We start from the raw sequence: 72089 nt of genomic DNA, 5'->3' as shown, positions 1-72089 counted from the left end.
AAGTCTGGGTGCACAAAGGCAATAAATGAAAGAAAACATTCTTCCTGAGACATGGACTCTTCTACATACAATGCCATGCTGTTTTGATTCTGTAATTTCCAGCCCTTCTCAGCAAAATCCCAAGGAACGTCAGTATCCCACTCATCATTGTCCATCAGGACAATATGTTAGTCTAGGTGAACATGACTAGCAGCTGCAAGCTCTACTCCAGGATCTGTAGAATGACGAGTCAGATTTGAAAACAGAAAAAGAGAAAGTAAAAATATGCAATTGACCTGGCAAAGTGGGATCTCTAAGTCTTAACATTGTGTCTAATGGGTTACAAAGGACTTCCCAAATGGTGTCCTTAATTACAAGTGGGACACTTTCACACATATGAAGAGTCCAGAACATTCTTTGTCCTCCCTGTTTGTTTTTTTGTGTCAGAATGTAACCAGAGAAGAAAAGTTCCAAAATCTTTGTTCTTGAGTTTTCAAAAGCCAGAGGTTCAGGTGTAAGACAAAGAAGATTTGGAAGCATTTGCAATGTAGTTTTCTTCTCCTGCCATAGATTCCACAGACTGGGGAGGAAAGAGGGAGAAACCACAGAGAAAGAAATGGAGTCAGAAAAGAGGGAACATTGAGCTTCACTGGAAAAAAACTCCATCAGCACCAGAGAGCCATGTGCCAAGGAGCCCATTAATCAAGTATCTGGCAGAAAGAATGCCTGGCTACAGCCATTCAGCAGTCCAGGACCCTCTTAAACTCCTGGACACCTGGGCAACATGAGATGAGAAGGAACTGTCTTGAGATCTCCCATGGAATCAAGACTGGTGAAACACCCATTGCTACAAGGTTTGCTCTTAGTTAGGAACCATCAAATAGTCATGCTCCTTCCATTCCTAGCGATGAATTCTGGCAGAACAACATGAAATCATACGAGACAGAATGCTGGTCATTAAAATTGGGTTTTGGAAGCAGCCATACCTACTCAAATATTTGCCATTTTGAACATAACTTCCAAACCCCTATCTTTTGCTTCCATTTTTTAATTTTTTATGATTCCACTTATTAGGATCCTAGAGACAAATATATAACTCTCTCAAACTGGAAATTTTGAGAAGTGTTTACTGAGGTGTGGCCAAGGTTTAAAGAAACAAACAAGGTTCCCTGGGGATGTTAACTGAAGGAGTTCTAACTATACCCATGTCTGAAGGAGCAAGAGGAATAGCAGCTACCAGAAACCAGAAGATGGTATCTATATGGAGAGCACTGCCAGACAAGATCTGCTCTTCAGTAGAGGTGCACAACAAATTCCTGGAAGTGGGTCAGGGGAATAAATTATCTGCCTTAACTCTCCTCCTACTCTTCCCTTTGATTTACTATCAGTACCTTCCATTGGCTGAACCCAACTAGAAGCCAGAAGGCAAGGGAGTCCACTAAAGCAATGTATACAGGTCAGAGCAGGGTAAGTGACTGGGAGATGTGGAGGGTGGGGGTAACAATGCAAAACAGTCAGCATAGACAAATTGATAGGAGTTGGAAATACATGTAATAACTTCCTAGAAAATGTTACTCCCTTTGAGAATCTGATAAAGACTATAAATCCTCACAACAACAACAAAAAGTGCAAGTAAGAATAAACATTTGATTTTGCATGACATTTCAAGAATTTTGCAGCCCTTGTGGCCTCTCCATAGTGTACCTGAGAGTTTCATGGATACCAATTTAAGAACCCCCTGCTCGGGAGAACTGTTTGTAGAAACGAACGTCATCTTGTTATCATTCTTATTTCCTTGCCTTTATTTTTTCCTTCTGTGTTTCTAGCAACTTAGATATCTCAGAGGAAAGCTGACACCTTAGGCCAACTATAAGTGATCCAATGGGCCTATTCTTTACTCAGACCTGCTCAGTATGAGCTGTAATACAGAGTCATATAGCAGAGCTCTGAAGGAGAAGCAGGCAGAAAATGTGTGGCTGGCCATGTGATGCTGGGTTGCCTAGCAACACTGGCTAGGAGGCTCTCCTTCCTGAGCCTCTCACCAGAGCAGCAGAAAGAATTGGTTTAAAAAGTATGCAAGTGTGTGTGTGACAGAGAGGGAGAGAGAGAGAGAGAGAGAGAGAGAGAGAGAGAGAGAGACAGAGATGGGGGGAGGTTAAAAACAGAAAGGGAGAGAGAGAGAAATTCAGAGACAGACAATGACAGGTAAAGGAGAAAGTTCAGTAATCAAGAAAAACGTGGAGAATAACAAAAATTTGGTAAAATGGAAAAAAATAGAGAGGTTCAGAGGATGGACTGTGAGATGAACACAGTTAATGGTAAAAGGAAGAGGAGCAAAGAATGAACAGAGAGATGTTCAAAGGAGGGAGGGAGTGGGTGATGGAGTCAGTGGGGGATCGGGGGTGATAGAGCTAGCAGCAGTGGTCCCTCCTCACTGATGGCTCCCAGGTCCCCTCACCGATACCTCCTGTGTTACCTTTACTTCACAATGAACGTTACTGAGTTTCTTTTTCTAATCGTGTTGTCTTACAAGTCAAATCCTCAAATGCTGCAGCAGCACCAGGAATTTTTAAGCACTACAGGGTCCACAGTATTGCTCAGCTCAGTAAAGATCCTCTTGTATAATAACCACAGTGATGACTCAGCCCTGGAGCACAGCTCTTTACAGTTTACCAAGTGCTTTCACAGCTGCCACCTCATGGGACCCTTACTGCAGCTCTGTGAGGTAGGCAATGCAGGGATTGCCATGGCTTTCACTCCACATATGGAGAAATTGAGGCTCTGAGAAACAGAATGACAGGACCCCATTTATTAAAGTTAGATTCAGGATCTGTGCTTGGGGTCCTGAACCCAAGTTTCAGGGTTAGGTCTGGGGTGCTGATCTGCTTGGACTTTACAAATGAAACTGCTGGCAGGAAAGGCACTTGCTTTTCACCACCTGCTGAGGTGAGAGTTGAAGAGCTATTGCAAAAATCTCAAGCCAGCAGGGGGGTTCTTTCATCTTCTTTCCCCCTGAAGTGTAAACGTGTCCATCTGTGCCTCCCAGAGGAGAGCTTAATTGGCCTAGTGTGCAGCCAGCATCTAACAACCCGTTGAGATATCCCTGGACACCCATCTTCTCAGGAAAACCTTGCTTCCTTCATTTTGAGAACAATCACCAATGATTGCAAAACACCTCTTGGACAGGAGTAGGAATATTTGAGAGAAAGTTGCAATAGGTCTCTAGAGCCACACAGGCTGAAGGATTAGGCAGAGAAGAGCTGGCAACTGAGTCCCATGGAGCAGCTGAATGGTTCCTGTTTCTTCTCAATTCTCTCCAATGCTTGAAGGCTAAGACATAGCAGAAATGAGCCCGAGTCCTCTGTTTGACCCCAAGTTTCTCCCCTGCCAGAGTCTCCCCCTGGTCCATGCCATCCTGTACTTAGTGACAGATTGTTTCCCAAAAAGTGACATTCACCTGCTTATCAACCTCTAATGATTTCTTCACTCTTTATGGTATTAATTTTATCACCCCATTATTGAAAAGTCATTTAATACTGCCCAAAACTTTTCAGTTTCATATCTGCACATTTTGTACATAAAACCCAAGTGTCTAATAAACTGGTCTACTACACAGGGGAAACGTTAAGATGTTTTAATGTTTTCCAAATTCATGGCTCAGTCTTGTGAAGTGATTTGTCTACCAATTTGCTTTGTATTCCTCTACCTGGAGGGTGACTATTGGGAGAATAAAAGGGAGGTAGGGTGATTGACAGAGTTGGAAACAACTTTCTATACCAATTGGGAATGCTAAGTACTAACAATGCTAAAGTTAGAGAAAATGAATCACTAAGCCCCCTATTTACAGATGTTTATGACTTCAAGGAATATAAATGAGTAAGAAGTCTAACAGGGCAGAATTCTCAAACAATACAGTTTTGTTTTCATTGTGAAGCACATGTAGTCAAGTCCCATGACTGACATCTTACAGTAAGATCAATTTTGAGGTGTGAATTTTAGATTTTTCAGAAGCCTAAACAATAGATCATATTTGTTTATTGAGAAGATATAAAGCCATTGATCTCATTTCCAAGTCTATGAATAAAACGAGCTTAAAATTATTCCTGCATCCACTCAAGAGGCAGTTAAAAGTTGTTTTTCCTGTTTCTCACTTAACATCTACTTATTGATTCTAGTCAATAGTCTAGTGTCCTCCACTCCTCCTGCCTTATTTTAGACCTCATCATTTTCTTAAAATAATAAAATATTTCATATATATATATATATATAAGGAATACATTTTAGAAAAATGAAAACCTGCATATTCATTGCCAAACATGGGAGCTAAAATATGATCAAGGCCTCTGAAACCCACCTATGCTCTCCCTGGGGTAACCTCCCAGAGGTAACCACTATCTTGAATTCATTAATCGTTCACTTGTTTTTCTTTATATGTTCATTTCATAGGCATTTTCCCTTAAACAATATACTATTTCATTTTGTCTCTTTTGGGAACTAATACAAATGCCATCACACACTATGTCTTATATTTTGGCTTCTTCCTTTTTTCTCCCAACTTGGTTTATGAGACTTGTCTATATTGATTTGTGTAGCTGCAGTAATTATTTTTCACTCCAGAATAGTTATCCATGATACTAAAATTTCATAATTTATTCATTCACTTGTTGATAAACATATGGGTTGTTTCCAGTTTTACGCTTTTGCAAAGGATGCTCTGTGAGCCTTCTCACGTATATCTCCTAATACCCATGTACATGAGTTTCTCTAGAGTCATGGTTCTCAACTGGATGTAATTTTGCCCACATCCAGAGAACATTTGTCAATGCCTGGAGACATCTTTTGTTATTATGACTTAGAGTGGGAGTGCTATTGTAATCTAGTGGGATAGAGGTCAGGGATGCTGTTAAATACCCTACAATGCTTACAATACAATCCACAAATCTCTTAATCTGTTTTGTGCAGGTATAACAGAATACTTGAAACTGGGTAAATTATAAAGACCAGAAATTTATTAGCTCATAGTATTGAGACTGGGAAGTCCAAGATCAAGGGGCCACATCTAGTGAGGGCCTTCTTGCTGTGTCATAGCATGACAGAAGGCATCACATGGCAGGAGAGAGATGGTGAGAGGGAGAAGAGAAGAGGGACAATCTCATCCTTTTATATGGAATCCACTGCTGTAATAACTGCAGTAATCCATTCATGAGGGCAGAGTTCTCATGACTTAAAAATCCCACTGTTCCACATTGTTGCATTGGGGATCAAGTTTAAAACATGTAAATTTTGGGGGACACATTTAAACTGATTGACAGCAAAGTATTAGCTCGGTCTAAATGTTAATAATACCAACGTTGAACAATGGATCTAGAGCATGTGCCTAGATGTGAAAATTCTAGGTCATTTATTAAGTTTTCTCAAATTCAACTTTACTAGGTAATATCAGTTTACTTGAAAAGTGGTTGTACTAATTACACTCCCAATAACAAAGATTAAGAGCTCATGGTCTCACCAACTCAATATTGTTACCTTTATTACTTCTTCTTCTTTTTTTTTTTTTTGTAAGAATAGACTTTATTAAGTAAAAACATTGCAATGGGGAAGAGTGCAAACTCAGCTCAACTTCCATTTTTACAGAGGTGACTGGGTGTTTTACTTTTTTATTTTGTTTTTGTCGTTTTTATAATTTCAACTTTTATTTTAGTTATAAGGGGTACATGTGCAGATTTGTTAAATGGATTTATTATGTGATGCTGAGGTTTGTGGTAGAAATTCCATCACCCAGACATAGTGCCCAATAGGTAGTTTTTCAGCCCACACCCCTTCCCTCCCTTCCCTCTCTAGTATTCCCAAGTGTCTACTGTTCCCATGTTTATGGCCATATACACTCAGTGTTTAGCTCCTACTTATAAATGAGAACATGTATTTAGTTTTTTGTTCCTGCATTAATTTACTTAGGATAATGGCCTCCAGCTGCATGCATATGCTTCAAACAACATGATTTTGTTCTTTTAATCACTACATAGTATTTCATGGTGTATATGTTCCACTTTTTTTTTTTTTTTTTTTTTTGAGACAGAGTTTTGCTCTTGTTACCCAGGCTGGAGTGGAATGGCGCAATCTCGGCTCACTGCAACCTCTGCCTCCTGGGTTCAAGCAATTCTCCTGTCTCAACCTCCTGAGTAGCTGGGACTACAGGCACGCACCACCATGCCCAGCTAATTTTTTTGTAGTTTTAGTAAAGAAGGGGTTTCACCACGTTGACCAGGATGGTCTCGATCTTTTGACCTCGTGATCCACCCGTCTCGGCCTCCCAAAGTGCTGGGATTACAGGCGTGAGCCACCACGCCTGGTCCATATTTTCTTTATCTAATTCCCCTATTGATGGACACCCACATTGATTCTGTCTTTGCTATTGTTAATAGCACTGTGATGAACATGTAAATGCATGTGTCTTTTCAGCAGAATCATTTCTTTTCTTTTGGATATATACCCAGTAATGGGATTACTGGTCACATTGTAGCTCTGTTTTAAGTTCTTTTAGAAATTTCCAAACTGACTTCCAAGGTAGCTGAACTATTTTACTTTCTGATCAACAGTGTATAAGCATTCAATATTTTCTGCAGCTTTACCAGCATCCATTATTATTCAACTTTTTACATAATAGTCATTCTTACTGGTGCCTTCACTGCTTCTTGCCTGAATTACTGTTCCTGCATAGCTTCCTAACTTTTCTGTTATTTTCACAGAAAATTTTCCCACAGATATATTTTTCATAATATTGTCAAAGTGAACCCCATAAAACGTAACTCTGATCATGCCAAATTCCTATGAGGAAACTTTTATGGATCCTACTATATACAAAAATTAACCTGGCATTGAAGATTTATACAAAGGCTTTACTAACTCTGCACACTTAGTAATACCAACTTATTTGATGCCACTTAAACAAGATCTGTGTTCTGTATAATTTTTGTTGTTGAAGTTTGCCCTTTATTACAGTCATTTGTTCATTCAGTCAGTCAGCTAATAATCATTTACTTTACTGAGCACCTAATATATGCCAGGCACAATTCTAAATTCTGGAAATGTATCAATCAACGAGATGGTCAATACAGCTCTCTGCCTGCTTCTCTCCTGGCTTCCCCTACTCTCAAACCCTCTAAACTAAGAAACACCTCCCAAGATTAATCCCAGGAAGCTTCCAGAGCCTGGAGACTAATGATTTCCATGGTCCAACCAATCCTTGGTCCCCATCCATCAGTATTTATCTTTTAATCAAGATTTGTGATGTGGGCATCCAAAGGGGCAGGAGGAAAGAAGAGCTCCAGGGGACTGGGAAAAGGGGAACTCAGCTCTTTCTTTCCTGTCCTGTCAGAGCTGGCCTTGGCAGACTCTCTCGGGGTCTTTCTTGAGTGCTTTCAGTCCCTCCTCTTGCATTCTGCCTTGTGTTCTTGATGATCATCAGGCAGACCTGGAAAAGGTTATGGTGAAGGAACAGGACAGGAGTGTCATGGCCTTCCTTGTTCATGGGCCCAGTGGAGCTGTGTGATGCCTTGGGCTCTAAGTAGAGAGTTTCCGGCCTGATCTTGGTCCAAACTGAGAGAAGAAGGCATAAGGAGGTTTCTCATTGCTGTGTCTTATTTCAAACACTCCTTTGCACCCCACAAGAAGACAACTGCCACCTTTAACTCCATGGTTTGGGGATGGAGGAAAGAAAATTTGAAAAAGTAGGCCCCATGGAGAGGCTGCCAATTTTTGCACTATTTTTTTCCCTGCTCTGTGTCCTGTGTTTCTGTACAACGAGAGTAATGACAGAGACTACACTTCCTTAAAACTCTTTTTTCCTGACTTTTTAGCTTTAGAGACTGCTTTGCAAGTCTCCTCACAGCTGCACTAGGACTAACAACTTTGTCTTTCAGTTAATGTGAACTTTAGGGTTCCTCAGTGTGGCTGAGAAAAGTCAGTGACATTGATGCTACTTCATGCAGTATTTAGTATACCCTAAACCATGTGAAAGTTGGCCTGCTTAGACCCCAAACTTTAAAAACCTACTTGAAATCAGTCTCCATTATGTATCCCAGCTACTCAGACTTCCAAGAATTACGTGCATGTTAAATTCAAATTTGTTTCTTGCTCTCTTAAAACTCATTGACAAATTCAATAATTTGTTTTGGGGTGGTCTCTTGCCAAGCTACATCTACAACACAGGTCTCTGTGAGGCCTTTACAGCAACCTAGTTGACTCACATCTAATTTTAGATACAAAATAAGAGATTTTTACTGTTTTCTAGCTCTACATTTAGCTCTGTATTTTGCTAAACAAGTATTCAAAGTCTGGGAAAACAATTTTATTACTTTTCCCTAGGTGTCATTAGGGCCACATCGAAGTCCAAGAGAGATGGAAAACTCATTCATTTCTTCATTTAATCAATAAAAATTTATTAAAAGAGCATCTATCGTGTACCTGACCTTGATATTGCAACCAGAAGCTCAATAAACAAGGCATGGTCTCTGACCCGAGAGTTTCTCAAAGTCTATTGTCTAGCACAAGCTCTAGTGGCTAGCTCAATGTATCTTGGCTAACAGAGTAATGACCAGAGTTCATTTGGATAAGTGTCATATACTGCAAAGTGAGCACACAGGAGAATGAGGTAAGCTACATTTTGAAAGATTAGGAGTTACTTAGAGTAGTGACAGGGAAGAGGACCCCCAAGCAAAGGGAACAGCAATTTCAAAGAAAGTCATAGAGACATGAAAGGTTATTATGTACTTGGCGTACTGCCAGTGTTTCAGTGTGACTGCAGCAAAAAGGTTTTGTAAGGTGGAATGGTGGAAAATGAGGGTAAAGAGGCAGGCAGGGATCTTTGGATACCCAAGTCAGTAGTTTGGAGTTATCCCTAAGGCTATAAGAAGCCACCAAAAAACTGTAACTAGGGAAGTAATTTGTATTTTAGAAATGTCATTCTGGAAGCAGTGTGGAAGAAAGATCAGAGATGGGCAACAACGCAGTGCATATTATAGCAGAAATTTATGTGAGAGGCTGAAGGGCTGATATAACATAGTTGGCAAAGGCACATAGAGAAGAATCTATGTTGATTTAGAATCAACAAACAATTGGATGTGGATCATCACTGAATGTGGGAATGCAAGAACATGTTGAAAATATAAGAAAATAAGTGGTAGTGATATATTTACAACTTAGTAAGTCTGCATAGAAACAGGAAAAAGCAAGTAGAGAGGAGAGTTTCACCAAACCAAATCAATGGGGAGATGATGGAGAAAAAGAGGAGAGGACAGATGGGCAAGAAATAGATAGGTCAAGGGATAGAGATCTCAATAAAATCAAACAACAGGTGTAGAGGGGATAGGAGAATTAAAGAGAAGGATGGCTAGGAGGCTGTGATCCAAAATTGATGTTTTAACTTACGCTGTCAGAGGTAGAGTAGTTTCAGGTGAAGAATGAACCCAAACTGTATGTGTATATGACTGTGGCTACTACAGGGTAGAAAAGTTCACTAGAAATGAGAAAGTCGAACTGTTGGGTGGTTGATATGGATATTGAAGTCATCTGAAAGATGGTAGGATGAAGCAGAGGGAAAGACCATGAGCCAGAGCATAAGCCAGATTCCCCAAGCTCAAGCTAAGTTGGAATAACTAGGAGGTCAATGGATGCTAGCATGAAGGAGGCATAGAAGATGACATAGCAGCATGGCTTAAAACTCAAATGGACAGATGTTTTTTGTTTGTTTGTTTGTTTGTTTGTTTGCCTAGAAGCAACAGAGGATTGAGGAAAACCCATCTCTTTTTTGATACTAAGGTCTTTGACATATGAGAAAACAGACTCTCCACTAGAGAGGACTTCAGGGTAAGCTATGTCTTCAGTGAATAATGAGGTTGCAGTTAAGGCCTAAAAATTAAGAGATCATTCAGAGAAGATGGTGGAGTGGAGATGTTTCTGGGTTTTCTATTGTGTTCCATTGATGTATTTAACTACCTTGAGCTAGGACTTCACAGTCTTAATTGGTATAGCCCTAAACTGATATTTGGCAGAGCAAATTTCCTCACCACTTTCCTTAGGGGTATCTTGATTATTCTTGAATCTTTGCTAATCTATATAAATTTTCAAATTAGATTGAAAAATTTTATGAAATAGAACCTGATAGAATTTTTATTTTAATTACATTGAATTATCAGTAAATTGCAGGAATGTTGACGTATTTATAATATTGAACGTTTCAATCTATGAACATAGTATCTGTATTGAGTTCAGTCTTGTTTGCTGTCTCCCAATATGATCCTGTTGTATTCTCTGTGAAAGTCTTACACATTTTATATTAGAGTTTTTAGTTGGCACTTCATTTTTTAATACATTATAAATTGTTAGTTTTTAATTTCATTTCCTATTTGTTTGAGTCAGTGTTATGGTCCTTTTTCTAACTTCTGGAAGAATACTTAGCTCATTAATTTTAAGGCTTTCTTTCTTTTCCTTTGATTCTTACTTTAACTGCATCCCACAAATTTTGTTGCTTGGTATTTTCATTGTTTTTCAGTTCAAATTATTTTCAAATACCCATTATGATTCTTTTTTTATCTATGAGTTATTTTAAATTGACTATTTTCAAACATGTAAAGAATTTTCTAGTTGGCTATTTCTTGTTGATTTCTAGCTGAATTCCACTCTGATTAGCGTACATGCTCTGTCTGGTTTCAATCCTTTGCAATCTGTTAAGACCCTTTCTGGACATAAGGTGGTCATTTTAAAAAATGTTATACATTTGCTGGAAAAAGCTGTACTTTTCAGTTGTTTTGCAGATGTAGACACAGATGTACAGATAGATATAGATGATATAGGAAGAGATAGGTAGAGGTAGAAGTAGAGGTTGCATATATATATATATATATATATATATATATATATATATATATATATAAACAAACTTGACCTAATACGGGTATGTGTGTGTGTGTGTGTGTGTGTATATATATATATCTGTATTAGGTCAAGTTTGTTAATCACTTTTTTCAAATCTTCCATGTACTTAACTGACTTTTGTTCTGCTTGTTCTATGAATTACTGAGAGAAATATGTTAAACTATCCAACTGTGATTGCTTTTTTCTCCCTATAGCTATGTCAGTTTTTGCTCTTGTATTTTTACACTACATCATTAGGTGACTAATTTTTAAGACTGTCAGGAGAAATACATACATTAATAATCACAGCTAGTGATTTTAACCCACCACTTTCAGAAACAGAGTTAAAACAAACAAAAATAAGCAGTGATATCAAAGACATAGTAATAAATCTGAGGGATTCGACAATATAAAACTCTATGCCCAACAAAAAATATATATATTATTTAGAGGTGCACTGCTGATTTACAGAAGTAGAATATGAATTTACCAAAGGAGAAAAAAGCCTCAGTAAACTCCAAAGGATCAATTCATACAAACTAGGTTATCTGATCATAATGCTAAGGCAGAAGTTAATAACACAAAGACAGCACTTAAAAACCAAAACGTACACTGTTATGCTCAGCAAACTAATGTAGAACAGAAAACCAAACACCGCATGTTCTCACTTATAAGTGGGAGCTGAGCAATATGAACACATAGACACATGAGAGGGAACAACACACACTGGGGCCTATTGAGAGGGTAGGGAGAGGGAGAGCATCAGTAAGAACAGCTAATGGGTGCGGGGCCTAATACCTCGGTTATGGGTTGATCTGTGCAGCAAACCACCATGGCATACATTTACCTATGTAACAAACCTGCATATCCTGCACATGTACCCCATAACTTAAAATAAAAGCTGGTAATAAATAAATAAAAGCCAAAATGTCTGGAAATGAAACAGCATATTGCTAACTTTTAGATTGAAGGAATTAATAAATATTTAGACATTAATAGAAACGCCCTGTCAGTATCTCATAAAGTTTAAAATATGTTTACCCTAAGACCCAGCAATACTACAGCTAGGCACTTAGACTCGAGAATCCCATGTACACATGCTTTGGGAGACACAGACCAGAAGGCTCAGAGCTGCATTACTTGTAATAGTCACAAACTGGAAACAATCCAAATTCCAAAACTAGTTGAATGGGTATACAATGAGTAGCATATCCATCAATGGGATAGCACACAGGAAAGAACATGAACAAAGGTGGCTACATGCAAGAAATCGGGTGAATCTTGCAAATATAACATTGAGTCAAATAATTCAGACACACGAATATATACTACATGAGGCATGCATTAAAAAAAACTATACGCATTAACTGGGGGGCTGGTGTTGGGAAAGACCATGAGAGACTTGTGGGGGACTGGTCATGTTTTCTTTGACATGGATAGTGGTTACATGAATGTCCAGCTCATAGTTATTCTTTATGCCATATAGTTACATTCTATGCCTTTTTCTGTAGGTGTGTTTTGTTTCGCAAATGTCTTGAATATTGTACAGTACTGTTATATTCCCACAGCTGAACCCCTTTATAGTGCTGAGGTCGAGGGCTAACATGTTCCTCCAGGCATTAAAGCAGGCTCTGGGTAGGTATGTGCATTTTGATAGCTATGGGAGCATTTAAATTTGTCTGAAAAAAAAGATGGTCTAAGGGGATTTCTCTGGTTTGTGATTGACCCTACCTTTTAAAGAACTACAGCTACAGTATAGGCAGGTCCACCTTCATTTGAGATGGAAAGGGCATTTCAGAACTTTTTCACTGGACAAAAATTAGCTATGGTCAATAGCAGTAGTTCTCAAAACTTAGTGTACATAGAAATTACTTTATGGAAATATTATTTTCAATAAGCACACATAGAGATTCTAATACAGGGGATTCAGGAACATGGTGAATCCACCTTGTAGCATCTGATATTTCATTCTGTTATGGCCACATGAATAAAAATATCTGATCAATTCAGTCCCAAACTAGATTTGGTCATGTGGACAAGAATACCAAGACAGTGGAGCATTCCACTGTTAGATGAGTTCAGCCAAACCCTATCAGTGACCGCAGCAGTATTCTCGGTGTGCAAACTTTGCCTGGAAGACAAGAGGCTGGAGACCAACACCAGCAACCGGAGATTTGGTGACAGAAAACAGAGGAAATTCCCATTTGGATTTTTGTAGTTCTCTGTTTTCTCCATGAAGTAGGAGAGTAAGACAATCTGCTGTAGGAAAGGGTTTTTAAGGAGCATGTCTAAGATAAACTATAGTTGTGGAGAAAGAATGAGATAGCTATCTAGGAAACAAAGTAGGAATGCTAAGCAGTGTGGAAGGTCTGGATAAGATTTGTGATTATGAATTTACAGTGCCACAGAGACTATAACGTGGCTGGCAGCAATGAGAAAACAAGCTGCCTGAGGCCCAGGCATGGGTGGGAGACCGGGCATTGGCAGTTGTCCTGGGTAGTTCAGTTGATGCCTATGGTCTGTGGCCTGGGAGCTGTTGGTAGTTAGGGTTGGAAGGCTAGATGTTGAATTCTACCCTAGTTGCAAAGCACTTCAGAGTCTCCTGTTTACTGATGCTGTGGTTTCTGAGTCTCTGTCTTCTTGGCCTCCTCCCTCCCCAGAGCATCCACATCATCTGATTCCTATAGAATAGCCCTTTCCTAGTCAGCTCCCTGACCTTTATTGGACAGTATCTCACCTACCCACCTTCTTTGTAGGTAGGATCTATAGCTTTTCCCTTCCCTACACTCATCCCAGAATGCCTAGTGCTGAGTTGCATATACAAGAGAGGTTTGCAAATGATTTTTTACAATGAAAAGAACCCAAATGCCCTGCTTTATGACTTCCCAGATGGCCAGAAAAGACCAAGTACATACCTTTTTGGAAGAAAATACCAAATGAGCCACAGAGCAGGTCATGAATGAGCCTTCTAATTGGATGCCAATGATGTAATGGCACTCATTGCAGACACAGGTCTGGCTGTTATTCACACTGCTTGTATATATAATTTTTTGTTTCACAATTGTAAGAATATTCTTCAGAAAATGCCACCTTTTGCAGGTTATTTGAGTTTTCAGTCTTTGGCACTTTGCCTTCTAAGACTCCTTAAACGTCCTAGTAGTGCTCAAAAATGTCCAGTCTAAAATTTCTTCTTCCTCTTTCTGAATTCCTAGCTGTATTTTCAATGTGTTTAGGAACTGCTTTTCCCTGGAATCCACTGAAAAGATCAGACATGGCCTCTTCCTTCATGAAACTTATATTCCAGATGATACACAAAAAAAAAATCAAATAAACAAAATGATCCCAGAAAGTGATGCATGCTCTGCAGACAATCATAGAAAGTGAAATTGGGCTACCTTGGATTAGAAGATGACTGGCATGAAGCAGAAAGCTGAGCCACACACCTATCTAGAGGAAGAGTATTCCAGGTACAGGGAAATGGCAAATGTAAGACCCTGAGGTGGGGTGTTATTGGTGTGTTTCAGGAACAGCTGGTAGACAAGTAGAGCTTCCATGAAGTGAGCCAGGGAAGAATGAAAGAAAATTAGGAGTTTGACTTCTCTAGCAAGTCAAAAAATAATGATAACTGGACCAGAATGAATAGGTGAAGGTATAGAAAAGTGGTTGGATTTGATATTTTACTCTTAAATAGGACTTGTTTATAAATTGAGGCAGGATTGATGTTAAAAAGGTGTGAAAGAATAAGAATTAAAGCTTCCAATCACCCCCACCCCAGCCACCCAATTTTCTTCCTGAGACCTCAAGCCTGATTCAGAGACCCACTCTTATGTATATTACAACATCATGCTGTATTGGAATCCCTTGTTTCATTGTGTATATTCCTACTAAAATTTCACTTCCTCAGAAGCAGAACATGTGACTGGTTGTGCATGGCACAGTGCCTGAACATGGTACAATGTCAGTGAATATTTTTCCAACAATGATTGAAGGAGATGAGTGAACTATTGCCTAGAAACATACAAACTACCAAACTTACTGAAGAGTAAATACAAAATCTGAACAAACTGGTAGCAAATAAAGAGGTTGACTTAGTAATCGAAACATCCCAACAAGGAAAAGCTCAGGACCAACTGGCATAATTGGATAATTCTATAATTTTTCTAAAAAATTAATACCAATCTTTCACAAACTCTTCCAAAATATAGAAAAGTAGAGAGAACCTTCTAACTCATTCATAAGGTCAGCATTACTCTGATATCAAAGTCAGACAAGAAAAGAAAAATAGAGGTCAATATCACTTATGAATATAAATGCAAAAATCCTCAACAAAATACTAGCAAACTGAATCTAGCAGCATTTTAAGAGGAGTATACATTATGACTGTTGTATTTATTCCAAGAATCCAAAAGTAGTTCAATATATGAAAATCAATCAATGGTAGAATCACACTGGTAGAATAAAGGTGGAAATAAACAGACGATCATCTCAATTTACGCAAAAAATGAATTTTGCAAAAGCCAGTACTCTTTCATGAAAAAAAAATAAACATACCTGGAAATAGAAGGGAAGAAAGAGACATTTATGAAAATCCCACAACTAACATCATATCAATGGTGAAAAGCTGAAAGGTTTCTTTCTGAGATTAAGACAATGATTCTTTTGCCATTTATACTCAGCATCATACTGTAAGTTCTAGCCAGATAAATTAGATATGAAAAAAAAAAGAAAAAGGTATCCAAGGAGGAAAGAAAAAAGTAAAACACTCTATTCAGAGCTGGAATGATCCTATATAGAGAAAATCTCAAAGGATTCCCTCAAAAAACATTTAATTGCATTGGGCATATTTTCAGGATACAAGATAAACACACAAAAATTAGTTGTATTTCTGTATACATTCATGCACAACGTAATATTTCAGTCAACAACAGACTGCATATAACACCATGGTCCCATAAGATTATAATGGATAAAAAAATTCCTATGACCTAGTGAAACTGTAACCATCATAACATCGTAGCACAACACATTACTCATGTGTCTGTGGTGATGCTGGTGTAAATAAACCTGCACTGTAAATTGTACAGAAGCCTAGCAGATACAATTACATACAGTATCTAATACTTGATAATGCTAATAAACAACTATATTACTGCTTTATGTATTTACTAAACTATACTTTTTATCAGTAATTTAGAGCATAGTCCTTCTACCTGTTAAAAAAAAAAAAAAAAAAGTTAACTGTAAAACAGCCTCACCTAGGTCCTTCATTGGGTATTCTGGAAGAAGGTATTGTTATCATAGAAGATTACAGCTCCATGTGTATAACTGCCCCTGAAGGCCTTCCAGCGGGACAAAATGTGGAGGTAAAACACAGTGATATTGATATTCTTGACTCTGGGTAGGCCTAGGGTAATGTGTGTTCTAGTGTCTTAGTTTTTAACAAGGAAGGTTAAAAAGTAAAAACAAAAAAATTAAAATAGAGAAAAGCTTTAGAAAGTGAATATAAAGAAAGAAAACATTTTTGTACATTTATATGATGTCTTTGTATTTTGAGCTAAGTGTTGTTAAAAACAGTCAAAAAGTTTAAAAGTTTGTAAAGCAAAAAAAAAGTTATGGTAAGCTAAGGTTAATTTATAATTGAAGAAAGATTTTTTATAAATTTAGTATAGCATAAATATACAGTGTTTATAAAGTCTACAGTAGTGTGCAATAATGTCCTACGCACAGTACTGTATAGGATACTATAGGACACAATCACTAGTCTCCACAATCACTCACGACTCAGTCACTGACTCACCCAGAGTAACTGCCAGTTCTGCAAGTTCCCCTCATGGTAAATGCCCTAAACAGATGTACCATCTTTGCCTCTTATAATATATTTTTTGTATGTTTAGACATGTTGATATACACAAATATCTATCATTGTGTTATAATTCTCTACAGGATGCAGTACTGTAACATGCTGTACAGGTTTGTCTATGTTGTGTGAGTATACTTCGATATTTGTACAATGACTAAGTCACGTAACGATATGTATCTCAGAATGTATCCTCATAATTAAGTGATGAATGACTGTACTAGCAATGAACAATCCTAAAAGGAAGCTAAGAAAACAATTCCATTTACAATATCATCAAATAGAATATAATACTTAGGAATAAATTTAACCAGCATAGAGAAAGGCTTGTATACTAAAAACTATGCATTCATGAAAGAAATCAAAGAAGAAATTGATCTATAGAAAGACATCCTGTGTTCATGGACTGGAAAACTCAATATTGTTAAAATGTACATATTACCCAAAGCGAGCTACAGATTCAATGCTATTCACATCAAAATCCCAATGGCTTTACACACACACACACACACACACACACACTCCTAAAATTCATATGGAACTAAAAAAGACCCAGAATAGCCAAAGCAATCTTGAGAAAGAAAACAAAGCCAGAGACCTCACACTTCTTAATTTAAAAATAAATTACAAAGCTGCAGTAATCAAAATAGCATTGTATGTACACTTAAAAATTTGTTAAAAGGGTAGATGTCACAGAAAGTATTCTTACAACAAAAAAACAGAACAGAACAAAAAAGGGGCATAAGTAAATTTTTGGAGATGATTGGTATATCTATCGCTTTGATTATGGTGATGGTTTCAAGGGTATGTGCATATGTATAAGCTCATCAAATTGTACTTATTAAATATGTATGGGTTTTTGTAGATCACTTATATTTCAATAAAGCTGTTCTTAAAAATACACAATGACATAGTACTTTACTCACTAGGATAGCTATAATTTTTAAAAATTGTAAATGCCAAGTATTGATAAAGATATGAAGAAATGAGACTCTCATATATTACTGAAGGGAATTTTAAATGGTGTAGTCTCAATGGGAAACACTTTGGTGGTTATTTTATAAGTTAAGCATAGAATTACCATTTGACCAAGCGATTCTGCTCCTAGGTATATACCCAACATAATTGAAAACAGATGTTATCACATGTTGCGTACACAATGAAGACATATACTTGAATTTTCACAGTAACACTTTTCACAATAACTGCAAGGTGGAAACCATGCAAATGTCCATCTACTGATGAATACACAAACAAGATGAGGGATATCTATACAATGGAGTATTTTTCAGCCTGAAAAAGAAATGTAGTACTAATGCATGCTACAACATGGATGAATATGGAAAACATTAAACTAAGTATAAGAAGCTAGTCACAAAAAACTACATATTGCATTGTTCCATTTATATGAAATGTCCAGAATAGACAAATTCATAGAGACTGAAACTAGTTCAGTGGTTGATAGGGCTGGGGAGAAGGGGTTATGGGGAGTGACTGCTTAATGTGTAAAGGGTCTCCTTTGGGAGTGGTGAAAATGTTTTGAAGCTAAATGGAGGTGACAGTTGCACAACTCTGTGAAAACTCTAAAATCCATCGAATGCAATGCTTTAATACAGTGAGTTGTATGGTATGTCAATCATATCTTAATAAAATGGTATTTTTAAAAGAAGAAGGAAAAGGATGGAGGGATACTGTAGCATCTTGAGTCCACCTATTTAGTAGCCTGGTGAATCTCTCCATACTAAGGGTCTCTTCTTCTCACTCATTGCCAGTGTTGCTGGATATGAAACCCTTTGGATAGTCAGAAGCTGAAATCCAACTCCAAGTGAAGGGCATGATATCTAACCTTACTCAAGCCAAGAAACACTATGCTGGGCTGTATTTCTCCTTTCTCTCTGGTGGGGTGGGTTGGTATTTGGCCTTTTTTAAGCACACTGTACCTGACTATACCAAACTGGAAATGTGAAGAAATCCTGTATCTTGCCCTGTGCTCCATTGTGAAGCAGCACCATGTCCACATGGATATCAGAGATGAAGTTGTTGGCAGCAGGGTATAAATGCTGAAGCTGCTGATATAGAAATTTCCCCAACAGTGTGACTAGAAAGTAAAGGGAGTCATCATTTAGTTCAACATGGACTGAGAGCTTTGAATGAAACTCTATTTGAGATACTTAAATTATACAGTACCAGTAAAACATGAAGCCAAGTCAAATCATTAGAAATTTCAAGATGGTCCCACCTTGTTAGGGTTTTTGATGCCCCTACTGTATAAGCCAACAACTGTGCTCCATGTCCCCCAAAGAAAATTTATGCCAAGTGGTCTGTTGCTTTGTAAATTGCCACATCTAAATTAAGAAAGTGAATTAATTTTTTTAATGAATTATGGTTCATTGAACTTAGTAGTTGGCATATTACTCGGGGTTCTCAAATCTTATAGTCTTATCTGTGTAGGAAGAGACCTCTATTCATCTCCTGGGCTTTAGAAGCTTTGGGCTGGAACAGACACATTTGGGACACATCCCAGGCACCAACTCCCTCTGGCCTGCATTCTGCAACCCTTCTATACATCTGCTTCTGCCCCAACCACATAGCTTATCTGAGGAACTATGGATAAGTCCAGCCTGCTCCAAGAATCCAAATTTTTTGTTCTCTTTATCCCATTTGTCTTACTGATTGTCCAGAAAACAGCCACCTAACTCCAGAAGATTTCCCATCATTTGAGCATTGACCATGTGCTTAGCAATTGTTTTAGATATTTTCCATGTATTAATTCATTTTATACGATAAGGAAGCCCTATAACTATACCCCTTAGAGATGAGGAAACTGAGGCACAGAGAAGTTAGGCAATTTGCTGAAGATCACACAGCAAATGAATGTAAGAGCTGGGATTGAAACCCAGGCAGTGTGGCTTCAGAGCTCAAGCTCTGACCCCCATCATGTTTTATTCACTCCTGGCTGGAAACTTGAATAGTACCCAGATTACAGCACTATTGTGATAAGCAAATTATTATTATTGGTTTCTGGAGTAGTGTGGCCATTTTCTGAGTAGTGAGCTGGAATAGTGGGTACATTTTGCAAATTAGGTGTCTGGAACAGGCATTTAGTTTAATAAACCTAAATGAACCTAAAGTGAAGTACTGTATAAGCAGAGTTCTCTAATAGCACATTTCATTGGGAAGAAACTGTCTCAGTATATTTACACCTAATGGAACCCAAGAAGGGTCATTTTGACTTCATTTCTAAAGCTGACTGCCAAGTAGCATCTTCTATTTATTTAAAAAAAGCTCTCCTGGTCATAATAACTTGTAGAACAGTGTCAGGCACGTGAATATGAGTGCACCCCGTTCTGAAAGCCCTTTGTCATACTTTAGTGTTGAAAACCTTAGTAAACAGAGCTTTGGTGGCTGTTTGTCCACTAGGGCATGTTGGCCCTTCATGCTCCACCTCAACTCATTAGACATCATGTGGAAGTAATTTGTCTAGGAGAACGATTCACTATAGCAATGTTCTTATAAACACCGGGAACATGGAAGCTGTCAGAAGGACTGCAGTGAGTTCCTATCATCTTGTTTTATGGAAATTCATGCTGCCCAAATAAATGCTATACTCACTTCTGGTTTCTATGCTAGCCCACTCTGTAAATTCAAGGGATTAGATGAATGCAATATGCCCACATCCCAAAGAGCAAACTAGAGAATGGCTCAATTCTTAAAAACCCCATAATCCTCAAGAACAAACCAAAGGCTTAAGCTAGTCAAGCTCAGAAGCTAAGAAATGAATCAAATAAATAGTTTAAACACCTTTCCCTTGGGCTTGGCTTTTCTAAAGGAGAGAAAAGGGCACCAGGGGAGCAAATGTGGCTCCTTGTTGATTAATTAAGAACACTCAGGTAACATTCAGCAGAATCAATCATTTGTAGCCTGAGTTTTTTTTTTTTTTTAACTCAGACTTCTACATTGTCAATTGGTCCCTAAAATTACTTAGGTTATTTGTGCTTTCAGGATGTCAGGTGTTAAAATTAGTTTTCAGTACAACCCACAGAAACCCTGATTGGGTTTATTCATTTATTTCTTTAATGAGGTAGGGATTCAGGGAAGAAATCATGGTGAACAAAAAGAGTTTGTTTTCAAAATGAGGAGAGATATGGAGAGAATGTAGCTACTGATGAGAGAAATGAAGCTCCCAGACCTTTAAGGGAAATAAGATGCACACACAGGACTCTAATAAAAGGTATCATGTGATCAGGGCACAAATAGAGCCACCCAGTCAAAACCCTCACAGCTAGCTTTAGGGAAAAGGATATCTGGTCTTGGGTTTAAAAGATAGATTGAATTTTGGCAGATGAAGGAGATAAACTGAATATCTGCCAAGTAAGGGTCACTCAGAGAAAGGCCAGTAGCCCCTCTGCACTGGAGCTGAGTGGACATTACAGGAAGGAGGAGGAGGAAGGAGCTAAAAGGGTAAGTTGGAATCAGAGTGGATTAAAGACAGGGTGAACACCAAAGGGGCAAACCAATTACAAGGCTATTGTAAGAGTGCAAGACAGGGATGAAGGCCTGAGCTGGGGGCAGGAGCAGGGTTTGAGGAGGACTCAGTTGGGAGAAGCATCACAGAGATAGTCTCAAAGGTCAAATTGAAAAATAGGTGGTGAAGCCACACAGCAAAGCCAAGAAAAGTGGCAAACACTCTCACTGTACCACCTCCTGAAGCCTTCTCCCCAAACGGGAGTCAATTATGATAATACTAGAAAGGAGTAAATGAGAGATTAGTATGGGAGGCCCCAGTTGACTGAGTCAAAGAGTAAAATGAACATGCAGTCACTTCAGGGGCTTATTTGATTATGGGAGGGGCATGTAGTGCTGAGGCAGCTTACCACGTGTGGCAGCAGCAGGCAACACAGCTAGCAGTGTGCTCTCAAATCAGCAACAGCACTGCTGCACAGACAACATCGCCGCACAGACAATGTTGCCATGCACACAATAAGCCTTTGGAAAAGAACCCATTGGCACATGAGTGTTCCACTATGAGCAGAGTGGTTTCAGTAACAACATTTGTATCTGCATTTCTATTCCTTGGGATTCTCAGAATTATAAAACTCAAGGCTAGACTGGACCTAATTTTCAACTGATCCAACCATTAGAATCCTTTCCATAATGTTCCCACAAAATGATAATGTAGTTTGTCCTTGAATATCTCCAGGAATGGAGAACGCATTCCATCTTTGGCTAGCCCTGCTATTGCTTTTCTTTCATCCACTCTTCCCAAGCAATTACTGTGTCAACAACTAGTAAAGTTGCTTTGCCAACCTGATTTCATTTAATCCCCACAATGTCAAATTTTACAGATGAGGAAAATGAGGATCAAGGAGAGAAAGTGACTTGTCACACAGGTGATGACTGGCAGAGCTGGGATTTGAGCTCTGAATTTGTCTGACTCTGGTGCTTCCTCCATTAGAACTAAATCTTAGCCAATCCATCTCCCTATAAATTCCACCCACTATGATAGTTACAGCATTTCTTCCAGGGAAGAGGGTGCCCTCTTTGAGGTGCAGTTAGAGACACAAATCTGGATCCCTTTCATCACCTAAACACTTGAGAAACGCTGACAAGACTATCAAAATGAAAGGCAAAAAAGGCCACATAGCAATACCTGCAGAATAGTGTCCTATTCCTGACTCCTCAATGTGGCTCTCAGGCTTCTGCTGTCCCAGGGATCACTGACAAGCCTTCTAACCAATAAATAAGATGGCCACTTGCAAGTCTTCATTTTTCATGAGCTCCAGGATATGGAAAGCTTCTTTTCATTTTGGGATGCTTCATTCAACAAATACATTTTGAATGCCTACCATAACCCAGACTCTGGACTGGGTTTAGGCAGACACAAGATAAACCAGAAATAGTCCTTGGACTAAAGGAGTGCCAAGTCTGTTGTGTAAGAGAGGTGAAAGTCAGTGATGACAGTACAGGAATAAAATGCTGTTCTAAAGCATTGTCAAAATGTCCCTTGTAGCATGTAGGAAGAAGTCACTATCTTTGCTTGGCGAGTTAGGAGAAGAGCTTCATCACAGCTGAGCTGGGCCTTAAAGGATGAGTAGAAATGCGCTGGGCAGAGAAAGTGATGATCATGTATTCAAATTCCTATGCTACATCATCACTTAAATGCCTAACATCAAAGGAAACTTAAAATGTTCAAAACAAAATTATTGGCTATTCATGCACTTTAATTTCTTCCTCGCAGACTCAATAAATGGCAAATCAGTTACCCCAACTAGTCAGGGCAAAACTCTTGGAATCCGTTGTAACTCATTTTTTTCTTTCATATCCCCTGTCTGATCTGTCAGAAAATCCTTTCAACTCTGCCTTGAAAATGATATCCAGAATCTGACCACATCTCACTACTTCCACTGCTACCACCCTGGTCTGCTGAGCCCATCATCTGTCACCTGGGTTATTGCAGCAGCTTCCCAACTGGTCTCTGTGTTTCCGCCCTCCTCCCACCCCGAGAGCTTATTCTCCAATCAGCAAAGAGCATGATCCCACTGTCATGACATAAATATGCTCATGTCATTCCTATGTCCAAATCTGCCATCAGCTTCCTATCTCACTCTGTGTAAAAGTCAAAATTGTTATCATGGTCTGCACGTCACTACATGGTCTAGTCCCAGTTTATACTTTGGCCTCACATTCTATTTCTTTTCCCCTTCACTCACTGTGTTCCAACCTCACTGGCCTCCTTATTATTCTTTGAATACACCAAAAGACTTCAGGCACTTGCCTTTGTTGTCCACTCTCCTGGGATCTTCCCCCAGATGTCTATATGGCTTTACACTCTCTCCTCTTTAAGGTCTCTGCTCAAATGTGACCTTCACAAGGAGTCCTTCCCCGACTACTTTATGTAAAATAACATCTTCATCTTCCAGTCATTACCACCCCATTTGCCCAGCATTCTCTACCCTCCTTCCCTAATTTGCTTTTTTTTTGTTGCACTTATCATCATCTAATAAACTAGATACTTTATTCATTTCAATTCTGTGTAATCTGCCTTCTGCTCCTATATAATATAAGCTACACAATATCAAGGATTTCTTTTACCGTATTTTTTCTACTTTTACGTCCCTGTTCTCAGAGTAGTACCTGGCACATCAAAGGTACTCAGTAAACAGCTAATGAATGAATGAGTGATGACTTTCTGATTATGAGGGTGGGGAGATAGAAGGAAATGCTCTTATAGGTCCCAACCAGGTCCCAACTGAATATCAGTCCACAGAGACTGAGAACACACCAAAAGGAGCATATTTGAAGAGTACTAGGAGGAGGCTGGGAAATCTTGGATTCAAGCTACCTGTGAAACGCAGAAAGATTTGTACATGGGACTTTAGAATAATGGTATAGGCACTGAGAGGAGTGCGAGAGTGTATTTATCAAGCGAAGCTAAGTTTGCTGAAATAACTAAATCCCTAAATCTTAGCAACTTAGCATACCAAAGCTTGATTTCAACGTCACACATGGTCAGATGCAGGTCACATCCTCTATCAGAGGACTCAGGGTCTAGGTTCTTTCCATATTTGATATTTCCACTTCAACATATGGCTTTCAGGGTCACCAAGGCAAGGAAAGAGAGACCTTGAAGATGGTAAACTGTCAAATGCCTCATCCTGGGAATAGTCTGTGCCACTTATGTTTGCATTTCATTGCCTAAAACCAGTTACACGGCCCCAATTAACTGAAAGGGGCTTGCGGTTTGAAGTGAGTACTATCGACTCTGTCTCAGAGGTCGTGAAGAAAGGCACGGTTTTGAGCAATTTGGAGAAGTACAAGGGACTAGAGTTGCTGAAAGATTCAATGCCTTATTATGAATTACGGCTGTTACCACAAATGTAGAGTAGACTGATGTCAGAAGACTATCTGAAAGACAATCCTCTGATCAGGTAGAACTTAACCTGAGGGAGGAGCAGAGTGCACATGGCTAAATATATAAGAGTATATTAATTAGGAGCTAACAGGGGTTGTGACGCCCAAAATGAATTAAGGACAGGTGCAAGATTAACCAGGTGTATTAGTCCATTCTCATGCTACTAATAAAGACGTACCCAAGACTGGGTAATTTATAAAGCAAAGAGGTTTGCTTACTTGGCTCATAGCTCAGCATGGATGGGGAGCCATCAAGAAACTTACAATGATAGCCGAAGGGGAAGCAAACACATCCTTCTTCACATGGTGACAGCAAGGCGATGTGCCGAGCAAGAGCGGGGAAAGCCCCTTATAAAGCCATCAGATCTCGTGAGAACTCACTCACTATCACGAGAATAGCATGAGGGTAACCACCCCCATGATTCAATTACCTTCCACCGGGTTCCTCCCACTACACGTGGGGATTATTGGAACTACAATTCAAGATGAGATTTGAGTGGGACACAGCCAAACCATATCACAGGGCTAAGGGAGTCACTTAAGAAAGCAACCCTTTTCACCAGGTGTACCATATATGGCCACTCTGGCTGTGCGCTCCACATCTCCAGGAGATAGCTGTTAACGATTTGTACAGGATCAATATTTCTCACCCCTTGGGAACAGGAGCAGAGATGCACAGAAGTTAGCCATCAGCATCCTCACTGTGGGGCAGAGGAGCTGATGGCAGCTACGGTGCCAGTGTAGATATAAAGATCCATCCATTTGTGCACTAAAACTTCCTCCCTCAAAAAGAGCTCTGCTCCCTGTGCTTAACTCCCTCTGTTCCAGTGAGCTTCTGAATAAGGTGTTTTGCTGTTGTTGGATTTAGGGAAACAATTATTATTTTATTATTTTATTTTATTTTATTTTATTTTGAGATGTAGTCTCACACTGTCACCGGACAGGAGTGCAATGGAGCGATCTGGGCTCACTGCAACCTCCGCCTCCCGGGTTCACGCGATTCTCTGCCTCAACGTCCTGAGTAGCTGGAGTTGCAGGCACACACCACCACGCCTCGTTCATTTTTTGTGTTTTAAGTAGAGAGGGGATTTCACCATGGGATTTCACTATGTTGACCATACTGGTCTCGAACTCCTGACCTCATGATCAGCCCGCCTCAGTCTCCCAAAGTGCTGGGATTACAGACGTGAGCCACCTCCCCCAGCCGGAAACAATTATTTAATAAATGGAAAGGTTTGTTCCATAATTAGACCAGGGGATCTGCGGCCCCCTAGTGGCTAGATCTGGTAGCGACTGCAGCCTTTCCAGACAGAGAAAGGAGAAATCTGACTGGATAAAGGAGGTGAGGTCCCAAAGCCAGGAAGTTGTGATGGTAGGGGAGTCCCTTTTGTCTGGATTGTCACATTAGCAAGTAGGCATTATTATCACCCCCATATTCCGAATGATAGAGCTGAAATTCAGAGGCTGAGACATATGCCTAGGTACAATAGCTGGTGACAGAGCTCCAATCCAGATCTTCAAGTTCATAATCAAATACCCTTTTAATACACTATGATACAACCTGTCCTTGGGAGAAAAACCCTAGAGTTAATGGAGTATTCTCAGTGTTCCTGCCCTTCCATAGTTAGGGAGGGAGACGCTTTTAGAAGATGCTAGGCTATTACAGTGCCCATTTCCACAGGCTTGGGGGAGAGAGGAGCTGTGACCTACATAAATTGCAAATGTCCAGAAAAAGTGAAGAGAAAATATGGAAACTCAGAATCAAAAATTCAGCATGGCCTCCCTTTATGATCAAAATTGTGGGTCACATACTGCATGCTACAAGTGAAGATAAGTCTGTGTCTTCACTGTCAGACAGACCTCTTGATTGATTTGAAGTTGGGCAATGGAGAAGGCTTTCCTGCCCTCCCACTCTCCACTCTTGGAAAAAGGGATTTCTGTGGTGGTGGAACAGTCCTTAAGGGTACATAAAAATGTTTGTCCCTCAAGTAGAATAAATGCATGAAAGATTTTGAGCCAAACGCAGGAGCTCTGATGCAACTTCCCATATAGAGCAGAGTTTCCTCTATTCTACCCATGACAGGAGGCTATTAATTTAGTCTTTGTATAAACAGCTCTAGTAACAAACAAGGAACCTGTACTCTCAAAAGACAGCCTATTTTGGTTTTAGCTCAGTTTATTATAATATAAACCCCTGCAGGAATGTTACTCTGCTCCAGCATGAGATAGTTCAATGAGCAAGTGCGTATAGTGAAGCCAAAGTGTAGCAAGACACGCTGGGACATAGAATTGTTCATTTCCTTAGAAATGGTGAATGCTGAAGGCAGGGTAAACAGAAGGAAACTTTTCCACAAAGATTCATTTTTATTCTGGTTTCTTTTAGGAAGTCAAATATAAGCACATTTCTCCAGCTGTAGAGCTCAGCAGCAACTAGCATTTCACACCCATGGAAAATATTTGCCTCTTTGATGGCCCATGAGATAAGGGACACACACTGATAGGACAATGGCCTTCCAAACATGACAACTAGAGAGGGCTCGTAGGTGTCAGGTTGTTCTAACAATCGTCTTTTTTTAACATGGAAAAAAAAAATGAGTAAAAGCATTCTAAAGTCCAGGGCCTAATTCCCATCCCCTATCCCCAATCTCTCCAGTTCTTGCTTTAAGTCATGATCTTATTATCTTTAATTGGACCAGTAGTGTAGCCTTCTTTGTTTCTGGCTTTCTTCACTTTCACTATGATGTGCCTAGGAGTAGACCTCTTTTTATTTATCTTGCTTATTATTCACTGGGCTTATTGAATCTGTGAATTCAAATTTCCAGCCGTCATCTTCAATTAGGACTTAAATATATGGCAGACCTTCTCACTCTATTAATCATGTCTCTCATCCTCCGTTTTTTATTTTTCCAAATAATTTGTTTCTCCAGGCAGAACTCCAGGCAATTTCTTAAAACCTATTCTCCAATTCAATAATTCTCTTTTTAGTTGTGTTTAGGCTTCTCTTAAGCCTATCCATTAAATTCTCAAGTTTCATTGTTATAGTTTTTAGTATAACTAAACTAGTTATAGTTGACTTTTTCACCGTGATTTTTTCTAATTGGCTCTATTAATCTTTGTAATTTTCGGTTCCTCACATATAATTTTCTGTTCCAAAACATTTAAAATATTTTCAAACTTATTTTTAATTTTTTGGAATAGAGAGAATCATAGTTATTGTGGTCTTTGTCACGTAATTCTGATATCTGGAGTCTTCAAGAGTTTGGTTTGGTTGTCTATTCTTTTCTACTGGCTGTCATGGTCTATGTTTTCTCTTTTTATGCCAAGTTATCTTTGAATAGACACTGTCATGTTTTGAAAAATTATTATACAAATTATTCTAGACCCAATATGATAACACCTTCCATCAGGGAGCCTTTTCATTTCCTGGGATATTTTCAAATGCCTGAGGATACAACTTGTTCTAGGCCACTTTAATCCAAGCTCAGGGATTTAGGTTCCTTGGACTGCCCAGATGATGAGTATCTAGGTTACAAGACCACACAAGGGCCGGTTGCTTATGGGTCACCATTAAACCAAAGGGGTAGCCACTCAGGGTCTCAGCTGAGTATGACAGGAATGCTTATCAAATCCCCTAATTATTTGTTTCATCTTCCTCACTGAAACAGTTAGTCCAAGCTACCTAGCTGGCTATTACAGAAAGAGATGTGTGCTCTTCTTGCCCCCAGTCCCTCTTTCTCCTAGTTTTTCCTTCCAAGATGCCACTCTGATTGTGTCATTCCCTTGCACAAATCCTTCAAAAGATTACTGTTAACTTTAAAATATAATAATAATTTTTAGTTTGGAAAATTAGGACCCAGATTCTTTCTTTTGCCTCATTCATTACACAAGAATGTATTCTGCACTGAGTGTGTGGTGCGGTGCTTACAAAGTCAGGTTATTTCTAGTCTCTCACCTCTTACCTATTTCACCTGTTGTCTTACCTCCAAACTTACTCTACCCTCCAGCCAAACTGAAATATTCACTGTCGTGGGCAGAGCTGGCTCAGAATACAGATGGGCTAACTTCCAGATCAGTGATCTTTCCCCCACACCATTATCCCATATTCGGGTTTAAGCTTATTCAACCTAGATTCTTTATGGATAGTATAATAAATTAACTAGACAAATGCTCAGTAAGTACAAATTGTAATGGCATTTTTGTATTTCTTGTTGCATTTTGGGCTATCCTTTCTTGTGAGTCAGAAATTTCAAGGAAGCATTACCGTATCTTGGGAGACCTGAAGTAAGGGAGGGCCTTTTGAGATGTAAGTTCTGGAAGATAATTCATCGTTGCCATAACTTTTTGTCAATCTTCATAGTCACAAGGGTACCTCAGAACAAAATTTCAGGCTTCAGGCTTGTTTCCCCTGACAAATGAGGGATCAGACCAATTGCCTGTGGAATTTGATTCCTCAGTGCTGGGAATATTTGCTTGGGAGTAGATCCAAACAAATCTACTGCCACCTGCTGGTGGTTGCCTGAACTTCTAGTCAAAGGTGACTTAGACTGAACACTCTTCTTTCTCAAAGTAAGCAAACCTGAAAATATGGTTTTTAGTTTTAGCCTCTGCTACTGTGTGACCTTGGGCCAATTCTTTTTTCTTCTCTGGGCTTCAGTTTCCCTGCGTTACAACCCACGTCGTTGGACAAAATGCCCTGGAATGGCCCTACCATTTTTGGTAAACAATGATTTTCTCTACAAGGATGTGTGTGTGACCAGAGGTGATGTGGCACGACTGATATCAGTAGCGGTGCGTTTAATCTGCTCTCAGATCCTGACAAATGGGTCCCACCATTCTTTTTTCTTACTGCAATGGCCAGGGAAAGACGAGAGATGGTAAAGAAAGGTGTGAGGGTGCTCTGCTCATTAAAAGAAGGCAGGAAACTATAAGAGATATTCGTTATGAAAGTTTGGTTCCAAAATGATTTTAAAGGGGGAGTGGTAAAAGAGTTAAACCCTCAGCTATGCAAAACGCTTGACCTGCCAAGTAAGTCATCCTTTGCTGGGCACAAGCAATCTCAACTCATTTCATCAAATACTGAGGAAAAAAAAAAAAAAAAAAAAAAAAACAGAGAGATAGTGTCTATCTCAGTGAAAGCTCTAGTTAACCAAGAGTAAACCTGAACTCCATTTTGTTTGCAACTCTTCTCAATGCTTTGATGTAGGAGGTGGCATGCTGGTAAACATGGCAGCTCTATTTGTTGATTACCCATTTGCCCCATGGGCTCTGATGAGGCCACTTTCTAACCTTTCTGAACTTGCTTTGTCATGGGATGGGAAGGACATAGGAAATTGGGTGGAGGCATTTCTTATCCTCCAAGATTTTTTCTGTTCCATGGGGTCAGTGTCGGGTAGTGAAAAGAATAAGAGCTCTCTAGTCAAGATACCAGGCTTTTCCATAAGATAGGGTCATAACCCAGGAACATTGGCATACCCTGGTCTCCAGTGCCTAAGTCCCTTGAACATCCCGAACACTGACATTTGCCTTCTTTTCCGCTTCTATGGTGTTAGCCTTGGACCATCATTCTGCATCCCGTGACTGAGACACAACCACGTGTCAGAGAGACCCCAGTTGGTGAGGTCTTCCAGTTCCCTGAGTTTTTTTCCTGAGTACCCAAACTTGGGGTGAAGAGCATCCTAGGAAATTTAAGTCTTAAGCAGCTGTTGGTCTCTTGGAGCCCAATCTCCATCCTGATGGAGGAGCCTTCCTGCTGTGGCCAGAGACCCGTCACAAAACACATTAGGATCCCCCTTGACCTCACCCAGAGGCAAGGCACGCCGGGTTACTGAAGGTTCAAGGGTACGGAATGACCAGCAGTTGGGTCCCTCCGGATCCTCAAAATTGTCCAAGTCTTTGAGAATGCAGATTCAGCCATGGCAGTCAAATTACCACACTCCCTTCGCCATCAAATACAACTCTTGGGCACAGGCTCTTTCTTCCAAGAGAAACACACATTTTACATTTCCAGAGAAGAAACAGGACCCAGTGCCCCTGGAGGCGGATTCCCGACCCAGCCCCCCAGGAGCCAGCCCTCCTCCCCATCCCCCAAGCCCGGCCCCGCCCTGTCTGTGTCTGGAGATGGCCGGGGGATGACTGCAGAAGCCTGAAGGGGCGGGGGGGCGGGCGGCGCGCAGGCTGCGGGCGGAGGCAGGAGCGCGCGCCTTTTTGTGCGACTCCTGACACCTGTCCGATTGGCTGGGCCGGTGCTGCCGTCGGAGTGGGCGGAGCCAGCAGCGAGCTGTGATCTGTTCCCAGTCGCAGCCAGAAGCGGCCGCGGACTGAGCGCACCTTGCAGCTGCCGGGCGCGCCCTGGAGGGCGCTGCGTCCGGCAAAGCTGCTGGGTAGTTGCTCAGCCCGGTTCTCTTCTCCGGTATCCCGGCCGACTCCCGCACCCTCAACTTCCCTTGCCCTCGCTGCTCTCTCCTTAGAGGCGACTCTTTGGGAAAGGGCCAGCAATCCCTCCTCCCCCGGCCTCAGTAGAGACCCACTCCCCACCCCACCTCTGTCCCTTTTCGCGGCCCCTGCTCCAGCGCCCTCAGGCGCGCAGAACGCCACGGTCATGGGAATCCGAGGCATGCTGCGAGCCGCAGTGATCCTGCTGCTCATCAGGACCTGGCTCGCGGAGGGTAACTATTCCAGTCCTATCCCGAAATTCCACTTCGAGTTATCCTCCGCTGTGCCCGAAGTCGTCCTGAACCTCTTCAACTGGTAAGCGGGCACCGCCAGGCTAGACAGGGGGTACAGGAACGGGGACGGGCAGATGGCCTCTGGCCTCTTGGACGGAGCGGGCTGGGGGGAATCGGATCCCGGCTCGCTGAGCCCTAGCACGCGGGCCCTGCCTGTTGCCCCTAGAAGGGGTGACGTGGAATGGGCTGGTTGAAATGGAGCCCTGTGTTTCCACCCACCTGTTACTGCGACCCCTGACCGAGCCCCGCTTGTGCCCAAATCGCAGCCCGAAAGGGGGGCGGGGGGTGCGGGGGCTACCCTCGTCCCACGATCTGCCCATCCATCCCCAAGAATTTAAGGTTCCTAGCAGCTTTTCCCCAGCTTTGGCACCTGTGGGATTGGGGAAGAGGGTACAGGATCATGGGCAATTCACAAAACATAGGAGAGACACCTGTTTGAGTCTACATTTTAGTCCATTCCCTGAGGCACGCACGTGTGCATGCATGTGTTGAGGGGTGAGGGACTCATTCCAATGCGGCAGATAGAAATGATTTACTCAAATCCATCGGAGCCCAGACAGTGCGATCGTGTCTGAATAACCACAAACAGTGTGGTCTGGGATGGGTGCACTTTTATACTTACTAGCGTGAAAATATTTGAAGATTCAGGTTTTTTTTCTCTCTTTGATTTCAAGTTTGTTTGAGTGTGTGAGTATCTTAAGCCTTTACATGTAAGTCACACAGTTCCTGAGCATTAGCACATGGGTAATGTGTGCTTGGAAACAGGTAGGAATGCGTTGCTTTAATTTGGGAATAATTCATGTGCACACTTTGGAATGGTGCAAAATGAAATTTCTGATTAAAGATGATTAGGAATAATTTTTAACAATGTTTAAATGGCAAGCCAGAAATTAACATGTACTCATAAAAGGAGGTGGGTTAGTTTGGCAAGGTTCCAGCAGACAGCCCTGCAGTGCCCTCAACCCAACATACCAAACTGCGCCAGTGAACACGCACTCATGTACGCGTGCGCGCGCGCGCGCGCGCACACACACACACACACACACACACACACAGTTGCAGGGGCTGACGTTCCCCAGGCAATGCGTCAAAGATTCGAAGAGTCACAGTGATGCCAGGGCCTGTTTTGATTTACAAGCCCTTTGGGGGAAAAGAGCCCTGTTGAAGGTCTAGGTAAATTAGGTGAGCATATGAGAGATCTCTTGAAAGGCCAGTTCTCCGCAGAGCTGAGCTGGGTGCACTTACGTAGGCTCACCCAAGACATCTCCAGGGTGGAAGCACATGCTTAGCAAGAGAGATACCTGCTCCTAGAATAAATGTCGTTTTGAGGACAGCTCTGAGCCCCACGAATCTGAAATGGTTTTGGGTGGATGATGGTCGTAAATCTTAGCTACATCACCAAGGCTCTCTCTGTGTGTCATATGCCATATGCCAAGTCTGGAAAACAGAGGTGTACAGAAACAAAGTTGACATAAAATTGACTAAAAAATGCCCAGCCCTAGCCCCGGTAAGGAGAAATGTGACTTTGAACTCATCTTCCGAGGGCACTGAGAGGGAAAGATGACTTTTCCTGGGGCAATCAGATGCCCCTGGAAGGAAGACCCCCACCAACCCAGAAAACAGCGTCCAGGCTGATTGCAAGATGGGGCTCTTGAAAAGGTTGAAGTAATACATTTTTCTGAGGGCTTTCATCTGCCCGCTCTTCCTCCTCTCCCCTTCTCCTACCGCCTCCGCCTCCTCTCCTCAACCACCCCCCCCCAAGTCCTGCCTGGTAACAGGGATCTCTGAGCCCCACCCTCTGGATTAAAGCTGGGAAGGGGTGAGGGGAATAGGAGTCTGCGTCACTGCTGTGCTTCTGGCTGACTCATCATGGGGAGGGAGGGGAGCAGAGAGAGACGGTGTGTACACGTATGACTGGACATGTCTGCGTATGTGCTGGACAAGAAAAGGCCCTAGCAAGGCAACCACTGGCAAGTCGGCCCCAAGTTGACCAGCATTTACTTATGACTTCTCTGTTTCAGCAAAAGTTGTGCAAATGAAGCTGTGGTTCAAAAGATTTTGGACAGGGTGCTGTCGAGATACGATGTCCGCCTGAGACCGAATTTTGGAGGTAAGCCATATGCAGACATTAGAGAACTTGGATTAGGTGTCCTAGAGCTGAGACACAGCAAGCAAGTCCTGCCCTGTAAGCTGACCAACGGCGCCCCGCAGGCTCCACACCTGAGCCTCTGCAGAGGCCAGCAAGCAAACCCCACCAGCCCCTCTGCACCCTGTAATTTCTCTCACTTCTCTGGCTTCAGATGCATAAGAGCCTTCTACCTCCTTCACACTCCCCTTACAGTGTTGTGGCTGGCAAACAGCTAAGCACAGAAGTGTGTGTACAGGAGGCAGCGCACGCGTTTCTTAAGCTAGAGTTTTCTGCTCCAGCTCCTCAGCACATTCTTCACACCCTGGCCATTTGTCCCATTGTGCCCTTTCAAAACTGAGAGGATGCTCTTCTCTATCTAGTGTACTTAACCCTCCCAGGCCCTGGGCACTTCCAGCTCGGCTCCCTCATTCCCAGTCTGTTCAAGACATCGCAGTCAGTGTGGTCTTTATAAATCCAGCCCGATCACCTCAGCAACTTTTAATGGTTTTATCTAACTGCCAAATAAAATCCAGATTCCTCGGCCTAGTACTCAGATCTCTGGTCCTGAGAATAGAAATGACAAAGAAACGGACACACAAACCCCCAGGAAAATCATACATGAGTTTCTCCCTCACTTTGTACTTAGCCTCCCATTTAGAAAGGGTGACTAGCCTGGACCACACAGCTTTAAATGACAGGCAACCCACCCTGACCGTGCATAGCCAACGCAGCATTCTCTAGCCCAGGGGACACCTAGGAAACCTAGATCAAGGACAAAGAAAATAAACGGTGCATTAAACAGATGTTAGTCACATTCCAGCTCAAAGGAAGCTCCTGCTCTAAAGGGTTAATGAAAGCTAATGGTCTGCATTTGTGCATATGAATAGAGGTCTTCCAAGTACACTTTGTTGTCACCACCCTAAAAACAAACAGCTGAGATAATTCGGCCCCTGCGATAGACTAATTTGGCCTGGGGAGCATCCCCTTGAAAACCAAGGTGGTAGTCCTGGGCCCTAAGCTTTGGAGGTGGAACCCTGGACTGGTGCTTCACCTTTGCTCCCATGCTCCCTCCGGAATGTGAGAGCAGAAGGCACAGCCCAGGGGATTCAAGCTGAGAGCATGCTGGGAAGCTAGGGTAGAAAGGGCAGAAGGTAGGCTTTTGTTGCAAAAACAGCAGCACCTCTTCTGGGTGGGTCCCTAAGGGATAGAGGTCTGACCATATCAGAATCCAGGTGTTAGAGTACCGGCAGCACGTCCTTGTATGGCAGCGACTTTGGGATCTTTTGGATCAGCTGCAGCAAGCACAAATGGGAGACATGGGAGTAGCTACTTCGTTTTGTGTCTTGCCTTTCTCACGTTTCTCAGCAGCGACTGACCAACAACCATTTGAGGACACCAACCATGTTCTCCCCACTGTTTCAGGGCCAGGTTGATATCTCTGCAGGCGTCCAGGCCCAGGGGGAGGGAGCAGGGGCAAGAGTCAATCTCTGCGGAGGGTTACCCTAAGCTTTGTGGCCGTGTACACCTGCAGCATGTGAGAAAAGCTGAATCCCTGGCTTGATTTAGCCAAGCAGCAGGTGAAGGTGAGAGAGGAAGGACAACTCAGGACCTTCTAGTATTTAAACAGAAGGGGGCACCACACGCTCTAGGTCTGAGGCTGTTGCACGGTGGGTGTGGAAGGAGAGACCCATTGATGGGATAGCTGGGCCAACGTCGTCAGAGTTTGAGGACCCCAGGACTCCCTGTGTGGCCTCCCACTAGACACAGAATCAAATTCCCCTCTGTGAGAGTTTCAGAGCATATTCCCACTCACTTCCGCACACATACCCACATGCAGGGGCCTCACTTAACTGTGGTCCAGTTCAAACAGGAGAGCCTTAGTCCTTCCTTGCATGGGGGGACAGTAAGAAGAGGAGGAAGATGAAAAGGAGGAGGAAGATCCAGAGAAAATTAGCAAAGCCAATTCCTTCTGGGCAAGAGAAAAGGCAGCCCTTGAGGGCTTCACCTAGCTTAGCACCTGGCATGACATAGGCACCCGATACTGTGAATGAATGAATGAGATATTTTTATCATTCCTTCATGCATCTGCTAGGTGGGAAGTGGAGTTGAGGCAGCCACGGGTTCCAGGAGATACGGAGGTGATTATCCCCCAGCACTTTTCCTGCCTTCCTGAAGGGGCAGGATGGGACAGTGATGGTCTGGGGCCATCATCCTAGACATGATATTTAGACTCCGTATCAGGATGATAATCATCCCCCATCCCCTTTATCTATTTAGAGATGTGGGATTCTGCACCTAAAGTCTCATCCTGACCACTACTAGCACAAAAGCTTCCCCTTTAAGGGGATAGATTAGAAGAATGTTCCCTTCCTCCATGAGGCATCTCTGTGCCAGGACTCAGAGCTTGGTGAGGGGAATGTAAGCTGCATTTCAGCTCCCACGTACCCTTCAACTAGGAGTCCTTCAACAGGTTTCTGGCCTAGCCCTTTAGGGTCCCCAGCATTCCACCACAAGGAAAGGAGTTGCCTGAGTCATGCGGAATGGTCTAGGGAAGTCTAACACTGGAGGTGTAGCTGGCTGCCTGGCCTCTCTGGAGCGTGTTGCCTGCCTAACACAGCTTCCCTTCTCTAAAGGCATGTGGGGAGCCTGAAAGGCAGTCATCAAGAACTGTGCTTCTGAGAACTCCTGTCACCACATAACACTTCACTGGGGCTTGTTCACAACAGGCCTGGATGCTGGAGTCTGGGCTGTACCCTAACACAGACTCATTTACTTCATGGCTGCTATTCAGATGCTTATTCCCAATAGTGCTTTCCTTTGTGCAGCTTTGGGCTTGGAATAACACATTTCTTTCTTTGCAGCTCAGCTTCTGGGCAATCAGCCTGCAGTAAAACCAGCAGGCTGAATTGCAAGTATCATGTGTGTTCCCCTAGCAGCAGTGTGATGTAATACAAGGAGACTAAGGGCTGTGCTGTAGGGCTAGATGTAGAAAGCTTTGAGCTGATGAGCGAACAATAAAAATGGATTTGCCCACAGTGTCTTGCAGTTTACTACATATTTTCACATCCATGACCACATTTGAGTCCTGCCAGTGGACAGTGCTAACACCTGGGTGTGAAAAAAAGCTAGGAGGCAGAAGTACACTAACACAAACATTCCCATGCTGTCACACTCACACATTAACACACACAATCACCCTCACCTGTGCACTCACGCACATGAACACGCTCACAAATGCATTCTCACACACATAGACACACCCACTGAGCATGATCACACATTCACTTATACTCACACATTAGCATGCTTACAGACACCAAACATAGTCACAAGTTCACATACACACATGAATGTATGCATTCACTCACACTCAAACATGCTCCCAAACATGTGCAAATTTATTCACATTAACACTCACATGCACACACATTCACTCACACAAACATACACATCAAACACCTTCATGAATTTATGAACTTTAAAATGTTCACACACACACAAACATGCTCACACATTTGCTACACACGTTATGAGACCACACTCAAATTCATTCACACATTAACACACACACAAACTTGCTCTCACATCTACATACACATATGAATATACTCATACATTCACACACAAATGTGCTCACATACACAAACACACTCACAAATTTACTCAAAAACGTGAAGACACATATTAACATCCTCACACACAAGCACATGCTCACACATACACACATAAACATAATCATGCCTTCAGTCATGCATGAGCATGCTCACATACACAGAAACACTCACACATTCACTCACACACGTGAATGTGTTCACAATATGCTCACAGATTCACTCACCTGCTGAAAATATGCACATCTACATTGATAGGTACATGCACATTGACATGCTTACACACACTCTTGCATTCACCCGCATGACAATTCTTACATATGCAAACATGCTAATATAGTCTTCTATATACATGAGTATACCAGTACACTTGGACACATCACACAATACACAAACATGCTCATGTACACTTATGTCAACACAACTAATTCACATACATGAACATGCACATGCATTGACTCACACATGGACACAGAAATATACTGACACATGAAAGGCTCAAACACTCTAATACATGCACACACTCAGGCTCACACATTCTAATACATGCACACACACATTCACTAGCCCAACACACATGCAGTCACACACTCTCACTTCCACATGAACACAGTCATACTTATGGAACACACTTATGCTCGTCTTCAGTGCCACAAAACCACGCTCACATATTCACACACAGACAGGCTCACATAAATTCATATATATGTGTTCATGCATTCACTCTCATGCAGACAAGCTCACAAACATGTATACTCATACCCTCCCTTGCACATGAACACAATCATACATTCACTCACACACAACACACCTACAAACATTTACATGCTCACACATCTACTTCTATACAACACACTCAAGTAAACAAACATGCTCATGCATTCACTTATACATAAACATGCTTACACACACTGGCACATTCACCTGCACATGAACACACAAATTCACACACATGCATGAACAAGCTCACATACACTCATATACACAGCTCACACAGTCACTTCCACACAGACACACATGTACTCCCACAAACACACATTCACGCACACACACAACCATGCACACACACAGCCATGAATCTTGGCTCATTCTTTGGCGCTAATTGCTTTTCAGCGTTTATCAGGAAAATGTTTAGAAGGAGTGCTTCATCCCTTTACATTCTCTCTATTTTGCCCTGACCCCTTCCTCTGCACATATCATGGGCCAGGCTTGGTCTAAGTTCTTGGCCTGCACTAACTATGACATCAGTGCTATCGCTATCCCCATTTTATCCATGAGGAGACTAAGACTCAGTACAATTAGGCAACTTACTGAGGATCATACAACTAACAAGTGTCAAAGAGGGTTCAAACCCAGGCAGTCTGGCTCTCAAGTTTATGCTCTTAACCTTTATTCTACCTTTCATGTAAGTGCATCTTTCTGTCTTCTAGGTGCCCCTGTGCCTGTGAGAATATCTATTTATGTCACCAGCATTGAACAGATCTCAGAAGTGAATATGGTAAGTGTGTTAGTTCTAGCCATGGGGTTGGGAACAGAGGACATGAGACAAGTGACCTGTGACAGAACTCACATAAAGGAACAACGTAGGTTTGGGACACTGCAGCCACCCAGAATAAAAAGTACATTAATTCAACCCCTACATCACACCACATCCAGAAATGCGATTCCAGATGGATTATAGACTTACAAGTGAATGGCTTATAAAGCTTTTAAAAGAGACTGTAGAACACTGGCTTTGTGTCTTGCAGTCGGTAAGGATCTCTTTAAAAAGACACAGAAAACACAGACCACAAAAAATAAATCTGGTAACTTCAAGTAGATTGAAATTCTGTTTCACCAAATTTATGGAACTTCTGTTTTACAAAACAAACAAAACCATTATAACAAGTGTGAAAGGATCAATCACAATGGACTAAGATATTTGCAACATGAAGGGCTGACATTCAAAATATGCATTGTTTTGTGAATTAGTAAGAATACTTTTAAACCAATAGAAAAATTGTCAGAGAATGTGAACAAGAATTTCACTTCTGTGAAGAAAAGTAAACAGCAGATAAATATATGAAACGTATGAAAAGATGCTTACCCTTGTTAGTAAAGCAAAATAAAACCACAATGAGAACCCATTACACACCAGTGTAGCAAAAGTCAAAAGCCAGACAATACCAATGTTGACGAAACAGAAGCAGCTCTTGGCTCTTGGCAGGGAGATAAAGTGGAACTTCTACTTCATCATTTCTATTTCATCATGGTTTTGATAGATATGTTCACATGATAATATGCATGATATTTTCATATATTATCCACCAAAGCAAGTGAACAGATTATAATTACACATGTCCGCCAAGTTGATCTCACAAAGATAAGGTTGCATGAAAGAAGCAAACTATGAATATATACAGTATTATTTCATTCAGATAAAATTTTAAAAACAGGTCCAACTAAGCAATATGTTTTCTAGAAATACATAGACAATAAAACTCTAACACAAAGCAAGGGAATTATCATAAAATCTAGCATAATGGTTACTGATGGGATTGTGAGGGAAATATATTCTGGAAGAGATACATTGGGGTTTTAAGGTTATTGATAATATTCTGTTTCTTAACCTGGATTTTAATTTCTTGTATGTTTCACTTGTATATAGTTATGATATACTTCATACACTTGCATACACAAGTGCACGCACACATACACACACCACACACACACCAAGAATGGAGTGCTGGACAACCAAACTTACAACTGAAATTTACATTTGTCTTTCCAGGACTATACAATCACGATGTTTTTTCATCAGACTTGGAAAGATTCACGCTTAGCATACTATGAGACCACCCTGAACCTGACCCTGGACTATCGGATGCATGAGAAGTTGTGGGTCCCTGACTGCTACTTTCTGAATAGCAAGGATGGTTTCGTGCATGATGTGACTGTGGAAAATCGTGTGTTTCAGCTTCACCCGGATGGAGTGGTGCGGTATGGCATCCAGTGAGTCCACCAGGGGTCTGGGGATGTCCCAGCAGACTTCCTTCTTCCTACTGAATATTCTGCAGACACACTCTAAGGGACACACAAAGGCACCCATTGCTTTCCAAGCCTGTCTTGAACGTCCCCCCCTCACTTGTTGTACCCAGTAGCCAAAGTGGAACTTTCACAGTTTCCCGCAGATGCCCTTAGCTGTTCTGTCCCTACACCTTGGCTTCTGCTGTTCCTTCTGTCTGGATTGGTCAGTCCTTTCCCCCTTGCCATGAGTTGAAACGTTTCCCACCCTGAAATCCCTAACTCAAATGTCCCCTTGGTCAAGAAGTCCTCCCTGATTTTCTCTACTGAACAACCTCTCCCTCCACCCAGTGTTACATGCATTCCGTTCTTTGTCTTCTCTCCCAGGCGGTGAGGGAGGGAGAAGATGAATGCTCAAGTCCATGCAGTGAATGAGGGAGGGGGCTGCTTTCTGCCATCAGTCATATATGCATCATGCAAGAACCCCAGGAGGGTGGAGGGGCAGGGTGTGTGTGGTGTGGGTTTCTGGCCTGTGGCTCTGCACACACACAGAACAATTGCAAGCTGAAACTCCTCACTAGTCTAATTATAGCATAGCAGACAGTCACCAAGGCTCTCCTCACAGTGGCATCTCTTACAAACTGTCTCCAAAGGCATGTATAAGACATCAGTATAGCTCAGAATGTGTCTGTGAAGTAGCTACCAGGGTTCAGCTCTTACAGTTTTTACAGATCTAATATCTGGATTTCTCTTTCTCTGGGGAGTTCTTGCTCCATTTCTTCCTTTTTCCATCCACCTTCCCACAGACCCAGGCTCTGGAGTCAGAAAATGACGGGACTCACAGGGGACAGGTCACTGGTCACACTTGTTCTACTTAAAGGGGGCAATAGCTGAATGATGCTGCATGGAGGATTCATAGAAAGGAGAAAAACACACATGCACTCATAAGTGCATGCACACACCATATCCAGTGTACAAAATGGAAATTACTTCGAGCAAGCAATTGAAAGGGACTCAACTGGGGTTACCAGATGAGAAGGGCAGAATAAGGGGTGGAGCAGAGCCTCCCAGCTGAAACTGTAGAGAGCTTGTGTCTTATCTTTTCTCCCACTGGACACTTCTCCCACTTTCTCAGTGCCTCTGAGACCCCTCCTCAGATTCTTCTATGGATGCACCCACCACATTGCAACTTAAAGCTCCCGCCCACTTCATGTACTGCCAACAGTGCCATGGTCCGCCACAAACATGTTCATCCCTTCTGTCCATTTCGCACCCGCTGACATTTTGCTAGTCCCCAGTATCCACATAGGCCTGCACCTCTGGCATGTGCGCAGATGTGGCCAGAGGCAGGCCTGGATCAAGGCTCCCAACGGTACGGGTACACTTTATACCAGCACTCTACATTTCATGTGAGTCTCAGCTGATTTGGTGTGGCACACAGTTTTCTGGTCTCACTACTTCTTTAGGAAGCACCCCTTTCTATCTCTGCATTCAGTTTCCTCCAGGGCCCTTCCCATCTGTCATCCTGCAGTTTTCTGACGTGCCATACATGTGTTCTCTGTTTATGTGCTGCCGAGTCTCTTGGTTACTTTGTCACACACAAATTTCCTCTCTCCTCTCTACACATGGGTCAGTCCTTGAGGTAACTCTTCCCTCCCCACCCCTGCAGTTTCCTCAGCAATGGTTGTGTGTAGGCTTGACTCACTTTCTCCTTCTTTTTGGTTTTGCTTTGCAGACTGACCACCACAGCAGCTTGTTCTCTGGATCTGCATAAATTCCCTATGGACAAGCAGGCCTGCAAACTGGTGGTAGAGAGCTGTACGTATGTCTCCTATGGCCGCCTCTTCCCTACCTGGAGCTGGGGTGATCAGGAAATCAGAGGCTGAATTGACAGTAAAAGGCACAGTGTGTCTCCTGTGCTCCCTCCCCACCCCCATTCTCTCTCTCCAAATTAGATAGATGATAGAGGATAGATAGATGATAGAAATAAAGAGAGAAAGACGGTAGAGAGATAGATAGATGATAGATGATTCATTGATATATAGATGTATAAATATGGCATCCGGGACCAGGTGGTCTTTAGAGTGTAAACGTCCTCTGGGAAAATAGCACCATACCGTTGGCAAAGTGTGCGCCAGTTAGTGGGTAGAAGCTTGCAGCATATCTTTTTTGTGCTTTTCTTTCTTTCTAAGAATCTGAGACTACCTGTCTGTTTCTCTCCTTCCCAGATGGCTACACGGTTGAAGACATCATATTATTCTGGGATGACAATGGGAATGCCGTCCACATGACCAAGGAGCTGCATATCCCTCAGTTCACTTTCCTGGGGAGAACGATTACTAGCAAGGAGGTGTATTTCTACACAGGTGAGTCTGACCACTTCCTTCTCTCCTGTCTCATGTTCCCCTTGCACCTCCATAATCTCCTAGTAGCCTCCGATTTTGGCTCTTACACTCTCTGAATGTCTCCTTTCCCGTTTCCTACTGGCCCCAGGTCCCCTTAATAAAGCCCAATGGCTCATCCTCTGCCAATGAAGAATGGCTGTGGAAGCACTTAGCCAGATTCGCAACGCTCTGCAGGTGTAAAAGATTCATGCTCCTCTCAGGGCTAGCCTTTCACCCTCCATCTGTTTGCAGCTTGGGAACATCTCTTACCTCTCCCATTCCAAACATCACCTAGCATGGAGCAAGTGAGAAAGGAAGGTGGAGAGAGCAGACTTGCTATGCTCATGGGCCTTTTGACATAGGCTATTGTCGCTGGCCTGCTAGTGCAGCAAACAGAACCAGATCTGCAGTCTGCCCAAGCTGGATGCCTCTGGATGGAGAATGAGAAGCTAAACTGCCCATTGCTCTTCCCTCCTCCCCTCCTTCTTCATCCTGTACCTCTCCACCCTTTTGCTGCAAATCCCCTCAGCCCTGCCACCCTAATTCCAATGCATCTCTTTGCCAGGTTCCTACATACGCCTGATTCTGAAGTTCCAGGTTCAGAGGGAAGTCAACAGCTACCTTGTGCAGGTCTACTGGCCTACTGTCCTCACCACTATTACCTCTTGGATATCGTTTTGGATGAACTATGATTCCTCTGCAGCCAGGGTGACAATTGGTAGGTTCTGGCTCTGTCCCAGGAAGGATTTTGGGACATTTGGCTCAGAAAAAATGTTGAGAATAAGGAAAAAGGACCTGGAACAGTGTGTGACTACGCAGGCAAGGAAATAAGGATTTTTCCAGTAGGCATTTGTACCTTTGTACAGGTGCACAGCCAATCCCCAATAAAGAGACTGATGTTAGAGACAGATGTGAAAAAAAATAATCAAGGTTGGAATCTTGGCCTGTTGAACCCAAAGTACCAGAATTCATTATTTCTTGAATCTCTCAGTAAATGGACAAGTCATAGGTTTAGATCAGAGGGGCCGTTAAAAGGGGGCTAAATAACAGGGTCAGTCCGGGACAGGAGCTGAGGAGTTGAGAAGAGCAGCCGAAAGACAGCCTGGGCAGGCTTAGGAAGACATTGTACTTCTGTCTAAGCATTGGGAGCCATGAAAAATTTTTGAGCAGTACCAAGAAGAGACCTAAGAGATGAACTGCCTGGTTTGTCTGACTCCACCCGACAGAATGTCAGTGTGTCCCAGATCCAGATCTGGTTTCTCCTTCACCATCTGTGGGGCAGAGTCCTCAGACTCCCTCTTTAGGAGCATGTTCTAGACTAAAGCTTTATATCCATGTAATAGTTTAGGGCTCAGAAAACCTTCCTTTAGGAGCTAAAGGAAGGTGAAAGGGTAAGGGTCTATCATAGGAGAAGGTGGGGCTGAAGATGTAAACTGCTATGAAGCTGTAGCTAAAGGTTTGATACTTGACCCTAAGAGCAATAGAAAGTCATTGAAACATTGAAGCATAGTCTGAGTTTAAAGATGGGGGAAGAGGAATAAAGACAGACCTGCAGACCTTTGCTGTGGGCCCTCCTAAGCCAAATATGATGTTTGGCTGTGGGCCCAACGGGTTGCCAAGAATGTTAGCCATCAGAGGAGACTAAGCCTGTACTGTGTTGTTTACAGGCCTAACTTCAATGCTCATCCTGACTACCATCGACTCACATCTGCGGGATAAACTCCCCAACATCTCCTGTATCAAGGCCATTGACATCTATATCCTCGTGTGCTTGTTCTTTGTGTTCCTGTCCTTGCTGGAGTATGTCTACATCAACTATCTTTTCTACAGTCGAGGACCTCGGCGCCAACCTAGGCGACGCAGAAGACCCCGAAGAGTCATTGCCCGCTACCGCTACCAGCAAGTAGTGGTGAGAAATGTGCAGGTTTGACTTTTTGACTGACAATCAGCTTTCCCTGAGCACCACTTGAGCCCAGGCTTAGCGCTTTTGACCCTTTCACATTTCTTAGCTTTTTAAATATGCACACACACACACACACACACACACACATCCAGACACACAAAACATACACACACAGCACACACACAACATATAACAAAGAAGTAGTACTATTTCTCATCACTCCTTTATAGACGATCGTTGTCCAAGGTCACAAGGCAAGTAAGTGGCAGAGCTAAATTTCTCCAGACCTTTGGAGTGAATTTGGTCCACCTTGCATGCTTCCAGAGCAGGCAATGAAGCTGGAAGGGAAGATGGGCACAGGGAGGCTGAAAGGAAGACAGACACCGGAGAGGCTGGCCTGCCTACGCCTCCTTCCTTGGCACTTCAGACTCCCAAGGCAATGCCGAGGCTTTTGTTGTGGGCAGTACATTAATGCCCAGCTACCTCCCTCCTTCGCAGAAAGCCTGGCTCTGCCTACCTGAGCAAGCACCCATCCACCACACAGTACTCCTGAGGGAGCAGCTGCCCCAGGGAGACACTGGCGTGGCAACCACCATGGCCTTCCCTTGCATGCTAACAGCCTATTGGTCCTGTTCCTCACCCCTTGAATGCCAGAGACCCCAAGAGGAGCTGGCTCTATGTGTCAAAGAGATCAGCAGTAACGTTGCCAGTGCTGATGAGGGAAGTCCCTTCCCTCCTCCCTCCCCCCAGTGCATATCCATCTAGCCGATATGAAACTGATGAGCCTATCCATTATCTCCTCAAAGGATGGCCTGATTAACGTGGAAGACGGAGTCAGCTCTCTCCCCATCACCCCAGCGCAGGCCCCCCTGGCAAGCCTGGAAAGCCTCGGTTCTTTGACGTCCACCTCCGAGCAGGCCCAGCTGGCCACCTCGGAAAGCCTCAGCCCACTCACTTCTCTAACAGGCCAGGCCCCCCTGGCCACTGGAGAAAGCCTGAGTGATCTCCCCTCCACCTCAGAGCAGGCCTGGCAGACCTATGGTGTTCGCTTTAATGGTTTCCAGGCCAATGACAGTATTTTTCCTACCGAAATCTGCAACCGTGCTGAGGTCCATGGCCGTCCTGTGACCCATGACCCTGAAGATTCCGATGAGAGCTTGAGCTCAGATGAGCACCATGGCCATGGCCCCAGTGGGATGCCCATGCTTCACCATGGCAAGAATGGTGTGCAAGAAGCAGGCTGGGATCTTGATGAAAGCAATGTCAACAGCAGCTACCTTGGGCTTGAGGAGCAACTCAGGTGGAGCCTTAATGATGATGAGCTCATGCCCTATGCCCAAAAGGACAGTAGCTCAGAGTCCGAGGACAGTAGCCCCCCAAGCCCTGGGTGCTCCTTCACTGAAGCGTTCTCTTTTGATCTCTTTAACCCTGACTACGTTCCTAAGATTGACAAGTGGTCCCGGTTCCTCTTCCCTCTGGCCTTCGGGTTGTTCAATATTGTTTACTGCGTATACCATATGTATTAGTCTCCCAGTGCCCCAGAACAGCAAGAGCACTGTGCTGTGCTCCTTTCACAGTTGCTTTTGGGTTTGTTTTTCTCTCTTTCCTTTGTTCCTTTTATTTTATGGTTATTTGGGCACCCCAGTGAGTTCAGTCCTTCTCTTTATAAACATGGGGTGTGGAGTCATCGGAAAGAACATGGTCTAACTGGAAGGGATGGGATTGAGGAGGAGTTGGAGCACATGGAGTTTCCTTTGTGCTAGAAGACTCTCACCTTTTTGAAGACTTGTAACAAGGAATAAGCATAGAAAAGCTCCTGGAAATGTTTAGAGGACAGAGAAGAGCCAGGTTGGGGGATGGGGCAGGGATCTGGGCCTTGCCCACAGACATTTCTGGGGGCTTTTCTGTTCCCGTGAGGTGTCAGCATTTCTTTTTCATTACCTTTTTTCTTCTGTTTTGTTTCCTCCTAGGGATTATGGATCTCACTCACCCTCTGCTTAGGGCTTTATAGAAAAAAAGTCAAGCTGGGTTGGGCTGGGGTGCACAGAGAAAGGGCTACCCATGGCTTAGAAATTCAGGGAACTACCTATAGGAAACTTAGGGAGCATTTGCAAGTGCCTTTCCCCCACTATATTTGTTGTGTTTGAGTGTGGTGTTGTGATGCAAGGGTGGGAGAGGAATGTGGCTGGGTGAGGCTGCAGAGTGAGACATCAGGGTGAGAGCACATACCCAGCTTGTGGGGTTGGCGGAGGGTGAGGGTGATGTCAAGTTAGAAATTACACAGTTGAGCTGGCCTCTTTGGAGGGACTGGAACTTCTCTTGCCTGTTTTTCTGCTTCAGAATGTTTGACAATAGAGATTCAATACCTCTGTCTAAGTCAGGAGTTAGCTTTCCATCAGTTGCTGAGTTGATCACCAGTTACAGCACTTGGTGAATAAACACCAGGGTTAGGAGAATTCAGACTTGCTATTTTACCATGTGATCTAGACTAGCAGATGAATATCTATTGTAAATCTATATACTAATCTTTTCTATTTGTTTAGTGTACAGTAAGTGTCCACAAGCTCCCTGACCCATGACATCACTGAAGCCTCACAGGAACCCTGTAAGCCAGGGAAGGCAAAGCACATTGTCACCAGTGTTCCAGGGAAAACGAATGGAGCTTATGCCCCAAGCTTGAGGACATGCGGCCAGTGAGTGGTAGATCCACCCCACTTGCCCTTTCTTGCCTTTTTCCTCCTGACTCTCAACTGAGGCATTCCCTTTTCTTCCCACCCCAAAGGGGGTGCTCCAGAGGGCCCCCATCACATCCCACAGCACCTGGGGCATCTCTGCAGGAACAGGTTGGTGACCAGCCAATGACCGTGAAGTGGGCAGATGGAGAACACACTCACTGCCCATTGAGCAGGGCCCCTAACGGAAGTAGGATTGGCCAGCACGCCAACTTGCCAAGCAGCTCGACCTCACTGATGGAGGTTGTGAGGGAGTGAACTCTGCCAAGCTCTCAACGTATGCCACCTCTTCCTCCCTATGCAGTCTCTCCCACAGTCCCTTACCCCTCTACCCACTCACCCTTTTAACTGTGCTTCTGTGTTTGTGTTTCTGTATATACCTGGGTGTATGCATATGTATCAGGGTGGGTCTGTGTACATATACAACCATTTGAGAAGCTGCATAGTGCTGTATCTAGTGGTGTAAATCTCTATTGGTGTGTATAGAGTTGTATCTACAATGAGTGGATGCATGCGTGTGTGTGCATATCCCTGTGAAAGTGTGACTTATGTATGTGTGTGCTTGTGTACACATGGGTGTATGCTGAGTGCATATATATAAGGGAATGTCTGCATATCTCTTTTTATCTGATGTGAATGGGTGTGAAAGGAAATACCTCTGAATGTATATATATATGTTCCCTGTTGGTGACCCTTCTAGAACACTAGAATTCCCTTGGCCTATTCCCATATGGTGGAAGGGCCCTGTTTGGCCAGGCTGCTTAACTGACTGTTTCTTTCCAATTTCTTGTTCCAGGGAGCAGCATCTCCCGGTTTGCTTCCACTCTTTGCCCTGTCCCTCCATCCACCTGTGCTGTCTCCTAGATAGAAGACAGGAAGTGAATGTAGTCATAAGAAGTGGTGAGCTAGTGCCTTGAGGTAGGAAGTGGTCAGTTCATGGAAGAAGCTGCAAGTTCAGAGCATTTCACTTTGTCCTAGAAGAACATGTCTGGGGGTAACAAGCTGTGAAGTGACGCTGAAAGAGGCGTTGAGAATGGACACTTGCACAATCACACACACATATACACACGCACACATCTTGTACAACAGTTAAAAACAAGAACGTTGCCTCTGGAAGAGCCAAAATTGCCTCTTTTTATTTTTGCATACCCCATACAGAGATTCAGGTTGAGGGGAGAGTAGTGACCCCATGTCTGAAGCTCCCAACGTGGCTACTGAAAGGCTGGCTTCCTTGGTTGCTTGACATGGATTTGGGGCTCCAGTACCCTGGAGATGCTTTCAGCCCTGTGGTGGCAAGCAGTTCATTTGGGATAAATTCATAAAGGGAGATTGGAGCAGTGGGAACAGAAAGAGGGTTTTAAGATTTGTCTGGCAGCAATGCACATGAACACTTTACAGCACAGAGGAAAGGCAGCGAGGCCAGTTGTAAATATTGCTATAGATCCATATAGCTAGATATAACACTATACTTTAAAAAGAATATCTTGCCCTAACGTGCTGCAATGGGAGCAGTTGAACTCTACTGCGACCTGTACTCGTAGGTTTTATGTCAAAATGAGGTGGAGATTTGGCAATGATACCCTTTCAGGAATGTGAACCTTCTGATTTTCCCATGGATTGGTCATTTTAGCCTGCACATTGCCAGATCTCCCCTTGTTGAGTCTTGTGTGTGGTCTGTCGTCTGCATCAATGAGTCCTCAGCTGTCCCCAACCCATTCTCAGCCCCTCCCCAGCGGGCAGTCACCCCTCGTCTTCCAGCTGGCTGCCTCCATCCCCTCCCTCTCCTCACCTCACGCCAAGTAACTCTGGAAGTGCAGAATGCTTGGTAGTTTGGAGCTTGAGCAGCATCTGGGATGGAGCAACCCCCATTTTACTCTTCTACCCATCTTCCATTTCTTTCCTTCCTATCAACTTTCCCCCTAGGATCCCTTCTTTGCCACTGTCACGGGAAGGATACCCTGTCTGTCTTTCTGAAGTGTCATTTTGTTGTGGGGATGTGTGACACGTTTCCTACCAAGTTCTTGCTGATTCCATCTGCCACTGTAGGGTGCCTTTGCATAGGTCATGGATGATCTGGTGGGTCTTAATGGAGCTTGTCAAATGTATTCTTACAATTCATGTCATCTTGTTAATAGCAGGGCTGCAAAGTCTTTGCATATTTAGAGCTGAGTTTTGCTGAGACTGTGGCCATTCCTAATGAGGTTTCCTCATTCCACATACATAAGAGCTAACCCCTTAGAGCTATTAACTAATGAATGCATTTATTAAACTATCCACTCACATGGTACCCTGCTGTGGTGATAAGCAGTAACTTTCTAGCTATTCCGTAGACCAGCCTCAAAGGAAATCGTGACTCGTCCTACTAAAAGTGTAGTGTGTGTGTGTTGTGTAGTGTTTTGTGATCAACATAAAATCTATATTGTCAGTGTTGGGTTTTCAGGGGAGGGAGGGGGAAGGTTTTAAAGTGTCTCCTTGATAAACTTAAATTATGAAATAGCCCCAGTCAGTCAGAATCACTTCAATTGACTCAATTTGTGTGAGACTTTGCACTCACTATCTTGCCGGACAGACTGCATGCCCAGGGTCAATAGTCATCAGCAGAACTAAAGGTGCCCGAACTTAGCACAACTGGCTGTGGTGCCTGACGCTGGGCAATGCGGAGGACTCTTCGGAAGTCAGCCAAGTTGGTAACATTCTGTGAAGCAGATGAAATAGAGTAAAATCACATACATGCAGGTCTTCAGGAGTGATGCTGGGCCCAGGCAGTGAAAACCAACAAAAGACGAGAAGGACCAAGATCTGGGTGTCCTGGATGACCTGACCCAAAAAGGGGCACAAAGCAGCAGAGCTTCATAAGGTGACTGGGTGGCTTCTTTGTCCTCATTAAATGTACATCTTTGCATGGAAAAGACCTTGACTGGTCTGTACTTCAACAAAGTAAAATACGAAGAAACGTAAAATTATGCTTCTGAAAAAAATATACTGAAATAAAATTTTGTGAATAGCCAAAAGAGAAAAATAAATATCTATAATAGCAAGTGCTCTGCCGGGCCATTGTGTTTCCTCTCTGTTGGGCTAGAAGATATTACACGGGACAGCTGTGTGAGCCGAGGAAGGCTCTGGCTTCCATCACTTGCTTGCTGTGGCCTTCCCACAGCTTTGCACATCGACCTCCTTATACCCCGGGACAGTGGAAGCCATGGTTTTCAAGCTGAGGGGAATTAGCAACAGCACAGTTTAAATAAGTTTTGATTTTTGCAGAAGCCATTCTTTTTTTTTTATTGCATTTTAGGTTTGGGGGCACATGTGAAGAACATGCAAGATTGTTGCATAGGTACACACACGGCAGTGTGATTTGCTGCCTTCCTCCGCATCACCTATATCCTTTCTGCCCATGCTATCTCTCCCCAACTCCCCACCCCTTGCTGTCCCTCTCCCATTTCCCCCCAACAGACCCCAGTGTGTAGTGCTCCCCTCCCTGTGTCCATGTGTTCTCATTGTTCAACACCTGCCTATGAGTGAGAACGTGCGGTGTTTGATTTTCTGAGGCCAACAAACATATGAAAAAATGCTCATCATCACTGGTCATCAGAGAAATGCAAATCAAAACTACATTGAGATACCATCTCACGCCAGTTAGAATGATGATCATTGAAAAATCTGGAGACAACAGATGCTGGAAAGGATGTGGAGAAATAGGAACACTTTTACACTGATGGTGGGACTGTAAATTAGTTCAACCATTCTTAATCATTTAAAACAAAACTTTTAGAACAGGCCACTGTGGTGCCAAAATACAAGGTGGAAATTTAGTTCAGTTTTATAGGGTGGAAGGAACAGAGAAATTGGTCTTTATAAAGAAAAAATTGTTTGAAAAATCTTCTTTGCCAATGTGGATGTGCAGAATAGAGAGTAAGAAAGCCTTGTGGGAGTGGGAAGAGGACATGCTCAAGCTGATAACATTTGCAGAGTCACATCCAATAGTCCTGTTGGTGGGGCAGAGGGTCCTTGCTCTGGCCCACATTTGTCACTGCATTTTCAAGTACCTTTTGATAAAAACCTTGGAGCTGAAACAGCAACACTACCCCAGTGACTCTTCCCATGTGGTCCCTTTTGTGCCTGAAGCAGCCCAGGAAGGCTATGCATGCCCACCTTGCAGGGGTACTTTGCTTGTCTGCCCACAGCTCCAAACTGGGACATACAGGATAGAAAAGTTTCTTGGATAGCCCTTCTCCGGTGTTCAGACTCTTAGCAGCTCCTGGAAACACACCTTGTTCTCTTGGACCTCCCTGTTCTCCTTCACTGGACTAAGGATCCCAACTGTACTTGCCCACTGATACCCAATCCAAAGCTTCAGTTGCTGCATGAAACACCCCATTAAATAGCATATGCTTAGTGTCTCACCAAACACTGCACCTGGGAAACATTGCTGGGCCAATCTTTGCTATGCAACTAGCTCCACATGACCTTCCTGCAGATTCCCCTATGACTGTCTGAGAGACAGAAGCCTCCCGTTCAACTCCTGGCAGCCTTCCTGCTGCTAAAAGCCATGTTAACTCATGCCAGAGGGTAAGAGGCACATGTGAAAGGAGATGCAGCTGGGAGCATGACGTAGCCAGAGCTGGCTGTGAGCTGCTGCCTGCTCTTCTGCCTGCTAAATTCTGGCCAGCAAGCCAGGTTCTGAAGGTGGCTCAGGACCACAGGTAGAGTTTGTGACTCTTGGATGGGTCTTGACACTGACAACTCCATAGTCACTTGCTGCCTGCCTGACTATGCAACGCCTCCAAGGGATGGGGCGAGAGGAGGGGGATGTGGTCTCCCTCCCCTTCCCAGCCTCAGTAAACTCTCAGGGTGAAGGAGCCCTTGCCACACCTTCCTAGGCTTTCACCAAGGCCTCTCTTCCCAGCCTTCTATCTTGGCCCAGTTTCTTGTGAGCTTCAGCAGGGCCTCCCAGGGGCCCCTTGGTACTGCCATGGTGCTGCTTATCCAATTCAAGCTCTTCTGTTCAGGTTATCAGGAGTGGGAGAGGACAGGAATCAGTAAGGCATACAGGACTGAGGCAGGTTTGGTTTATTTTTTTAAATGACCTTGAGTATATTTCTATGGCAGTATGCTTAAAAGTAATAGGGGGTGAGACCTATTTCCCATGAGACTCCAACAAATTTCTGTCCAATGATCCAGAAGCAGCTCAGGGACTGCATGGCGGGTCAGTGTCAGAATTTGAACATGAACTTTTCCAATGACCAGGCTAAGACTTGCTGCAACATAATGCAGTTCTGCATCTTTGATTCTAGATTTCTCCATTTCAGTTTCTTTCCCTACATTTTTCTCTCTTGCCATTTGTCTCTTTTGCATCTGGGTCCAACCAAGTATGTAGACCAAAATTCTTATTGTAAAAGAAATCAAAGCCAGGTGCAGTGGCTCATGCCATAATCCCAACATTTTGGGAGTCTGAGGTGGGAAGATCACTTGAGCCCAGGAATTTGAGACCATCCTGGGCAATGTAGTGAGACTCTGTATCTACAAAAAAAAACAAAAAATTAATTGGCTGGGCACTGTGGCATGGGTCTGTAGTCACAGCTATGCAGAAGGCTGAGGTAGGAGGATCACTTGAGCCTGGAAGTCGAGTCTGCAGTGAGCCATGATCACACCACTACATTCCAGCCTGAGAGACAGAGCAAGACTGTGTCTCAAAGCAAACACAAGGGTTAGGGGGAAAGAACCTAAAAGAAGTGATATCTTCCAAGGTAGTGTCCTCAATGAGAAACAAAAGGAATTAGAAATATGCCAGCTTCTTAGGAAGTCTCCCTCTAGTATCACACTGGGTTGCAAAAAGAGATTAAAAATGCATTGGAGATTATGGACCCCAGCTCTCCACCCACCAACTCCTCCCCACTCACTTCTCTCAGAAGTACTCTGTGTGCCCTTGGACAAAACTTTGTTCATTTGGGAGCCTCTTCTAGTCCTCTCCCTCCCTGGCCCTTGACCAGCTAGCCAGCCCATTCTGACTCCAGGCCAGGAACTCAAAGCTCTACCCATTAAGGGAAGATTTTCCTTTGCCACTCTCTTTCAGGACCACCCCGAGGTATGCCTGACATGCAGTGCCATCCATTTCCATCTTGCACACACAGACTGAATCAGCTCATTTATAAACCAGCTAGGGCCTTTTCCTTCCTGCAGCTGGTCATAAAGAACTCCCCCATACAGCCATAGGTGCAACATGGGGGAAGGGACACTGGTACAACTGTGATAAGTGGTGAAGGGTCAAAGCCATCTGCTCATGCAGTTACTTGTGCCCTCTGGTCCTGCACAGGCTGGAACAGGCCAGCACTGTCATCCCTGCTCCTCTCAGCCACTGGATGGGAGCAGTCCCAGGGAAAGCATGGCCTCCATACAAATACAGCTATAGCTAATAAGTAACAATGCCCCCCACAGCAGGTTCTCTTACTAGAGATCTGAAAGGCACATCACCTCCATGGCCACCACACAAACACACCTTTCTATTGCTACTGTTGGTCTGCCTCTTAGAGCATAACATTTTTCACCTAATCTAAAACCCTCTCTTGTTACTCTAGTTTGGTATGGGCCAGGCCTCGAGAAATTCTACCCTGACGCTCTCCATGGAGAAATATGTGAATCCTTTGGTGAGGAAAATGAAACCTCTACCTTCCTCTCCAATAAATAAAAATTACTCTGCCCCATCACACCACCAGACAATGACTAACTACATGGAAATACCAAATTTCATATTCGATAATCAGTTAGGAAAGGTTAGGTGCTGCTATTGTGACAATCCCAAAATCCCAGTGACTTGACCCCACAAAAGTGTTTATTTCCTTCTCACATTGTGCATCTAATGCGTGTCATCAGGGGAGCTTCTGCTCATTGTAGCAACTCAGGGACAAGCTGACACAGGTTTCATCGTGTGCTTCTACAATCTTTGTAGTAAGGGGAAGGGAAAGTAGTGGAACTAACACTAGTAACTAAACGCTGCATACCTCATTTACACTCACGACTCATTAGCTAGAACCAATACCATAGCCTAACCTGACTATAAGAAGGCAGGACATTCAGTTTGCTGTGTACCCAGGAGGGGTTAAGCATATATCATTGAATTGTACTGGTGGCAACCATAGGTGTTTTCCCTTGATCTTTGAAGGGATGTTACTTTCTCATTTCCCCACTTAAAGGTACTCATGCCCTCCCTTTGTAGTAGTAACATATGCAGAAGTTCCAAAATATTGCCAGTATTTAAGCCAGTAACATATGCAGAAGTTCCAAAATATTGCCATTCATCAGTGAGAGTGTCTACTGTAGGTAGTATTCAGAAGAAGCTCCAGGCAGACAGTTATTTCCCTCATCCTTTCCGCCTGGGGAAAGGAAAAACAGCCCCTTTGCTAACGGAGCCAGGAGCTGAAACTTGGTCCCCAGCTGTCTACAGGTTTAGGAGCAGATCTCTGTTGTCTAAGCTTTATACCTTCACCTCTGAGGTTTGGAAGCAATAGAATAGATACATATATACATATACATACACATATACATATACATATACATATACATATACATATACATATACATATACATACATACGTATATACATATAATAGGTAGGAGAGGGATGAGAAGACCTTATTAGGGAAATTGGGTTATGCAATTATGGAGGCTAAGAGGTCCCACAAAAGACCATCTGCAAACTAGAGACCCAGGGAAGCCAGCAGTGTCGCTCATTCTAAGACCATTGAAGGCCTCAGAACCAGGGAAGCCAATAGCTGTAACTCTCAATCCCAAGCTGAAGTCCCAAGAACCTGGAAAGATGCCGGTGCAAGTCCTAGAGTCCAAAGGCCAGAGGGCCTGGAGTTGATGTCCAAGAGCAGAAGAAGATGGATATCCCAGATCCAGAAGAGAGAGAATGCAAATTTGCCATTCCTCTACCTTCTTGTTTAATCTGAGTCTCAGCCAATTGGATGGTGTCACCCACACTGAGTGAAGGAAAATCATCCTTATTCAGGCCACTGATTCAAATGCCAGTCACTTCCAGAAACACCCTCATAGACACATTCAGAAATAATACTTTATCAGCTATCTGGACATAGCTCAGTCAATGTGACACCTAAACTTAACTATCACAGGCTGTGTACCCCATTCTGGCTATAAGAAAAGCTAACTGCACCAGAGACAATAAAGCCAAAGCTGAGGGGGAAAAAAAACTCCACAACAGCTGAGTTGGTCCTGTGCACAGTGAATCTGGAGATGAACCAAACCTTCAGTGAACTCTTAGAAAAACACAACGCAACTTCTTTTGGAGTCTCAGGGTTTCTGAATTCTGCTGAGGGCCCTGTCAAGAGTGAGGTCAGCTCAGAGGAAGTATGTGGAGCAGAGGTGGGGCAGGTGTTGATCTGGGTGGGCATTGATCATGATGAGATTAACAAAATGGCACCCTTCCTTCTACATGACCCTCACAGCAATCACCCTGGGGCTCATTTTGAGTGACCCCATTCTCATTCAGAGGCTGATCGTCAGCCTGAAACATTTCCTACCAGGAACTCCAGTTTGACGGTGGAAGGTCTTCATTAATACACTGAAAGACACTGTTAATAACATGAAAAGGCAAGCATAGACTGGGAGAAAATATTTACAAAACACATATCTGATACAGGACTTGTATCCAAAATATGCAAAGAACTCATAATTCGACAATGAGGAGACAAACAAACCAACTAAAATGGGCAAAAGATATAAAAAGAAAGCTTGTCAAAGAAAATATGCAGTTGGCAAATAAGCATATGAAAAAATGATGAGCATCATTTATAATTAGGGAATTACATATTTAAACAACAATGAGATATCACCACACCCTATTAGAATGCCTAAAGTACAAAACACTGACAATACCACTTGCTGGTTAGGAAACTGAGCAGCAGAAATTCTCATTAATTGCTGGTAGGAATGCAAAATAGTACACTTGTCTGGAGGACACTTCGGCAGTTTCTTGCAAAGATAAACATAGTCTTACTATATGATGCAACAATAATAGATTTTGATATTTTGTCCTATTTAGTAGAAAACTTATTTGTACACAAAACTGTGCACACAAATGTTATAGCAGCTTTATTCATAATTTCCCAAAGCTGGAAGCAACCAAGATGCCCCTCAATAGGTGAATGGATAAATAAACTATGGTACATCCAAACCACAGAATAAAAATATCATTCAGTAATAAAATAGAGCCATGAAGCTGTGAAAGAAACATAGAGGAACTTTAAATGCATCTTGCTAAGTGAAAGAAGCCAATCTTGAAGGGCCACACACCATATTATTCCAACTATATGACATGCTAGGAAAAGCAAAATTATTGATGCAAAAAGATCAGTGCTTGCTACGGATTCAGGGAGGAGGAGTGAGCATAAATAGGTGAAGCACAAGAAATTCATTAAGACAGTGAAATTATTCCATATGGTACTGGAATGGTGGGTAAATGACACTGGACATTTTTTAAAAACCATGAAAATATACAACACAAAGTAAACCTTAATATAAACAATAGACTTTAGTTAATAATAGATTTATCGACATTGGTTCATTAATTGCAGCAAATTTACCATACTAATGCAAAAAGTTAATAGTAAGAAAAATTGTATGAGAGGATGAAGCTATTGGGAACTCTCAGGACTGTCCAATTTCTTGTAAGTTAGAACTGTTTTATAATGTCTATTAATTAAAAATATAAAACATGCTACTAACATACAACCCAGATTTCATACTTGGGCATTTACCCTGGAGAAATGAAAATGTATGATCACACTGAAATCTGTACATGAATGTCCATAGTAGCTTTATTTATAATACCCAAATGCTGAAAACAGCCCAAATCACCTTCAATAGGATGATGTCTAAACAACTATGTATACATAGGATACTACTACTGTACATAGGATACTACTTAGCAATGAAAAGGAAGAAACTGTGGATATATGCAACAGCTCAAGGGAATTTTGCTCTCTTGATCATTCAGGCCGCTATAACAAAATACCTTAAAGTGGGTAATTTATAAATATTAGAAATTTATTTCCCATAGTTCTGGAGGCTGGGAAGTCCAAAATAAAGGTGCCAGCACATTCAATGTCTGGTGAGGGCTCTCTGCTTCATAAACAGCATCTCTTGCAGTGTCCTCACATAGTGGAAGGGGCAAACAGCTCCCTCAAACATTTTGAATTAATTCCATTTATGTGGGCTCCACCTTCATGACTTAATCACCTTCTAAAAGGTCTTACTTCTTAATATTATCATATTATCAATTAACTTTAAACACATGAATTTTGTGAAGACACATTCAGATGGTAGTGTATGCTAAGTGAAAAAAGCTAATCCCAAAAGTTTACATACCGTATAATTCCATTGGCACATTATTCTTGACATAAAATTATAAAATGGAGAACACATTAGTGGTTTCCAGGGGTAAAAGGGAAGGGACTTGGTTTGGGAGAGAAGTGGATTGTCTATAAAAGGGCAACAAGAAGGATCTGTGTGGTGATGGAAATGTTCTGTATCTTGACTGTATCAATGTAGGTATTCCCGTTGTGATAATTGTGCTATGGTATTGCAAGACATTACTATTAGGGGAAGCTGGCTAAAGAGTTTGAAGTATCTCTACATTTATTTCTTATAAGTGCATGTGAATCTACAATTATCTTAAAGATAATAATTTTTAAAATTTTTCTGCAATGTATTGCCTGCTCTGTGAGCTGACCAGTCCACTGCCCCGGCCTCACGCTTATTAGGCAACTACTCAACCCCAAGTTTTCTTATTCTTCTTTTCTTTCTTTCTTTTTTTTTAAGCAGGCTCTCTCTCTCTTTGTTACCCAGGCTGGAGGACAGTGGTGCAATCTCGGTTCACTGTAGCCTTTAACTCCCAGGCTCAAGTGATCCTCCCACCTCAGCCTCCTGAGTAGCTGGGACTACAAGTGTGTACCACTATGTTGCCCACACTGGTCTCTAACTCCTGGGCTCATGTGACCCACCCACCTCAGCCTTCCAAAGTCGAAGTTTTCTTATAAAAGTACCTAAGCAGTGTTGTATTCATGATGTCCAAACACCATCATTTTGGTTACTGGAGGGCTGTCATTGACTTTTCATAGGATAAGATATTTGGTCCTTCCTAGGTCCTGTAGTTGCTTACAGCGTGGGCTGTGTAACATTCAGGGTTCTCCAGAGAAACATAACCAATAGGGTGTGTGTGTGCGTGTGTGTGTGTGTGTGTGTGTGAGTGTGTGTGTGTGTTCTCTCTCTGTCTCTCTCTCTCTGGATATCTATATCTATATCTATATCTATATCTATATATATAGATATATCTATAGATATAGATATATATGTCTGCATCTTTCTCTCTCTCAAGATATATATGTATATATATATATATACACACACATATATATAGAGAGAAAGAGAGAGAGATAGAGAGAGATGCAGACATATATACATGTATATATAGAGAGAGAGATGCAGATATAGATATATATACTTATTTATATTTATTTATACTCACTCTCTGAAACAGAGAAACATAAAAATACATAAAAACATAAAGAGACACTGATGTATTTTAAAGAACGGAGGTGCTGGCAAGTCTGAAATCTTCAGGGCAACAGGCAGGCTGAAAATTCCATCAAGATTTGATGCTGCAGTCTTTAGACCAAAGGCAGTCTGGAGTAGAATTCTTTCCACTTTGGGGGACCTCGGTCTTTACATTTAAGATCTTCAATTGATTGGATGAGGCCCATCCACATTATAAAGAGTAATCTGCCGGGCGCGGTAGCTCAAGCCTGTAATCCCAGCACTTTGGGAGGCCGACGCGGGTGGATCACAAGGTCAAGAGATGGAGACCATCTTGGTCAACAAGGTGAAACCCCGTCTCTACTAAAAATACAAAAAATTAGCTGGGCATGGTGGTGTGTGCCTGTAATCCCAGCTACTCAGGAGGCTGAGGCAGGAGAATTGCCTGAACCCAGGAAGCGGAGGTTGTGGTGAGCCGAGATTGTGCCATTGCACTCCAGCCTGGGTAACAAGAGCAAAACTCCGTCTCAAAAAAAAAAATAAAAATAAAAATAAAAAAATAAAAAGTAAAAAAAGAGTAATCTATACTCAGAGTCTACAGATTTAAACGTAATCACATTTACAAAATATCATCATAGCAACATTTATATAAGTGTTTGACCAAACATTGGGTACCATAGGCAAGCCAAGGTGATACATAAAATTCACAATCACAGGATGGGATGCAATGAACATTACTATGAGGTAGGTGTCCTGAAGGCAATTACTTTGTATACTTTTTGTGGGAGGAGGCACTGCCACTGCCACTGCACACACAGAGCTAACCTTTCCCATCTGTTCCCCTTCCACACACTTACATGCAGAAATACCAAGTATTTTTCCATTTTGCCCATTGGTGAAAGTGTTCAGTAGGAAATTTATCTTCAGTGCTCAGCCATGACCCAATCCTTATCCTCCATGTCTGGCTAACTGTAGACCTGTCCATCTGACCCCAACCCCACAAGACCCACCTCTGACTCTTCTTACACATCTTCCTCTTCCCTCTTTTCTCCCCCCTCACCATCAGAGAACATGGAGAAATACACACATCGTTTTGCAACAGGTTCATTTTATTTTCACACCATAGGGTGCATCCTGTTGGGTGCAAAATCTACTTTCTACCCTATTGGCCATTTTTCTGGTGTTAGACCTCTGGAGACTTCTCAAATAGCTCTGAGTTCTCTGGCCTTTCCCTGAAATTACTGGCTGCCCAGGGGGACACTTGAGGTGGTGTTCTCCTTGTTCTTTTGATCCAGCTATGACTCATTTTTATTGAGTTCATCATTCAGCTGATGATAATGGCCAAATAGTCTTAGCCCTCTTCCTTTCTTCAGTTTCTTGAAGTAGTGGTATTTTGGGGAAAGGCTTTTTTACTGGAACTCCCTCAATGGGTTCCTTTTCCTTTCTGGGTTCTCTTAAGAATCTGAAAGAACAGCAGGGAGATTACAGAAGGGTATTGATTTGGGGGCAAAAGATGGAAAAGGAGTGAGAACAGGGGGTTCATGAGAAGAGGTGCCGGCTAGGGTGGGGACTTGTGCCAAGTGAGTACAGCATAGGAGTCTTGAGAGGGAAGAGACAAGGCCATGACCAGGAGGAGCTTGAGTCAGCTGCTCAACTTAATAGTGTCTCCAGACCTTGATTGAAAGGGGCCTTCCTCTTCCTCTCTTCTTTGGTGTTGGTGGTTGGTTGTTCAACAGGGCTGGAGGCTTCTGGTTTCTCAGCCATCTTCACCACACCAGTGTATCTTAATAGTTTTATCCAGGCCACCTGGCCTCCCAATATATACTCCTCCCAGGACAATGATGAGCCACGCCCCTGAGCTTTGATTGGTCAACAATCCACTACACTATCCAGCCAATGGTAGCTGTGGAAGGCTTAGACATGGCAAAGCATCAGCATGACCTCACTGCATCGCCATGGGGAGGGGCAAGGTTGCTAAAATGCAGTATAGACGTCTCACAATACACTGTCCTGACACTCTGGGGATGGAGATTCTGGGGGGCCTCAATACTCTGGTTGAAAAAGGGAGCATTTCTTTAGCACCTCTAAGAAGCACTTCAAACTTATCTGCTACCCTGTTTATTTCCCCATCTTCAATTCTGGTAGATCATGTAGCAGAGAGAGGGTGTCTCCTCCAAGCTTTCTCCCATGGCCACCCCATTCAGGAGTACATTCTGTTCTCTTCCACCCTTCACCATTAACTAGTGCTTGTACATTCTACCTAAAATACTTCCGTGGTAGTGTGCCGATATTAAGTCTCTGTGGAAATGCAAATCATTCCGCTTCCTGCCTACAAATTGCTTTTATGCATTTTGAAGACTGTCCACTTCTGTCCACCACCAGGGAATTTTGCCATCCATCTCCTTTTCCCCAGGTCCACATAGCTCTCATCAGTTTTCTGTTTTCCAATTTGAAATCACTGCCTTCGGGCTGTCAGACTTCAGTCTTGTTCCACTAAATATCAGTCTGGTTTCAAATATGGGGATCGCATTAATCTCTTTACACGTAGTACCCAGGCTCGAGTTTTAACACTGTAGGGAGGATGAGGCAGAAATTCCTGTGCTGGAAGTTGAGCTGATTGTTTGCATGTAGGAAACTACAATATAACACTGATAATATCATGGTTGCAGGGGGCATTCAGTGTTGTATTTGAGGTTCTTTCTAGTGCAGCAAGGGAAGAAAAACATCTCCAGATTGACAGGGAAAAGTAAAAGTATCTCTATTCACAGACCATGGACAGCATATTGAGAAAATTCTAACAGTCTAAAGAAATGTTTTTAGAACTAATAATTGCATTTAACAAGGTTGCAGAATACAAAATCAATATAAAAATCGATTGTATTTTTTATATTCTAGCAATGAATATTTGGAACGTGAAATAAACAACAGTGCAATTTAAAATAACTTTAGAAAAATTAGAAATGCTTATGGATTAACCTAACAAAATATGTAGAAGGTCTGTACACTGAAACTACAAACATTGAAAAGATAAATTAAGAAAGACTTAAATACATAGAGATACCTTGTTTAAGGTTTGGAAGACTTGACATTGTTAAGATATCAATTCTTCTCAAATTCATTCATAAGTATGATGCAATCTCAACCAAAATCCAAACGACTTTGTAAATATAAACTGGTAAGCGAATGATAATATTCATGTGAAAATGAATGAACCTGTGTAGATAAAAATAACCATTAAAAAAGAGAACCAAGAGGCAGGGCGAGGTGGCTCACACCTGTAATCCCAGCACTTTGGGAGGCCGAGGCAGGCAGATCATGAGGTCAAGAGATTGAGACTATGCTGGCCAACATGGTGAAACCCCGTCTCTACTGAAAATACAAAAAATAGCCGGGCATGGTGGCATGTGCCCGTGGTCCCAGCTACTCGGGTGGCTGAGGCAGAAGAATCACTTGAACCCAGGAGGCAGAGGTTGCAGTGAGCCGAGATTGCACCACTGCACTCCAGCCTGGTGATAGAGCAAGACACCGTCTCAAAAAAAAAAAAAAAAAAGAGAGAGAGAGAGAGAGAGAACCAAGATGGAGGGGTTACACCACTCAATTTTAAGGCCTTTTATTAAGTGAAAATAAACAGGACAGTGAGGTACTGCCATAGTGATAGAAATACATCAGCGGAACAGAATAGAGTGTGGAAAGAGACCTACACATATGTACATATATAGACAAGTGATTATCAATGAAGGTGGAAAAAAGATTAGAGAGATGAAGTCTCACTCTGTCACCCAGACTGGAGTGCATTGGCATCATCTCTGCTCACTGCAACCTCTGCCTCCCAGGTTCAAGCAATTCTCCTGCCTCAGCCTCCTGAGTAGCTGGGATTACAGATGCATACCACCATGCCTGGCTAATTTTTGTATTTTTAGTAGAGACGGCGTTTCACCATGTTGGTCAGGCTGGTCTCAAACTCCTGACCTTGTGATCCACCCATCTCAGCCTCCCAAAGTGCTGGGATTACAGACGTGAACCTCCATGCTGGGCAGAGAAATAGTCTTTCCAAAAATTGGGTATGGAAAAATTTGATATCAATATGCAAAAAGTCAATTTCAATTCATACCTGAAACCATATAAAAAGATAACTAAAAATGGATCATAGACCTAAATGTAAATCAAATTTTGTAAATGTTTCACAAGAAATAAGGCAGAAATATATGTTGCCTTTGGTTAGTCAAAGACATTCAAAGCATTAATTTAAACATTTATAAATTGAAGTTCATTAAAACTAAGATTTTCTGCTCCTGAAAGACATTGTTTAGACCGTTAAAAGACAACCTTTACACTGGAATAAAATATTCTGGAATCACATATCTGACAAAGATCTTGTATTTCAAATATATAAATAACTCTCAAAACTCAATAAGAAAGCATCAAACAACCCAATTAAAAAATGGGCAGAAGATTTGAACACTTCTCCAAGAAGACATGCAGATGGAAAATACTCAACATACGTAGAAGCTCAACATTATTAGTCATCAAGGAAATGCAAATCAACATCGTGATGAGATACTACCATCCACCTATTAGATTGGCTAATATGGAAAAGACTGACAATACCAAGTATTGGTGAGAATTTGGCAGCTTCTTAAAACAGTAAGCATGCACCTATCATGTGATGCAGGTATGCCACTTCTAGGTAATTATATAAAACTTCCCAAAAAGCAAAATAATCTGTTGGCAGATCCATGGTTTCTTGGGAATGGAGGTTCAGGGAGGAAGCTCCTACAGGAGTGATTATGAAGGGTAGAAGAAAATTTTTGAGGGTGATGCATCTGTTCACTCTCTTTATTGTGGTGATGGTTATTCAGGGGTATACATGTGTCAATGCTTATCAAATTTACACATTATGTAGGTTTTTTATGTTAAATATCTTTTAATAAAACTTCATTTCTTTTTTTTATTTTTTTATTTATTGCATTTTAGGTTTTGGGGTACATGTGATGAACATGCAAGATTGTTGCATAGGTACACACATGGCAGTGTGGTTTGCTGCCTTCCGTCCCCTCACCTGTATCTGTCATTTCTCCCCATGCTATCTCTTCCCACCTCCCCACCCCCCGCCCCTCCCCCATTTCCCCCCAACGGACCCCAGTGTGTAGTGCTCCCCTCCCTGTGTCCATGTGTTCTCATTGTTCAACACCCGCCTATGAGTGAGAATATACGGTGTTTGATTTTCTGCTCTTGTGTCAGTTTGCTGAGAATGATGGTTTCCAGGTTCATCCATGTCCCTACAAAGGACGTGAACTCATCGTTTTTGATGGCTGCGTAATATTCCATGGTGTATATGTACCACATTTTCCCTATCCAGTCTATCATCGTTGGGCATTTGGGTTGGTTCCAGGTCTTTGCTAATCGGGAAACAACAGATGCTGGAGAGGATGTGGAGAAATAGGAACACTTTTACACTGTTGGTGGGAATGTAAATTAATTCAACCATTGTGGAAGACAGTGTGGCGATTCCTCAAGGACCTAAAAATAGAAATCCCATTTGACCCAGCAATCCCATTACTGGGTATATATCCAAAGGATTATAAATCATTCTACTACAAGGACACGTGCACACGAATGTTCATAAAACTTTATTTCTTATTCTTCAACTTTTATTTTAGATTCAGGGAGTGCATGTGCAGGTTTGTTACCTGGTTATATTGCCTGATGATGAGGTTTGGGGTACAAATGATCCTGTCATCCATGTGCTGATCATAGAAGCACCCTACAGTTAGTTTTACAACCCTTGCTCCCCTCCCTTCCCCATCTAGTAGTCCCAGTGTATATTTGGTTTTTGGTTCCTGTGTTAATTAATTTAGGATAATGGCCTCCACCTGCAACCATGTTACAAATTGCAGCATATGATTTTGTTCTTTCTTATGAATGCATAGTATTCCATGGTGTATATGTACATTTTCCTTATCCAGTCCACCATTGATGGGCAGCTAGGTTGATTCCATGTCTTTGCTATTGTGAATAATGTTGCAATGAACACGGTAGTCCATGTGCATTTTTGGTAGAATAATTTGTTTTCTTTTGGATATATACCCAGTAATGGGATTGCTAGGTCAGTGGTAGTTCTGTTTTGAGTTATTTGAGAAACCGCTAAAGTACCTTCCACAGTGACTGAACTAATTTACATTCCCATCAATGGTGTATAAGCATTCCCTTTTCTCTGCAGCCTCACCAACATCTTTTGTTTTTGACTTTTCAAGAATAGCCATTCTTACTGAAGTGAGATGGTATCTCATTGTGGTTTTGATTTGCATTTCTCTGATGATTAGTGATGCTGAACATTTTTTCACAATGGTTGGTTGCTTGTATGTAATCTTTTGATAAGTGTCTCCTTGTGTCTTTTGCTCAGTTTTTAAATGGGGTTATGTGGGGTTTTCTTGCTTGTTGTATTGTTTAAGTTGCTTATAGATTCTGGATATTAGACTTTTCTCAGATGCATAGTTTGCAATATTTTCCCCTATTCTCTGTTGATACTTTATCTTGCTGGGTAGAAGGTTTTTAATTTAATTAGATCTGACTTGTCAATTTTTATTTTTGCTGCAATTGCTTTTGAGGACTTCATCATAAATTATCTCCCAAGGCCCCTGTCCAGAATAGTGTTTCCTGAGATTTTCTTCTAGGGTTCTGATATGGCTTGGGTCTGTATCCCTACCCAAATCTCATGTCGAATTGTAATCCCCAATGTTGGAAGAAGGGCCTGGTATCATGGGGGCGTATTTCCCCTTTGATGGTCTCATAATAATGAGTGAGATCTCACAAGATTTGATTGTTTATAAAAGTGTGCAGCACTTCCCCGCTCTCTTTCTCTTCCTCCTGCTCCAGCCATGTAAGACGCGCCTGCTTCCTCTTTGCCTTCTGCCATGATTGCAGGTTTCCTGAGGCCTCCCTAGCCATGTTTCCTGTGCAGGCTGCCAAACTATGAGTCAATTAAAGCTCTTTACCTTTTCAATTACTCAGTCTCAGGTATTCCTTTATAGCAATGTGAGAACAAACTAATACAGATCCTTACAGTTTGAGGTCTTACATTTCAATCTTTATATTGAGTTAATTTTTGTATATGGTGAAAGGTAGGGGTCCAGTTTCACTCTTTTGCATATAGTTAACCAGCTATCCCAGCACCATGTATTAAATAGGGAGTCCTTCCCTCATTGCTTATTTCTGGGTTCTTTATTCTGTTCCATTGGTCTATGTATCTGTTTTTGTACAAGTACCATGCTGTTTCAGTTACTGTAGTTTATACTACAGTTTGAAGTCAGGTAATGTGGTGCCTCCAGCTTTGTTCTTTTTGCTTATGATGACTTTGGCAATTCAGGCTCTTTTTTGCTTCCATGCGAATTTTAGAATAGTTTTTTTCCATTCCTGTGAGAAATAACATTGGTAGTTTGATAAGAATCGCCTTGAATCTGTAGATTGTTTCAGGCATTATAGTCATTTTAACAATATTGATTCTTCCAGTCTATGAGCATAAAATACTTTTCCATTTATTTGTATCATCTATGATTTTTTAGCAGTGTTTTGTAGTTCTCCTTGTAAAGATCTTTCACCTCCTTGGTTACATCTATTCCTATCTATTTCACCTTTCTGTGGCTATTGTAAATAGGGTTACACTCTTGATTTGGCTCTCAGCTTGAACGTTACTGGTGGATAGAAATGCTACGGATTTTTGTATATTGATTTTGTATCCCAAAACTTTGCTGAAGTTGTTTATCAGTTCCAGAAGCTTTTTGGTGGAGTCTTTAGGGTTTTCTAGGTAGAGAATTTTATTATTTACAAGAACTGTTTTTCAAAAATTATATTTTCTGCAGGAACAAAACAGCTTTTGAATAAAAATAAAAGATTTGGGAAGGGAGAGTATTTAATGGCTGGAATTATTTTTAAATCCTGGGATATGGTGCTAATTAAAAAATCAAGACTTTTAAAATGGGTTTATTACTATTTTAAAATACTCTGTATGGATTCCACTGCCTTCAGGAAGATGGAATAGAGGTACTTTTCTCTGTTTAACGTGGTAGGCATAACTAAACAGCCTGGACATTGGCTATACTACAATCAAAAGAAGAGTCTTAATAGTGGAAAGAAGAAAGCAAACTGTCTAGTGACCTTAGAACCAAAGGAGTGACATAGTGGAGCATTGCCTGGGTTTCCTTTTGCCTCATGTATCTGAGACTTGAGATTAAGAAGCAGCAAACCCAGAAATGTCAATGGACACAGACAAAAGAGCCCCAACAAAACCTCTCTCTCTCCAGCCAAAGGACCAGGAAAGGGGTAACCCATTAAGGCAAAAAACTTTTAGACAATAACTTCCCTACTCCAGCCAATCAACACAGAAAAAAATGTGGCTCCCTCCACCCCAAACGGCCAGCAAAGACCAAGTAGTGAGCCCAGACATCTAAGCTTATTAGGCTATACCAAAACATTTGAAACCCCACTCAACTGCACCCCACTAGAGATGGTGACAAAGAAGACTCAGTAGGAACCTAGAAGTTTGATTCCCTACCAGTTGGTAAGGAGGCCTAACAGAGACTCAGGATTTCAATATGGCATAGAAATTGTGCAACCACCCCCAACCTCCATGATGTCAGTGCTCCACATGGGGAGCAGTAGTGAGGCAGTCCTACCCCTTCAGCCAAGGAGACATTCAGGGGAGGTCTAGTAGGGAGTTGGAACTGCCACCATTGCCCAACAGTAACAAAGAGAATCTCCCTGGCTGTCAGCAGAGGCCAAGCTAGGAACCTATCTGGCAGTGATGAACCAGTGGTGGCCTTCCCCCACCAGAGTAGTTTCAGAGAAAGTTAGTTAAAATAGAAGGTTTGAACAAGATCCAGTCTTATGGCACAATAGTAAAATGCACTGGATACAATTAAAATAAAATGAAACCTCATCATGCCAAGAATCAGGAAAATCTCAACTTAAATGAGAATAGACAATCAAGACAAGCTAACACCAAGATGACACAGATGTTGGACTTATTCTCCGAAAGGTATTAGAAATAAATAATCATAAAAGTGTTTTAACAGGTAATTACAAACACACTCAAAACACAGGAAAACAGAGAGTCTCAGCAAAGAAACAGGAGATATTGAAAAAACAAATGGAAAGTTTAGAACTGAAAACCACAATAACTGAAATTAAAACCTTAATTGATGTATTCAACAGCAGAATGGAGAGGACAGAAAGGAAATCAGTGAACTGAAGACAGAGTAATAAAAATGATCCAATCTCAACAGCAGAGTTGAAAATAGAAGGAAAATATAAACAAAGCTGCAGGGACCAATAGGACTGTGCCAAAAGGTCTGTTATTTCTATCATCAAAGTCCCAGAAAGAGAGGACAAAAAGACTAAGGCTGCAAATGTATTCGAATGGCACCTTTTGTAAGGGGATAACAATTCAAATGACAGAGGATTTCTTTGTAGAAAACGCAGAGGCTACAAAAAGTGGTACAAGATGTTTGAAGTACAGAAAATGGTTTAAACATACCAATTGAAATACAGAGAATAGAATAGTGGTTTCAAAAAATTACCCAACAATATGGTGTCTGTAAGAAACTCACTTCAAATATAATGATATAAGTAGATTGAAAATAAACATGAATAGTTATAGCACCTTTATTCATAATAGTCAAAAAATTTAAACAACTAAAATGTCCTTCAATAAATTAATTGGTTAAACAACCTATGATACATACTACTTTGCAATAAAAATAGGAAAACTACTGAAACGTGTAATACCAACTTATATGGACCTCAAGGGCATTATGCTCAGTGAGAAAAACCAACATTAAAATTCAGTTTCATACGCTGTGACCCCATGTATATAACATTCCTGATATAACAGTTATAAATGTGGACAACAGACAATTAGTTTCCAGGGATTAGGGACTCTGAGGGGGAAAAGGGTGAGTTTGATTATAAAGGGTAGCACAAGGGAAGTTTGTGTAGATGGTATAGTTCTATATCTTAGTTATATAATGATCTGTACCTTGACTGGGGTGGTAGTTGCATAAATCTACACTTCTGATAAATTGACAACAAATACATTGTATCAGTTTCCTGATTTTGATGTAGTAATCCCTGGGTGAAATTGGATGAAGGTTACTTAGAACTTCTCTACTATCATTGTAGCTTCCTTGAATCTAATTATTTCAACATAAAATATTTTTAAAGTTTATGCAGGCTTCCATTTTTGACAAAGTATTCAAAAAGATATTCTGAACAACCCCCATTATGAAAACAACTAAAGTGCTGAGTAAATAATTCAAATCTTTTTTTAAATACCTAACTGCTTGACATTGAAATATGGAATTTACTGGAGCCATGTATGAAATGATAGTGGGAATCCTGGGAAGTGAGAGAGTATCCAAGTCAGCTTTAATCCTTTGGTTTCTGAAAAAAATCTTAGTAATGTGCTTCTATTATGATGGGTACGTGAAGTACAAAGTACAGGAGATGAAGCCTATAGCCTTCACAAGGAGGGAAGTCTAATGGGAGATTAATAGGAGGTGTAAAAGAAGATCAACTGCTTGGGAACTTGCTACAGTATCAGATGGATGAGACGGCAAAGGAATTCACTTGTCATGGCCTTTGTACTGGATGGAGGAAAAAACCAGTGCCCTGAAAAATTATAATATTTGTAAGTCATATATTTTATGGTACACTGGTATCAAGAGATATAAATAACTCTTACAACTCAAAAATAAAAAGACAGATATTCTAATTTTAAAATGGTAGAAAATTTGAAGACATTTCTCCAAAGAAGATATATGAATAACAAATAAGCATAATAAAAGAAGCTGAATCTTATTAGGCATTACAGAAATACAAATCAAAACCACAGTGAGATACCACTTCACATCCACTAGGCTAGCTGGAATCTAAAAGACAAATAATAACGAGTGTTGGTGAGGATGTGGAGAAACTGAAACCATCATACATTGCTGGGATTGTAACATGGTGCTGCCACGTTGGCACTAGTTAAAAAATGTAAACATAGAGTCATCATTTGACCCATCAATTCCACTTCTTGGTATACACCCAAAAGAAGTGAAAACATATGTCCACACAAAAAACCTGTACACAAATGTTTACAGCAGCACTATTCACAATATCCCAAGTGTAGAAACAACCTAAATGTCTGAGAGTAGATGAATAGATAAACAAAATGTGGCATATTCATACAATGGAATATTATTTGGCCCTAAAAAGAACGAAGTTCTACATGCTGCAACATAGATGAAGCTTGAAAACATTATGCTAAGCAAAAATAAAAGCTATTAACAAAAGACTACATATTGTATGATACTATTTATATGAAAGGCTCAGAATAGGCAAACTTACAGAGACAGGAAGTAGACTAGTGATTGCCTGGGTCTGGGGGTGTGAGGCTGGAATGAAATGGAGAGTGAATATTAATGAGTACAGGGTTTCTTATTGGGATGACAGAAATGTTCTGAAATTGATTGTGGTGATGGTTGCCCAATCCTGTGAACACAGTAAAAACAATGAATTCTATATTTAAATGGGTGATGTTATGGTATTTGAATTATATCTCAATCAAGCAAGTTTTTTTAAAAGCAAGTTGAAGATTAACATGCCATGTGTGTTAATTGATGGGTGGTTGAGAGTATTAGTTTAGAAACCTTTTGTCAACAGAGCTGACGTTTATGTTTACTGAATCCATTACTAATTTAATCAAATAAAATTTATCCTCTGACAGCCTCATTCTATGAGCAAATCACCTTTCCCCAGGATAGTAGAGCACACAAGGACCTTGGTGGTGGTTCTAACTCCCCACAGTACCCCCATTGCACAGATGAGGAAACAGACTCAGGGAACAGATGGCACTGCTACTTAGTAACTCAGTGGCACAGCAGGGACTGGAATGTGAATCTCCTAACCCCTGCCTGAGGCTCTTAACACTGTACAATTTGTCATCCACATTCTTAGTCCCTCCTTTCCCTCCCTTTCCTTTCCCTCCTCTCCAAAGCAGGACCTTCCTTCTCACTTAATTGCTTCAGTGCTCTTTTTTTTTTCTTTTTAAAAAATGTAATTTTATTTTAGATAAAGGGGGTACTTATGCATGTTTTGTTTGTTACATGGTATAATACGTAATAATGGGGATTGAAGCCCTTATACTTTATAATCAATTTAGGTATAAAAACAAATGACAGCTAAAATCAACACAGTTGTGATGTTCTCTAATTTTGTGGAAATTAGCAGAAGTCTGTTTTTTTTTATTGCATTTTAGGTTTTGGGGTACATGTGAAGAACATGCAAGATTGTTGCATAGGTACACACGTGGCAGCCAATTACACTCGGTTAAGTTATTTTATTTTATTTATTTTATTTTTTAGTGCTCTTTTTTTAAAAAAAAAAAGTTCTTTCCTTTCTCTTTCTCTCTCCCTCACTTCCTCCCACCCTTCCTTCCCTTTTCCTTTCTTTTTTGAAAGCCAGGGCTACTATGTTCTCAGAGAGTAATTTCAGGCTGGTTCTCTATAGTCGACTGTATTCAAGGCCATACGTTCCCTTCAATCTAGCCTCATTCCTCCAAGTATTGGACACAGCCTCTGGGGCTTGTTTATGAGGATGCCAGGCTGTGAAGAGTGCACATCTGGGGGCGAAGAGGGAGGAGAACGTTGTCCCACAGGAGTGGAGGTGGAAGTGGGTTGAGCAATTGCCATTCCACAAAGGTCTGAGGGCCTAGGTGTGGTTTCTTAATCTTTTTCTTTCCTCCTCTCCTCAGTACCACTGACTGTCTTTATATTTGAAATGGGCAGTATGCATTTAAATAATTCTGTCTGGAACTTGGACCAAAACCGCTGTTTTTCCCCCTTACTAGCCTATATTGTAGCTGCAGCATCTGTTTCTGATTATTTAGAAGGTGACTCATGTCTAGCAATTGGAATGAAGAAGAGAAGCCTTCTAGAGCAAGCCATGTGAGTTCGGGGAATGGAGAAATTCATCCATGAGCACCCAAATCATGTCTAGCCAGCGTGTTGATAGTCCCAGGGAGGCAAGTGGGGCCCTAGGCAGGGGTGGGTGCTCTGATGGATGATATTGTCCTAACAGTAGCATTTTCCACAGCTTGCTGGGGAGGGTGGCCTCTTCAGGGAACCAGGTCTGGACTGGCTGTCCAGTTGTGATTTCCTTCTGACTCACTGCTTGTCTGAGATCCTTACTTTTCCTTTCAAGGCACCTCCAGAACACTAACAAATCAGATTCCTGTATTTCAAACAAAATCACAGAAGAGACTCATAACTCCAGGAGTTAACTCTTATAGACAAAGTGATTGCTCCTTCTTTCTGTCTTTCCCCAGTATTTCTATATAGCTGGTCTATTTCTATA

At 42.0% G+C, this 72089-nt stretch overlaps 1 protein-coding gene across 3 annotated transcripts; it reads left to right on the top strand.

Annotated features, from left to right (window-relative positions):
• The first annotated feature begins 30950 nt into the window (after positions 1–30950).
• GABRQ (gamma-aminobutyric acid type A receptor subunit theta) lies at positions 30951–50189 on the top strand. 3 transcript variants are annotated; one of them, XM_003943406.4, is made up of 9 exons: positions 30951–31405; positions 33405–33493; positions 38553–38620; positions 39893–40113; positions 41861–41943; positions 42354–42491; positions 43075–43227; positions 44177–44433; positions 45219–50189. In XM_003943406.4, exons 1-9 carry the CDS (start codon positions 31257–31259, stop codon positions 45936–45938), a joined length of 1878 nt encoding a protein of 625 aa, XP_003943455.1. In that variant the 5' UTR covers positions 30951–31256; the 3' UTR covers positions 45939–50189. The 3 variants fall into 3 exon arrangements, with proteins under 3 accessions (XP_003943455.1, XP_074247740.1, XP_074247741.1); XM_074391639.1 differs by having other exon boundaries at positions 30965–31405; positions 39893–40101; positions 45219–50177; XM_074391640.1 differs by having other exon boundaries at positions 30965–31405; positions 44177–44418; positions 45219–50177.
• The last annotated feature ends 21900 nt before the right edge of the window (positions 50190–72089 follow it).

The sequence above is a fragment of the Saimiri boliviensis genome, chromosome X (genome assembly GCF_048565385.1).
Source record: "Saimiri boliviensis isolate mSaiBol1 chromosome X, mSaiBol1.pri, whole genome shotgun sequence".
Classification (NCBI taxonomy): Eukaryota; Metazoa; Chordata; class Mammalia; order Primates; family Cebidae; genus Saimiri; species Saimiri boliviensis.
The sequence above is the reverse complement of the archived record's forward strand: the minus strand, read 5'-3'. Positions and strand labels throughout refer to the sequence as shown.

What these genes read in the sequence shown, in the direction of transcription:
- GABRQ (XM_003943406.4), top strand. Translation starts at nt 31,257, where the DNA reads ATGGGAATCCGAGGCATGCTGCGAGCCGCAGTGATCCTGCTGCTCATC. An exon ending in GTCCTGAACCTCTTCAACTG is followed by an intron (nt 31,406 to 33,404) that starts GTAAGCGGGCAC and finishes TCTCTGTTTCAG; the next exon opens with CAAAAGTTGTGCAAATGAAG. An exon ending in CAAACTGGTGGTAGAGAGCT is followed by an intron (nt 41,944 to 42,353) that starts GTACGTATGTCT and finishes TCTCCTTCCCAG; the next exon opens with ATGGCTACACGGTTGAAGAC.